This window comes from Arvicanthis niloticus, chromosome 3 (genome assembly GCF_011762505.2).
Source record: "Arvicanthis niloticus isolate mArvNil1 chromosome 3, mArvNil1.pat.X, whole genome shotgun sequence".
In the NCBI taxonomy this organism is placed as follows: domain Eukaryota; kingdom Metazoa; phylum Chordata; class Mammalia; order Rodentia; family Muridae; genus Arvicanthis; species Arvicanthis niloticus.
The window spans coordinates 35,140,107-35,212,195 of record NC_047660.1 but is presented as its reverse complement, the minus strand read 5'-3'; the positions used below and the strand labels follow the sequence as shown (position 1 = coordinate 35,212,195).

Sequence of the window (72,089 nt, the reverse complement as noted above, 5' to 3'; positions counted from 1 at the left end):
GTAAGGCAAAGGACACTGTCAACAAGAAAAAACGGCAACCAACAGATTGGGAAAAGATCATTACCAATCCTACATCTGATAGGGGGCTAATATCTAATATTTACAAAGAACTCAAGAAATTAGACGCCAAACAACAAAATAACCCCATTAAAAAATGGGGTACAGAGCTAAACAAAGAATTCTCAACTGAGGAAACTCAAATGGCCGAGAAGCACCTTAAGAAATGCTCAACATCCTTAGTCATCAGGGAAATGAAAATCAAAACAACACTGAAATACCACCTCACACCAGTCAGAATGGCTAAGATAAAAAACTCAGGTGATAGTAGATGCTGGCGAGGATGTGAAGAAAGAGGAACACTCCTGCATTGTTGGTGGGGTTGCAAGCTGGTACAACCACTTTGGAAGTCAGTCTGGTGGTTCCTCAGAAAATTGGACATAGCACTACCTGAGGACCCAGCTATACCACTTCTGGGTATATACCCAGAAAATGCCTCAACAAATAACAAAGACATATGCTCCACTATGTTCATAGCAGCCCTATTTATAATAGCCAGAAGCTGGAAAGAACCCAGATGCCCTTCAACAGAGGAATGGATACAAAAAATGTGGTACATTTACACAATGGAATATTACTCAGCTATTAAAAATAATGAATTCGAGAAATTCTTAGGTAAATGGATGGATCTAGAAAATATCATCCTGAGTGAGGTAACCCAATCACAAAAGAACACACATGGTATTTACTCACTGATAAGCGGAGATTAGCCCAAAAGTTTGAAACAACAAAGATTCAACTACCAGAAGACACGAAGCTCATGAAGAAGAAAGAACAAGTGAGGATGCCTAGGTCTTTCTTAGATGGAGTAACTAAATAACCAAGGGAGCAAATATAGAGACACAGTGTGGGTCAGAATCATAAGGGGGGGTTGTAGGGAGACCATTGTGTCTGGGTATTCATTCCATAGGCAGTCACCAAAAATAGACGCTGATAGGGATGTCAGGATGGGAAAGCTGACAGCAGCCTGATAAGGCTGTCTCCTTAGAGGTCTCTCAGAGTCGGACATACCCAGAGACAGATACCCACAGCTATCCATTAATCTGATCAAAGTTCCCAATGGAGGAGTTAGAGAGTAAATTGAGGGAACCGTGAACCATACGGGCTGGTGGCCCTGTGAGGAGAGCAAGAATACCAACCAGCCAGAGCTCCCCAGGGTCTAAACCACCAGCCCAGGTGCACATAGGGAGAGACACATGACTCCAGCTGTATATGTAGGGGAGGATGGCCCTGTTGGGCATAGGTGGGAGACAAGATCATTGGTACCCTGAAGGCTGAGCACTGAGGGGGGGGGGAATCTGAGGGTGTGGAGGGAGGCTGGGGGTAGGTGGGTAACACCTTCATAGAGGCAGGAGGAGGGGGGATGGGATAAGGGGTTCCTGGGTGGTGGGGGAAATATGGTAAGGGGATAAAATTTGAAATGTAAATATTATATCCAATAAAAGAGGGGAAAAATAGAAAAGCGGTTAGAACCAACATTCTTAATAAAATGTCAGCCCTCTTTAAAAAAAAAAACTATCTTGATACTAAAATTTGTTTTGAGAATTGTATATTGCAGAATGATCAGCCTTGGTGTATCTACTCAACAAGCAAGCTGGGCAGACCTGCTCAAACCTCTGAGGTCTGTGAATTCCATCTGGAGGCAGCGAAGACACAGCATCAGAGGATTGTCAACTTGCTCTCCCCCCCCCCCCACTCCTCTTCTAATATCTCAACGCCCATAATCAGCTTGAAGAAGCTAATGATGAGTCAGCGCCCCTATTCCCTGGGCATGGGGACTAAGGTGGTAAATGTTGGGCTGTCTCCCTAGGGAAAAGTAGTGGTTTTGTCGGAATAGAGAGGATTAGCTAGGGTTTATTGCATAGCCATAACCTATTAGTAGAAATCTGTATAATTAATATCAAGATGAAGATATAAATTCTTAAATGGCACCAATTTACTTTGTTTACAAATTTTAAGGTTTTCATTGGCATGAGCTTCTTAGTGATATAAGAGTGAGATGAATATTGTTACTCTCATAGGCATTGTACCAGTATAACACACTTAAGAATACAAGGCTTAGACCCAGTCCTTCTTTAACTTTTTTAACTGATTTGAGATGGTCAGCCTGTGAGTTAAGGGACTATAGCAAATTCATGACTTGGAGTTTATTATAAGGGTGTTCTCTATGTTTTATTTAGAAATAGCTGAGTGGAGTTAACAGGCAACAGTCCAGATTACCTTACATGGATAGCTGGTTTTCAAAACATCAGAAATCCTTAGAATTGACATGACAAACATTTCAGTATTAATGTTCATTTTCATTAGAGACCTGTCTGCTCCGGACAGCTTCCTATGTTAAATTCTAAGAAGAAATTGAGCATCCTTGGAGTTACTCCAGTTGTGGTGAGACAGCCACTAGGCAAGAATTGCCACTTTCCTTCTACAGACAAATTACTGTCCAGAAAAGGACACACTTGCAGAATAGTCGACTGATTATATCTGCCTAGACAGAGTAATCAGCCCTTAATAATTCTGCAGCACTAAGGTCTGTCAGATGATCCTGGGCCAGAAGGCAGAAGAACAGATGCTCCAACGTTTTGAAGTAGAGCGAGTGTCCAGGTGTTCAGAGGTCTCTATAAATTGGCTAAGTTTTAGAAGCTATGCTTTGTGCTTCCCACAATTATAGTCAACTCAGTCATTCTGGATTTCTGATGGGGTTGAAAACTTATAGCTATTTACTTTGAGAGAAAAGATCTGAGTGTATGGTCATCAGCTGACATTCATCCTAAAGCCAAGGAAAAAGCCAGGTTCAGAACTAAGTGTTTTAGTTAGGATAGATGACAGAGGTGCTGGTTAGTCAACAAAAGGATGGACTGGGTATTAGGACTATCTTGTACCTCACTGGTACAAATAGGCATAATTATGCTCTAATTGTATTTTGAGAGAAAAGTTTCCTTTTAACAGAAAGGGTGATGTGTAGGAGGAGCTAAGGTGGGAGGAGTACTGAGAGGAAGAAAAGGAGTAAGAAGAGGAGAAGAAGAAGGACAGGAGAAGCTAGGTGATGAAAGAGAGATAGAGGGGGGAGACAGGGAAGCAGATGTTCATGTATCTCCACCAGTCAAAGATAGTTGATATATCTAGGTTGGGTAGTGGGTTACACCTCTGATTGAACAATACCAAACTTATAAAGCCTATGATTAACATTTCTTAAAAAAATGTATAAATGCAAAATGAAAAGGGGGCATGGGATAGGGGTTTTCTAAGGGGGGGGAATGGGGAAACAGGATGGTATCTGAAGTGTAAATGAAAGATCTAAAAAAAAAAAAGTAATTGGATCACGAGAACATTGAGCTCATCTGTGGGATAATGTATTTATTGACTCCTAGTTTGATGGCATTATTGGTAGTAGTGGGGACTAAAAAGAGGGGGTCACATTGGAAGATTTAGACTACTGGAAAGGGGCAATAAGTGCATTGGGACTTATCTCTAACTCTAAATCTATTGCTTTAGTCACAATGGATTGACAAGTCTTCTACACTTTTGTGCTGTTATAATGCTTTGCTTCATTTCAGGCTCAAATAAATATAGCCAAAAAACTAATTGTTACTTTGAAGAAAACTCAATCTTACTACACTTTTAAGTTGGTTTTCTCAGGTATTTGGTCACAACAATAAAAAGTAAAAAATCAATAAAATGAATCCAAAGAGGTTTTAATGAATTATGAATATATTCTAAGAGAAATAGAAATCAGCTTATAGATGTTAGGTAGGAATGTGATATACATTACACAGAGTCATTTTTAACTATGTTATCCTAATATTTTAGAAAGTATATGTGTGGAACTCAATTCTACAGTTGCTTTGGTAACAACCCTGGTAAATTTGATTGAAATGTTTCCCAGGAAATTGTGAGCAAATTAAAGATTTAATTTTAGAGTAAATTATGCACAGTACTCCCTAGTTAGACTAGTTCCTTTTCCTAATATAATGATATAGGAAGAAACTTTAAAAATTGTTCTGGAAGACTCAAATTTAGATCAGTTAAGCTTCACTTACTATGAAGTGTTCAGATAGAAATATTGGTTGTCAGTTGGGCATATATCACAAGATTTTATGAGAGATAAAGCTGCTGGTGATATGAATTTGTGAGTAACCACAACACAAATGCCATTTGATGGTATAGGTGTGAAAAACAGACTGCTAGCCAGAGCAGACAAAGTTCCAAAGGGTTGCAAACTTGAACTTTTGACTATAACATGGTTTGGGCACTGAGCAAAAGCAACAAAGGGTCAGGAGAAAACTCAGTTATGAGAAGCTAAGGAATTCATGAGATAAGTGAAATAAGTATTGCTGGGACTTCTCAAAGTTAGAGTGACCATGTCTTCTGAATACTATTGAGATGACAAAAATGTATACTGACGCTTCTGGTGATTTTGTAAATAGTAGCTATAATATAATCCGAATTTGTAGGTAACCAGAACCAGAAGGGTAAATGCACATCTTTACTTAGAGAATTGAAAATATTGAAAAGGTCTCCAGAAGAGGAAAGATATCTCTAAAAGTAGTCGTGTGCCTTGTGTGCCATTTAAGCATTTCTTAAAGAACATGGCACCAGAAATGAATTTACGTGGCCAAACTATCTATAGGAAGCCAGAGCTGCTGATGCTTCAGAATGAAACTGCATCTGGAAGTGTGGCTTCTCTGAAATGATGGGAAATTCTGAACTTTCAAACACACAAGAGCCTCAAACACATGGGCAAAGGGTAAAATTTCATGAACAGAACCCCAATGGCTTGTGCTCTAAGATCAACCATAGACAAAGGGGACCTCATAAAATTGTAAAGCTTCTGTAAGGCAAAGGGAACTGCCAATAGAACAAAACAGCAACCAACATATTATAAAAAGATAATTACCAACCCTATACCTGATAGAGGGCTAATATCCAATATATACAAAACATTCACAAAGTTAGACTCCAGAGAATTAAACAACCTTATTAAAAAATGGGTACAGAGCTACACAAAGAATTCTCAACTGAGTAATATCAAATGTCTGAGAAGCACCTAAAGAAAGCTTCAACATCCTTAGTCATCAGGGAAATACAAATCAAAAAAGCCCTGAGATTCTGCCTCATACCAGTCAGAATGGCTGAGATCAAAATCTCAGATGACAGCAGTTGCTGGCAAGGATGTGGAGAAAGGAACACTCCTTCATTGTTGGTAGGATTGCAAGCTGGTACAACCACTCTGGAAATCAGTCTGGCAGTTCCTCAGAAAACTGGACATAGTACTACCTGAGGACCCAGCTATACCACTCCTGGGCATATACCTAAAAGGTTTTCCAACATATAACAAGAGGGCATGCTCCACTATGTTCATAGCAGCCTTATTTATAATAGCCAGAAGCTGGAAAGAACCCAGATGTCCTTCAACAGAGGATTGGATACAGAAAATGTGGTGCATTTACACAATGGATTACTACTTAGCTATTAAAAACAATGAATTCATAAAATTCTTAGGCAAATGAATGGAACTGGAAAATATCATCCTGAGTGAGGTGACCCAATCACAAAAGAATACACATGGTATTCACTCGCTGATAAGTGGATATTAGCCCAAATGCTTGGAATACCCAAGATACAATTCACAGATCACATGAAGATCAAGAAGAAGGAAGACCACAGTGTGGATGTTTTGGTCATTCTTAGGAGGAACAAAATACTCACAGGAGGAAATATGGAGACAAAGTGTGGCAGAGACTGAAGGAATGACCATCCAGAGACTACCCCAACTGGGGACCCATCCCATATATAGTCACCAAATGTAGACATGATTGTGGATGCCAAGAAATGCAAGCTGACAGGAGCCTGATATAGCTGTCTCTTGTGAGACTCTGTCAGAGCCTGCCAGAGGCGGATGTTCACAGCGAATGGTTGGACTGAACACTGGGTCCCCAATGGAGGAGTTAGAGAAAGGACTGAAGGAGCTGAAGGGGTTTGCACCCCGTAGGAAGAACAACAATATCAACCAACCTGACCCTCTAGAGCTCACAGTGACTAAACCGCCAACCAAAGAGTACACATGGAGTGATCCTTATTTCCAGCCGTATATGTAGCAGAGAATGGCCTCGTCAGAAATCAATGTGAGGAGAGGCCCTTGGTCCTGTAAAGGCTCGACGTCACAGTGTAAGGGAATGCCAGGGCAGGGAGTTGGGAGTGGGTGGGTGGGTGGGGGAACAGCCTCATAGAAGCAGGGGTGAGGGAGTTTGGGATAGGAGGGTTGTGGATTGGAAAACAGGAAAGGGGATAACATTTGCAATGTAAATATCGAAAATATCCAATTAAAGAAAGAAAAAAAAAGAACAATAAAGAAATTGGACTTTGCTATAATTTTGACCCATTCACTCATCTTTTTATGAAGACAAAGAGGATGCTGCCATTGCTGGAGCAGGTGGCAGGAAGATGAGAATTTTGGGGATCCCTAAGTAATGCATAGTCTGAGAAAGGACAGGCAAGGGGAGATTTAGTATTAGGTGGCTAGGGATGACATGGTTGAGAAATATCAAACTAATAGAGAATAACAGGCTCAACATTCATCTATGCTGAGTGTGGTTAGCACTGAAATTGCCTTTGAAGTTTAAAGAAAAGAAAACGCAGTAGTTTATCCATGGTTTGAGTTTGGCATGAAAGACAGAAAAATAACAGTAAGCAATTCTATATAATAAACCACAAAACCTAAGGTGAAGAAGAGAGAAACAAAGGGACAAATCATGTAGATTGTTAAAGAACGGGATTCTTTAACAATATAGGGTATAGGGTCATAAACGTGGAAGAACAGGGGCAAGTGAACTAGAAAGAAAAGAGGTAGGTCAAAACAAAGGAAGCGATTTCTCATGTGACTATGTATTATGTTGGTCTTCGATCTTCTCTACTTCCCCTGTTAATACAACTGTGATTTATTTCTTAACCTCCATTGTACTTTATTATTTCCTCTTTGCGTTGACTGCCTTAGTCATCTTTATTCAGTTACACTGTATGTATTCTTTTACATCAATTTAAGATAACTTTTGCAGAACAAAGCAAGGCAGTAATTACTTCACATATTTCAATATACTTCCTTTATAGCTTAGCTTCCAGATCTACTGCTATCTCAATTTCCTTTCCCTGGGCATATTTATTTATATTCAGGATATCTAATAAAACTAGAAATAATAAGCTAGTGATAAATTAAAAGTGTCCAAGGCCGCATCATAGAAGAAATGATTTTCATATCTTTTGTTTTTAACATGTAGATCTATTGACTCACAAACTGAACTAATGACTACTTCACATATTTGCCGAATGACATCCTCATTACATACAAGGTACTTCATATTTTACATGTTTAATTTATTTTTCACAAATATGCATAAATATTAGTCCATTTTATAGATTCGAAATGATACTCAGGAAAAATAATTTTTTTCAAAGTGGCATTGCAGAGAAGTAACAGAGACGACATAAAACATTAAGTTTCCTGAATCAACCAGCCTGCTTGTTTATATGTTGTACCTGCCTTTCACCAGCAAGTTAAATTCTTTTTGCTTGTTTGTACAGTATACAATCTCCTATTAAGCTTATAATGACATAAAACTCTACAGCAACTATCAAATGTAGTTTGACTATTAGCCAATCTTTATATACAGTTCCACAATAAGATCATAATACATACATATTTAATCTACTAAAGTTCTGTTTCATCAATAGATTGGAAGAGCCCTCCTTATCAAATCTTTATCCTAATGATTAATTAAAACATTGATTATCATAAGACTGAAGATGGATACATGCAAATTCTTTTTCTTTCTTATAACATAAATGTTTAATTGGCAGTGCTTATTTTAGTCAGTGTGATATAGCATCTCTTCTGTGTATTCATCATCTCCACAAAGTTAATTTGAAAATCTGTCGAAATAAAAATGAAATTAGAGTTTTCTCCATGATAACTCAGTTGAACTGTCTATATAGGTAACATAGGTTAATCAAAAATGAAATTAATTCAGTATGACTAATTTTAGCAGGATCTCTTTTTAGTCCTATTGATTACCACTGTTCCTTCTGAGGCTATATGCATGGTTAGCTTCTTTAAATCCACAGTCTTATGTCAAAAATTATAGAAATCATCCTTTTCTGTTTTGTTGTTCCCTAATTCTAAGGGTAATATCTATATACTATAACAAATGTTTTTCTGTTTGTGTGTGTGTGTGTGTATGCATTATTATGACTGAAATAACCTTCAATACCAGGTGAATTAATGTTTAGTTTTGTATTATCTGCACAGAATAGACTAGCACATAGACAATGATACCCAGTAGTAAGTAAGGACCTGACACTCTCAAAATAATGTCAAAGTTTATGCAGATCACTCTTTTGTAGTCATCATTAGAAAAATCTTCCCATTGTTAGTCAATAGATTACCTAAAATCTTGAAAATGAGGACTACAACCTATACTTTAAAGGATGGATCCCTGAAATAAACCTACACTCATGTATACATTAAAATATTTTTACAAAATTAAAACAGAATGCAAAGGAATAAAATGTCACTCTAACATAAGTAAATTTATGAGTATTGTTTATGAGATAAGATCATTAACAGGGAAGATGAAGTTGAGTTGTCTTGGTATCTAAAGAAACAAAGAAAAAGTGGTTCACAATGGACATAATCTATAATGGAGAAATAATCATTTGAAATACTGGTTTCCAGCCTCTGCTTCATAACCCCTTTGGGGTAAAGAGATGTTTTCATAGAATTCACCTAAGACCATCAGAAAACACAAATATTTTCATCATTATTGGTAACAGTGGGATAATTACAGTTATAAATTAGCAAAAAATTATGCTTGAGTATCATCATAACATGAGGAACTCTATTAAAATGTCATGGCAAAAGATAGGTTGAGAAACACAGTGAATCATTTTAATGATTGACAATGGGTATTATACACTGTTATGGAATGTACCATAATGCTTGTGACATTTAAACATTGTGAAATATGTAAAATAAGCTTAATGACATGTAGTATCAAACACAGCTTTATTCTTGTAAGCTACATTATGTATGTAATGTAACTTAAACTAATTTCAGCAGCTTTCAAGTAAAAATAGTATTCACTACAATCCAAATAATTTTAAACTTATTTTTTCTACCTAATTGAAATTTGTGTTTTCTGTAAACAATACTATCTCATGCCTTGTTATCTATTGTTTTGAAACTTCAATGTTATACTCTATATTTTTTTAATAAATCTGTTTACACTTTATTTATAAGTTAAGCCATGCAGGGATTATCTTTTTCTGTCTGGCTTATTTCATTTACCAAAGTGATGGAAGGTCATTCATATTATAAATAAAATAATTTCTTCATTTTGTAAAGCATACTAAATATTCCATTCTCTTTATATAGCATATATTGCATTTCTTGTAAATACATTTGATAAGGACTTAGTATCTGAAATCTACAAGAATTAGGGAACACATTGCAATGAGAGTAAATATAATATACTTTTACCTTTTTAGGGATATTTTAACCTTTATCTGGATTTCTCTGACCAAGTACAGCTTGAGTGGGAATAGCCTTTATAGGCTGAGCCATCATGGCAATGTCCTGTTATCTTGCTTCACAACAACAACAAAAACAACAGCAGCAGCAGCAAACTATATTTTTACATTCCATTTAATATAAATATTTTACATGTCATTTCTATTTCAATTCTACTTTCATGTAATTTATTTTAAATTCCCAGGTATCAAGAACTATATCTATTAATTATATATCAGTATATCCAATCAAATCTATTCATACTGATGAGGATTACAAATCTTTAAATCTTCACTAAAAATTAACTTTATATACATTCTGTCAGATTTAACATTAGTTATTAAAAATGATTATATGATAACTTTAGAATCAAGTTTCAGAGAAACTTTTGAAAACTTGAGCTTTCAAGTTTTCATAGTATAATACCAACCTATTCTTGCATTGGAAAGAACCACAGGTAATAGTCATCTTTGTAAACTTTTCTTTAATTTTTCACCTCACTTATTATTCTGTGAGATAAAATCTCATCATCTAACAAAACCTCATCATCCAACATTCCTTAGCCATGCTTCTGGTAACTTTCCTGATCATCTTGATGGCTGGGTGGACACAGAAGCAAGACCCACTTCTGTGTTTGTAACCAGTTATAGAGTCTGAGTTGTACATTTTCTGTTAGGAAAATTACATAGCAATTACATTTGTTTTCCGTATTTTGTGACTATTAAATTCCCTCATTTCCTCTTATTGTAACATTTCTCAGAGCTTACAAGAATAACTTAGCTTATAGGTACTCATTAAATGCTATATTAACAAATTAAAGACATGTCATCCTTTTTGATTCTCACGAGTGATATTATTGGAAGTTCTCTTGTCCTTTTAGTTTTTGTTTCTCCTTTATACTTTTTTTTTTAATATCCAACACTTAGATGTTTGGGTATACTCATTGGGTAAAATGATCACTTTTAGAATATAGGAGCTCGTGCTATTCTAATGGTAGATGTAAGCTGCCAAAATCACCTTTCTTAGCTTTAGCTTTTATTAACCTCAAGGGTTCACTTACTACCAGGAAATGGAGATGAGTGCCCTCTAAGACTCTGTGTTTTGCAAGATACTGTGAAATGACTTATGCTATTGGATGTAACAGCTCTGTATTTTTATTCTCTTCTCTTCAGGAACCTCTAAAACAAGAGGTCAATTTAGTCCCATTTTATCTTTTAAAAGAATTTAGTGTTCTTGACAGGTGTCAGATTATAAATCCTTGGAGACAACCAGTTTTCTGTTTGCCCTGAGAGCATTTACAACACAGACAATTGACCATTCATGGTTTTCCTTCCTTTTCCCTTGTTCCTTACCTTGTCCAAAGAACAAAGCCCTGACATATAGACAGCAATTCCAGAGGCAAAAGAAATGATCTCCTGGATTTTTAATCAATGAACTATTATCATAATTTCCCTATCAGTTCATCAAAAACATATTCAATTATCTTTCTGGTACAATGTTTGTGTGATGCATACTTTCTTATTTCCTATAAAGTTGATAGAAATATTTTGTAAAAGATACTTGGCAAGTATATAGTCAAAAACATGATCATTTGTATGTCTGCAATGCCATAATTTGTTCCGTTAAAATCATATTAGCCATTAGACAGAGGAGAGAGATTCATCAGTGGTTATGAAGAAGTTCAACTGTGCTTTAGCAAATAAGCTTATAAGCAAACTAAGGTAGAAATGATTTTTATAATCATACTAAATTTGCTTTAATAATCTCAAAATGCACTTTGAAATTTTTAATTTAATTCCATACTTTAAAAGTTCTGATTTCTAACAATGGATATATTAAAGTTGCCATGATTTAATAACAAAGTGTTCTATGTAAGCATTTTTTTCCTTCTGAAACATTTACATGCGCTGGCATCTTTAGCACATCCTGGGACAGAAACCTATAATAGTTGCCTTGTCAAAGACTGAAAATAAATAATAGAAATATAATCTCATATCATCTTTTACAAAAGACTAACCAAGGCTGGATAGACACAATCTCCACACACAAGAAACTGCTTGGTCACTGATGATGATGATGATGATGATGATGATGATGATGATGATGATGGTGGTGGTGGTGGTGGTGGTGGTGGTGGTGGTGGTGCTGGTGGTGGTGGTGCTGGTGGTGGTGGTGGTGGTGGTGGTGGTGGTGGTGGTGGTGGTGGTGACGGTGGTGGTGGTGGTGGGGTGGTGGTAATGACAACATGACACCATTTGATGTGTGAGTTCACATTTGTATCAGAAGAGGTAGTCAGTCTTCTATTTGAGCCACAGAATCTGTTATCACGCAGAGGAAGGTTATATACCTCAGCATAGGTTCATGACAATCACCCATGCTATTCCAAAATATTCCTTTAGATGGTGACTATCAAATCTAGCTCTCCTCATAATGGCTCCTTTGCTCTACTATCAGTGATGGCACTGCACATTATTTTATTGATAATTCATCACAGTGAACACCCATCTTGTCTTTAGGCAGACATACATTTTGTGCATTACCATCTATATCCATAGACCTTCTAAATTTGAAACACTGAACAGAGACTCTATTATGCCTATTCTAGCAGATGAGTTTTGATGCAACTACCAGGTATCTATACTTTCAGTTTTGTAGTCATCCTGAAAAAGCAGATCTAGGAGACCCCTAAACCATATAGGATTGCCAACACTAAATACCATGCATCTCAAAATGTGGATCATTCTCTGTCCTTTGTCCTCAGATCTGTAGAAACTGATTCCCAGAATATTTTCACCATTACAACCAAAACTGGCACTGATATATTTGACTTAAATCTTTTTCATCTTCTCATATTTCTATTAGGAATATGAAGAGGTAATACTATATAGGTGATTTTTAAAGCACTAGCTATGCATAGAGAAGGAATGACATTTTTGGAGTCTGTAAAGCCATCTATTTTGTACTTGATTCACATTCATTATCAATGTTGAAAATAATTAGGATAGACAGTGATGGCTTAACACCATGGTCCAGGAAAATATGATGCTATATTTTCTTTCATCATAACTCAAATATATTCTACTTATTACCTCTATCATGCATGTATTGGTCTTCATAAAAAACCCTTTGCTTTTGCAGAAAAGATAGTTAATAGTATTGGATTTGTGATTCTTCTGTTTAATAAATAAAGTATTGTTATACAACATAAATGTTCCCAATGTGTTCTGAGTTTAGATTTGTTTTGATTCTTAGACCATGGCTGAGGATGTATTTTGGAAGGCTGATCTCTACTTGATACTACAAAATTCGACTTGTGAGCTGCTCTTCTGTAGAGAATTGTCAGTTATCATCTAGTGGCATTATCCTAATAATCAGACTCTCCATATTATCAAAAGTTTCTATCAGAAAATTAAAAATTTAAAAACAACTTCCTCAGCCCATTTTAATTATTAATGAATGAATCAAAATATTCTCTCTAGAATCCTTAAATGTCATCCTTTGCATCAATCTGCAATAACCTCAGTTCATGTGAACATAGAAACAATTAAATATTTATTGAAAATTGTCGTATTCTGCAGACATGGAATTAGTTGTGAGGAAATCCAGAAATGAGTAATCCATTGTCACCCGACTCACAGCCTCATAGGACATGTCCAATTGCTTTACACAGTAAGTGAAGTGTTCTCATTATTCTTTTCTCCTTACAGAAGATGCTAAGTGAAGTTATACTAGAGAATAGATGAACAAATGGGAAAAAATATGAAGCACTTTTCTTGGGTTGATTCTTCAGATGACAACCAATAATTGTGTAAGTAATTGAGACTTTCTAAGACAATTGGCTTTCTCTGATTTAAATACCACACAGCCAGCCTTTTCTCTTCATGCTCACTACTTTTTTGTTGAGTTATCCTTCAGTACTGGGTAGAAATGCAGCTAATGCACAAAGTTCAGGGTCAACTGAAAATCACCGGAAGCTTTATGGGTAATTAGGTTGGGTTATATCAGGCAAGAGAGTACTCATTAGTTACAATGCAAACTCTATGTGGTTACTAGACATTCAGATCTCAGCATGGTGTCTAGTTCAGCCCATAATTACCTATTCACCAGATGATCAGCTTTACAGCTGTGTGAAGAGGAATCCTCAGGAAACCTTGGCATGACACCTGAGAAACGTGGTGCCTAGCGGAGCAAATGGACTAAGCACAGCTTCATTATATTTTTTTTTTTTAAAAAAAGATTTCTTTTGAATTTTCCTATCCAGTGGGAGAGCCATTTAAGACCTGTGCATATGCATTCTTCTACATGTCACTTGTAAGAGGTTGGAGGAGGTCACTGCATTGAAATACTAACTTTAGCAGTTTTCCATTGCAGACTAATTTTTATTCAGATATTGAAAGCTTTACAACTCAAAAAGATAAGAAAAAAAATCCAAATTTCTCAGGAATATCACATTTTAGACTGCATTAACCTAACTTCTTTGGTAATGATGTAAAAATAGTCACCTGTCCCAGTTAATACACACATATTTATGAAGTAGAAAAAGAACTCTAGCTCAGTAAATTCCTCTTCCTTCATAGTGTTATCTGGAATCAACTTTATACAACTCTGCTTAGGACATTAAGAGCCAAAGGGGGGAAAAAAGAATAGCTAAGGTTTATATTTGTTGAATGTATTAGTATACCATTAATGTCTTTAAAGCCTTAATATAAGGCAATAGTAAATAGTTACAGAACTTTCTCTCTGTCTCTAAAAACCACTTCCTAATATATAACTTTCATATAATTCTATGTGATTATTGGAATATCACGAGTTCATTAGTTTATCAGCTATATCAAGTAACTTTGTAAAACAAGAAGTCTTGCATGGTTTTGCTATTTTTTTTTTAAACAACTTAACTCTAAAAAGCTATGTATGTTCTCAAGTTGTTGCTTTATTTTTAAATAAAAATTTTTTCAGATAAATAATTATCTTCTTATAAGAGATGCTAAAAAAAATTGAAAAGCACTTTAGAAACCACCTATAATACTGGATATATAGAATGGTGAGTTCTTTCAACAGCTACCAAGTTCAGTAATCTAGGGTTGATCCCCTCAACTGGCAAGGCAAAAGAAGAAACTAATTCCTACAAGTCGCTTTGATAAAAAGCTATAAATTATGTTCTATATGAAACAAAATGTCTTGGTATTGGCAGAAAAATAACTAACTCTTAGCTGTAACTTTGACTCAAAATAATTAAGTAAACACAAGAAAATAACATTAACAAGAATAAAACTCAAATATATCTTACTTTATAATAAATTGAATAAGATCCAAAACCAAAGTAATGTTTCATTTTTTTAATGAGGAAGACACCAATGCTTCTTGAAAGAAAAATCTGTCCCCCTAGCAAATATACACTTTTGTAATATATCCACAGGATCAGAACAAAATAATAATATCCATTCCAAATAATTCAAATAGTGATTTCAATATTGAATCACTATTTATTTTTTCTGTTCAATAATTTAATATATGACCAAAGCCTAAGAGCTGAACTTTAGTATAAATATATCACAGTATCACCCCCCCCCCGTTCTACATTTAAATGGGTTTGAGATGCAGTCTTGATTGTCAGCCACATTAGATTAAGAAATTCCTTGAGGATTAGTGAAGCACACCTTTATGAGTGACAAGTCTGATCTAATAAATAAGACAGTCCTTTGATGGGATTTGATATGATTGCATTCCTGGTAGGAGACCAAAGGGTGTAGGGCTGAACTGTTAAAAAATAGATGACTACAGGTCTGATGCTAGCTCTATCTTGGCCTGTTTATATTTGCTTCTTTTCTCTGATTCGTCTCCACAAAAAAAAAAAAAAAAAAAAAAAAAAAAAAAAAAGTGGAACCGACTTCATTATGCGCTTTTACCTCAATTATGTTTTGACAGGGTACATGGAGCCAGGCAACTATTGACTGAACCCTCTTTAAGTGTGAGCCAAATATATGACTCCTCTTGGGAGGTGTTTCTGTCTGGTACTTTGTCATATCTAGAAATACAGTCAAGCTTAAGTGCACCCCTGAAAGACTGAAACAGCGGTACAGGTACTATGGTGGACTCCTGTCTGCCTACACATACTCTTAGAAATCTAAGTCCATCTTTCATCTTTCCTGCCAATTCTGTTACAACTATGTTTAAGCCTTCCATGTCTTATCTAAATGTTCCTCTTTTACCACTATATTCTTGATTAATGATGAAAACCAACTTCAGAGACATATTAAGAATGATTCCTGTATAGATTTTTCACTTTAAAATAAATGTGTAATCACAGCAGGGCTATTTGTCAATGATACATCCAAACAAAAGCAAAACATAGGATGCCTGACTATGATGCTTTTACGAGCCTTTGGAAAAAGAGTTGCAACAATGTGTGGTCAAATAAATGAATAAACAAAGATTTCTGATTTTAAAAATCAGAATTAAGTAAGTATTTATTCAGAACAACAGTGAAATATAAAAGTTTAATATAATATGATCAGTAGGTTATACTACAAATGATAACATTTAACACCATATTTAAGTAAAATTAACTTTCTTATTTTTAGTTTAGTAAAGGTGTACAGAAATGCAAGATTAAGTCTTGGGTTAGGATTAGGGTTAGGGTTATAAGGGCACATTGTTTTGATTTGGGGTAGACAGACCACTAACTTCAACAAAATACTCAAAATCAGATTAAAGGCAAATTCCCCCTATGTACTCAAGAATATAATTTCTGAAAGTTTATTATATATGCAAAATTACTATAACTTCAAAAAACTTATGTTCCAATAGGCGTAGTTGTAAATTAGGTAAACAAAGTATTTTTTACATATTTGATATGTAGTTAATGCCTTCACAAAACTCTTCTATCTCTTTACGATAAAGAAAGGATCTTCAAATATTCAAACACTGGAATCACATTTTTCCCATTAAAAAGTGAAAGCACAGAGCTGTATGCTCTCTCATAGGACAGAACAGACATATTAGACAGTGTTCAATGCTTCTTGCTGATGTCATTAGTAAAGCTCTCAGAAAACAAACTCGTAGAATTCCATCAACCACTTTCTGATACAGATTGCTAGAACATCCTATTCATTAGATAATGTGTTAAATGCATTGTATAATTACACTGTGTGAGACTGATGATTTTGTGAACTAAAATGAATGCAAACAAAAACAACCTAAGAGTGAGTCCAAATAAGAACTTTCAGCCAAATATTTTTCAATTAAAATATGCTTTTCCAAAACCCAGAGTCCATGTTAATGCTCTTTTTACCATGACTTTCCAAAAAGCCTAATAGTTAATGTTAGACGAAATAGATTCATCCTGTCCATTTATTTCTTAACTAATTTAGAACTAAGTCATATGTTCTCACATAGGATAAAATGCTGTCAGAATTCATGTTTTAAATGCCACTAATAAATAATCTAGAGGAAATAACAGATAAAAAATCACATTCATAAACTGAATTGGACCCGTAACATTAGATGTATAGGTAATTGTATGTGCAAGCACATTTTAAATCAATTTGTTAAGTTTCACAGAAAATAAATGGTATGCTTCAAAGAAAATGCAAGAAAATAATCACTCTAAATTTTAGAAATGTATAATAATATGCTAAACCTAAAATATTATCCTCTAGTAGGTTTAGCATCATGCTATAACAATACAAAATTGTAAAATCACTTTATCCTTTCATTTAATTTTTGTCCTATAAATGTACCCCTCCCATAAGCACACTACCTCTAATATAGCCAAGACTTCCCTCTTGTGGCTATATGATGTCAGTATATGTTTTATCTTTTAAGTGAACAATTTCTTAAATTGTCTCAGAAATAGAACTTTAAGAAGTAAAATTACACAGCTTACGATATGAAATCAAACACAGGTAGTGTCTAAATTGAGGGCTTAATTTCTCTGATAAATTTTAAATTTGAGATCCATTCAGATATTTTATATTTTTTTCTCCAGTTAAATCCTCCATATTCTTTCTTACTGGATTTAAGATCACTGGTGCCTTATATAGTAATGTCTTGCATTTGTCTGGCTTGCATTTTGACCCACAGTCCTCATGAGAAGCGGTTAAAAAGTGTCTCACATTAAATATTTTCTGTACTCTGTAGGCTATTCTTTCAGACCCACATTAATTGAAAGGGAATTGACAACAATGTGTTGAGTTCCTTATTTCAAGAAGATCAATGCTGCTTTTCCTGAAATTTAGGGTTTATGCACAGGATAAAAAGAAGAACATGTAAACTTTAACCTTAAGTCATGATTTGCTTTGAGTTAAAACAAACATCTCACTTATGGACAGCAAAACAGTAAACAATAGAAAAGTGCTAGGAAATAAAGAACACTTTGCAGCTTCTGTGTGATACCTTTTACTATCATATATGACAGGACTCAGGAGAGCGTTTGACTTTGTCACTAACTCCTTTATTTTACATATAAGGAAGTTGTTCTTTTAACAATTTCCTTATATGAACCTCAATTGAAAATGTTATATTTCTTGTATTACATACTTTTTTCTGTTCATCATTGTTTGCTAACAACTAGAAAGATTAACAGTTTTAATCATTTGATCAAAATTATAGGCAAAAGATTATGGTTCAACTGGAATAATAAAGTCTATTGATTATTTGTCCAGAAAGGAAAGGTATTAAATATATATCCTCTTACCAATAGGGTTTTTTCCCTGTTTTAGGTGAGATAACTTGGATGCTGTGAAACAGTATCATAAGTAAAATAAAAAAGAAAGAAAGAAAGAAAGAAAGAAAAAGAGAGAAAGAGAGAAAGAAAGAAAAGTCCAACACAATTACCTGTTATGATAAGAACATGTTGTATGACTTTTCCTGGCATAGTATGAACCAGAATCTATTCAAGTTAGATTGGACAGTGATGACCGATAAAGTAAACAATCCTATCAAAATCTAACATACTAAATAAGTGAGTTTATCTGAGTTATTTATAGAAGTATATGTGACAGGTTACCTACAGGAGCATGGAAGACCAAAAAGCAGCTCTATCCCTAAAAAGCTCACACCAGCATGAATGACAATTTTTAAAATCTTCATCCCTGGAGTTCCTTACATAACTTGCAAATAAAATGGAAGAGGGAGTCTCTGCTCCCCAAGAAAGTATTATTGCTTTTATGACTTCAGGGAGTAGCCTTGAGAATCCTGTAAGCTTCAGAGACTTCTGAGATTCATTAACTGTTTTTTTTTTTTTTATTGAGTATTAAGATGCATTTTTTCCAGAATAGAATGTTTAAATTAGGAAGAAATTTTTACCACATAGAGCGAACAAAATATTTCAAAAGTTGGAATATTGTATATGACCATGTCTATAAAACTAAAGCACAGAGCCAGATACAATTCCTGCAAAAAAAAAAAAAAAAAAAAAAATGTGTGCATTGTTAACCAGACTGGCAATATTCACTATTTTATTATAGGCTAGAAACTAGATTGTCTCATGTTTGATAAGAAAGACTGAAGAAAAATCACTTAAATGAATAGAAGAAAAATATTTCAAGCATAAACCATTACCCATTATACATAGTGTCCCGGTTTGCTTTCTATTGCTGAGATAGAACACTAAATGTTACTGGGAGAGGAAAGACCTATTTGGCCTATGTATTCTGATCACAGTCCCTCACATGAGGTAAGCCATTACATACTTCGAGCAGGACATGAATCTAGAGACAGGAATTAAAGTAGAAGCCAGGAAAAAATACTGCATACTGGCTTGGTCCCCATGACTTTCACAGACTATGTTATTAAGCTACCCAATACAGCCTCTCCAGGGGGCAGGAGATAGGGGAAGAACTGAAGGAGCTGAAGAGATTTCCAACCCCATAAGAAAAACAACAATATCAACCAACCAGATACCTCAGAGTTCCCAGGAGATAAACTACCAACAAAAGAAAACACATGAAGAGACCCATGGGTCCAGTTGTGTATGATGGCCTTATCTGGCATCAATGGGAGGAGAAGCCCTTGGTCCTGTGAAGGCTTGATGCCCCAGCATAGGGTAATGCTAGGGCAGTGAGTCCAGAGTGGGTGAGTGGGGGGGGGGGGGTTCCTCATAAAAACAGAGGGGAAGCTGGTTGGGATAAGGGGTTTTTAGAGAGGAACCCTAGAAGGGGGAAAACATTTGAAATGTAAATAAATAAAATAACCCATAAAAAATTTAAAAGAAGAAGAAGAAAAAAATGCCCTGTGAACTTTCCTCCATGAGATATAGAGACATTTCCTCAGTTGAGGTTCCTATGCCCAGATCTTTTGGAGCTTTATCAAATTTATCCAAAACTAACCAGGCAACAGTAGACCACAGAGCATAGTCACCATCATTTTGAGAAATCTAATTTTTAAAAATTGTACAGAAACTTGGACATATTTAAAAGTGGCTCAATATAGAAATGATATTGTTCTTCTGAGAATTAAAATGTCCTGTAGAAACTAGAATGTTTCCGGGAAATGCTTTATTCTTCCCTAAGAATTGTGCAAGATCCTTATTGATTGTTCTGAAGTGTACTTTCTTTGTAGCGATCTATTTTCACTGATCCATAATTAAAGCCTCTCCAGGCATGAATAAATATGAAAGAGAGATTGAAAGTTGCCATTATTTAAAATGTTATTTACTTCTGCATTTTAATAAATAGGAAGTGATCTGTAAAACATTTGCTTAGTAAGGCTGACAGAGATTGGAAGTCGACAGTGAATGTCAAGATTTCCCTTACTTTGTTAGAGCAAATGTACCTTAGAGATTTTGGTCTTCAGAGCTAAGCATGCTTTCTGAGTTTCAAATTATTTAAGTTACCTTTAATTCCATTAGAAATAAAGCATGAGACAGTAAAAATGGATATATCTGAGAAACGCCATCATTCTTAATTCAATGTCTTAGAGAATCTTTCAGAGAAATAGCAAGGGCTGTCAAATACTGCCTCTCCAATGGACCATATTAGATTTATACTGTGATGCATGCTGATGTTGAAAGCAGGGCTATATTACTAAAGCATACAATAGACTTAAATACAGAAGACAATTCTGGCCACATTTTTGCCATAAGTAATAAATCCACGAGGTGTCTATTCCTTTCAGTTTTCATAAAGTGCCAAATGCATCTTACTAAAGTGTTTAGCTAAAACAAAACACAGATCAATCATATAGTTTAATAATACAAAAGTGTTCACAGAATAGATTGAATCTACAGTGGGAAAAATAGATATTGACTAGGAAATGTTTGAATGCTTCCTACTGCAATGCTGATAAATTAGTGAATATAAGTTCAAGTTAATAACTCTATTGTAAATACATATTAGTTGTGTATTGTATTTTGTTTTTGTCAGGCAAAGTAATCATGTTTGAAAGTTTCAGTACACATGTTTTCAGGTAAATTTGACCAATAGAATTTTCTACAAGTAAGGGTTTTGGTAATTAAACCTCTAGATACATAAATATTAAATTTATTCTGCACACATTGGCGCAGTCAACTATGAGAAAATAAAACAATAGAAATCATTTTGAAAATTACATTAAAAGTGGGAAGATGTAGCATATGAACCAAAAAATAAAAAGCCAATGAAAATAAATCACAGAAGTTTTATGGCATAAAACAAATTTTAGAAAATAAAATTATACAAAATAAATAGACTATACAAAACTTATTGAATGTTAATTTGTTATTTATAATAGACTCTAATGTAAATTTTATTAACTTTATTTTGTATAAATTCATTTTTCTTTGCTATAAACAGAGGTAATAGACTACAGAATTAAAATTCTAGAATGATAAATTTTATTACATGTTTCTATGAAACTATTTATAGGCAAGTATGTGACTACATTTAAGAAACCTATTATAAACACTGAATCCTAAAGTACCTGCACATGAAATAGCATCATCCAATAAAAAGCTTATCATTAAAAAATTGAAATGTTCAAAAGATAAATGTGGAAGGATTGTAATATGGAACAGATTTATTCTGGGTTTTACCAAATAGCTGAATAATTATTATAGGAATAAGTCAAAGGAGAGCAAACATGAGCTCAAATGTCCCATGTTTTATTTCCTAAAAAGGTTAGCTACCCTGTACTGGAAATTTTTAGATCCTAATCACCTAGAAAAGAAACCTCAATATTTCTGAATCCAGACTCCCATTTCCACCATAGGAATTGATACTTCCAACCATGAGAACTGACCTCAGTAGACAGTTGAATATTCAATGAGAGAAGACATAAAAAAAACTTAACAGAGTATGCTTTTTCTGTATAATATAATATTAATAATTTTTAAAGTATTATAATTTTATCCACAAATAAGTGCTCATCTAATTTTAGGAATTTAAAAATCAAGAATTTTGCATTAAGAAAGGAAATAACATCTAAATATAAGGAAAATATCTTTAAAGGCCCCACTTTCGTTGAGTCACTGATCTGAAATGAAATTCCAGTCATGTGACTGTGGCCTGGTGCATGCTAAGTCAGACACTATGGAAAGAGACCAAACACATGCATTCTCAACAGAATGGCCAAGCAGGTTTCATCTAAGCATGGTTGATCCTTCAAATCCTACATCTGAGTTGGGTTTCTCTCTGTCATTCAAAATTTAGTTGTCAATTTTCTACCAATGGCTAATATATTATTTACTTCATATGTTGTGCCATTAAAATATAGCCTTGTGTCTATTAATTGCTCCATATTTTCTGTATAGAAAACTCTAAAAATGAGTCTGAGTGTTAGCATGGGAGCACTCATCTAAAAACGTATTTGCCTAGTAAGCAGGCCATTTTTAATTATAATACTTTCCATTGTAATCATTCGAAAAAATTATAGAGACCACAGAAATCTAAACGCCACATGTTATCCTTTGCTGCCCTCACTGCTGGCTTTATGTTATTTCTTGAGATTCAGCTATTTAAACTTGAGGTTTGAAGGTAATAATTTTAACAAGATATCCTTTCTTTCCCCATGTTGGACACGATTTGTTCTTTAACCTGTTTAAGTAGTCTCTGTTTGAAGAGTACTGCCCACAGCTTCCAGGGTCCTCTGTGTCCTTTAAACACACATCAAATACTATGCACCCCCTCTTTCTCTGTAAGCTGTATATGTATATGAACATGGACATAAAGCTATACATGCTCATGTGTGTTATCATATGTGAAGGACAGAGTTCACTGATATTTCACTTCATCAGTCATTTTCTATCATATTTTTAAATTAGTTTTTATTTCTGAATCATATATTTTCTGAATCATATATCATATATTTAAATTAGTTTTTATTTCTACATCATTTCCTATTTCCTTTTCTTCCTCTAAACACTCACATACAGCCTCTCTTACTCTCTTTCCAGTTCAAGTTTCTTTTTAAATTAGTTGTTACATAAGAGTGTGTGTGTGTGTGTGTGTGTGTGTGTGTGTGTTTCCACTACAGAAAAGCACAACCTTCAAAGTATAGAATTGTAGAGCCTAGTTATATTTGATACATCTGCAATATAACTCAAAGACCTAAGTCTCAGGGATCATTGTTAAAGTGGGAGAAGAAAAATCCTAAGAACAAAAGGTTCAGAGAATTTCCTGTGAGACTGTGTCTACTACTAATGTCAGAAGCTACAGACGAAAAGTCTTACCAATATGACTGCCAAAACATGAGATTAAAAAAAGGATGGTACGAACAGACATACTAACATAGTCAAGGGAAAGTTCTACCTGTTTCTTTGAGACAATGTACTGCACTGATTAGCTCACTGAGTTGTATAGATGGGCTTGCAATGAGCCCTAAGTAACCTCCTATATCCCTAGCACTTGGACTTCCTGTACATGAGTCTTTTCCAGGCATTTTGCGCATATGCTGAGGATTTGAAATTGGATTCTTCTGCATACACACCTGCACTATTCCTATTTGACTGAGACCCCTTGCCGGCCCTCTCCGGTTCTGTTAAGAAACAGAAAAGTACAATTCTTATGTCTTCTCATCCCATTTTTATTTTTAATAGAGTTGGTTTTACTGCTTTTTTTTTTAACATTACTGAACATTACTGTATCGTTAGTACCCCTAAAGGTGGCATTGTCCTCACTAGGTGCTCCTTAAACATGTGTTCAATAGTCAAATCAAACAGTGCTTACATATCCTAGCCTAATAGTAAGGAAGTGGAGAAAAAGCTCCAGCAAATATTAATAATTTTAGTCTAATTCTAGTTTTACACATCCTCACAATGCAATTTCAGCTCAAATAACGTGGTTCCAAAAAAAAATGACAGTTTTACATTTCCATCAAGTTTCTTTGTTATGTGATTGCTAAATTGCAACTCAGTAGCCAGTGCCCTGAGTTTCAGTCTTGCCCTTTAATAAAGCTTTATAAAATGTGTGGATTGTGAAAAATAAGAGAGCATTATCAAAATCAGAGAGCTAACATATAGAGGCGGCCTATTGGCATGTCCCTTGGAGACCGCACTCATGCCAAAAAGAGTCCCGTGTAATATTAATAACATTAATCATGGTTGTTCCTTTTCTTAGGTCAGTGAGAATTCCTGAAAATATATGCTGTCTACAGAATGCTGAATTAGAAGATGTATGGCAATCAATAAAAACAGATATACAAAATCCTTCAGACTTTTATTTTACCAACTGTTTAGAAACCTATGTCCCCAAAAGAAATTGACCACTTTTGACCAAATACACACACACACACACACACACACACACACACACACACACACACACACACACACACAAGTGTGGATGCTTCAGTCCTTCTTAGAAGGGAGAAGAAAATATTCACAGGAAGTAAAGGGTGGAAGGGACTTGGGAGGAAGAAAGGAAGGGGATGGTGAGAAGGAGGGCAGGATCAGGTAATTTATAATTTCTAAAGAGAATATCCGAATCTGTGAAAGTGAGTGAGTCTGTGATACCCTAGAGAAGTTTGATTATTGTAGCTAATCCAAAGATAAAAATAGATAGGAAGATGTTTATGAATAGATCAGTTTGCTGCAAACTATTTACTTTCTTGCTTGCTTTTACCCCTCTGCCTGTGCTTTTTCCATTTTTAGTTCACATTTCTTATATAGTTTAGTAAATATTCATGTAATGTAGCATTTACTAAAGTGAGTTGCATGAAACAACTTTATGATATGTGCTGAAATGAAATTAAACAATTATCCTACAAGCCTGGAATATATTACATAATCTAGTAGTCTCCTTTAAAATGGCATATACATTAAAATATAATACATATTTAAATATAGACCTGTATGTTAAACTATTTAAAAATTATATACTTGTTATTGATAGAATAATGTCCATTTATTTATATTGGAAAAATTCCAACTTTTACAGAAGAAGTTAGAAAATACTGTAAACACAAGAGTAGTAAAATATTATTAATCAGTTGACTAAAAATTGATAAAATTTTTAGTCCACAGTCTTTATGTTATGTACTACTTACTTACTTCTCCTTGGCTTAAAAAAGTCTTCTCTAAATTTCCTAATAGATCACAATGGTGTTGAAAAGATGGCTTGAAGGTTAAGAAATTGTATAGTTTTTAAAAAATCTATTTAACTTCAGGTTAAACAGAATTATATGCCAAAGAGTCATAATTCTTAACACAAATAATATATCTTTAATATTAATAATGAGCACTTAGCTGCCTTATGTCACTCAGCAATGAAAATTAGTCTAAAAATACATTATATCTTAAAACATGAGAAAATATATGCTAAGTTAAAAATTTGAAGAAATTAGTAGAACAATGAAGACTTAAGACTATTGGGACCCTGAGTCCATTTTTATATTAACTGTGCACTTATTTTCAATATAGTTATACATTTTTTATATTTTCTTAGTATTAAGGACAAACAAATGGGTAGAAAAGGATATAAATATTTTAATTTTAATTTTTTTAATCTTGCGACTATAATAAAAGTAGATCATTCTAGTTTTCCCTTCTAAGCCGTCCACACATGACCACCACCACTATCACCAACTACACCTGCTCTTTTTCATTGTCATTGCTCCTTTTCCGTTAATCATTGCTACATCATTTTAAAAAGTATAACGTTGTATTTAGAAATACTATTTGAAAGAAAATAAGAGTGAGCAAGCAAATATTTGAATATTTGTGTCTGTGTATGTGTGTGTTAATTTATCCTGTTATCTGGCTCTCATTTGAAATGGGATTTTCACTTTCACTCCAATCATGTATATCTACCTCATTTATATTTTTAAATAATTTCTAATTTGTGAATTTGATATTTATTGAAATTCATGTCAATACATTACTGCATAATGTTTCAGCTGAAGGTCAAACTATTGTCTTTTCTTCTGTTTCTGTTAATAAATTATCACTTTTTAAAGACACATTGAAAAATAATCATGTACTGCTAAAAACATGAAATAAACAATTAAAGTACATGGTTTTAAAAAGTGATTGATTTGATAAAAAAAAAAAGTAACAGAAGATGTGGTGTCCCTGGGAAAAATAACATTAAGAATTCACAGACATGAAAAAATTGTTTGTGTGCGTGTGTGTGTGTGTGTGTGTGTGTGTGTGTGTGTGCATCTACCTGTCTGACTGTATCTTCATCCAGCAAAATAGCAAACAGGCTTTATTATGAAGGTGTCATTTGTAAAGTATAAAAGGATACTATATAGAATAAAATTGGTAACCCAAAGCAAGTATACTACATTGTACCAACATACTTTGGAAATCCATGGAACTATTTCAAGGAAGGTCTAAAATTGTCAAAATGTAGAGTTTATAATGACTTTTTTATTATTTTATTTCTTTACATTCCAGCCATTGCCACAGTCCTAGTCTCCCCTTCCTTTCACCTCTAAGAGTGTGGTCCTCCCTGCTCCCAGGTATCACCCTTCCATGATGCCTCAAGTCTCTCCAGGATTAGGATCATCTTCTCCCACTGAGGCCAGACCAGGCAGTCCTCTGCTGTACACTTGCCAGGAACCTCAGAAGAGCCCGTTTGTGGTTAGGCATAGTTAATGCCACAGTCTCTGGGAGCTCCCAGTGATCCTGATTAGTTGGTACTGCTGGTCTTCCTATGTGATTTCTCTTCCCTTAAGCTTCTTCAATCCTTCCCCTAATTCATCCATAGGGGTCCCCAAATTCAGCCTAATGGTTGGGTGTAAGTATCTGCATCTGTCTCAGTTAGCAGCTGGTAGAGCCTCTCAGAGGATGGCTATGCTTGACTCTTGTCTGTAAGCATAGCATAGCATCAGTAATAGTGTCAGGCTTTGGTGTCCTCCAGTGAGATAGATTCCAATATGGGCTAGTCACTAGACCGCCTTTCCTTCAGTATCTTCTCCATTTTTGTACCTGCATTTCATTTAGACAGGAACAATTCTGGGTCAGATATTTTAACTGTGGGTTGATAAACACATCCCTCCACTTGGGGCCTTATCTATCTACTGGAGGTGGACTCTAACTCGCTGTTGGGCATTTTATCTAAGATCATCCCCATTGAGTCCTGGGAATGTCTCATATCCCAGGTCTCTGGGACTTTTTAGAGGGTCCCCTACTTCTCACCCCCAGAAGCTGCATATTTCCATTCACTCTCCTGCCACTGTCACTGACCGGTCTCTCCCAGGTGCTGCACCTGTCTCTCCACGCTGAGCTGGTCCAGGCCTGGGCTGGGCCGATAAGACTAGCTGGCAAGGAGGCAGCTCGGTGTCCCAGGCAGGTTCCGGGAGAGCAGAGCTCTCCCCAAGAGTTACAGCTCTTGTGACAGAAACTCTCGGACACCAGGATGATTCTTGAGCATGCTTTGCTTCCCCTAAATAGAGCCCTTATATACAGTTTTGGGGTGGGTTAGGGTCTGGCAGAAGATAATGCCTATTGGCTTGACCTGAGAGCTTGGAGATACTTTATCTGCATGTGGGAGAGCCTGAGGGACTGTTCCTCGTGACTGATGGTCATAAATCTCTCTTTGGGAGAGGTTGTTGGAGGACTGAAGCTAAGTGAAAAGAACCAGGGCTTCAGAACAGAGGGAACTCCTGCCCTCCAATAATGGTTGGGGTTCCAAGCTCGTTCTCTACCAAGAACCCAGCTGCTTCTCATAGCCCACCACCCTACATAACTGTGTCTTCATGTAGATCTATTTCCAATTTTTAGAGAAACTGCCAGATCGATTTCCAGAGTGGCTGTACTAGTTTGCAATCCCACCAACAGTGGAGAGGTGTTTCTCTTTCTCCACATCCTTGACAGCATGAGCTGTCACTTGAATTTTTGATCTTAGCTATTCTGAGTGATGTAAGGTAGAATCCCTAGGTTGTTTTGATTTGCATTTCCCTGATAGCTAAAGATGTTGAACATTCCTCTAGGTGTTTCTCAGGCTTTCAAAATTCCTTTACTGAGAATTCTTTTTTTGGCTCTGTATCCCATTTTTTAATTGGGTTATTTGATTTTTTGGAGGGTAACTTCTTGAGTTCTTTATATATTATAGATATTAGCCCTTTATCAGATGTAGGGTTAGTGAAGATTTTTTTTTTCTCAATCTGTAGGTTGCCAATGTATCTGTAGGTTGATTGTATGTTTTGCTTTACAGATGATTTTTAATTTCATGAGGTCCTATTTATCAATTTTTGATCTTAGAGCTTGAGCCATTGGTATTCCAGTGCCAATGAGTTCAAAGGCTCTTTACCACATTCTCTTCTGTTAGATTCAGTGTACCTGATTTTATGTTGAGGTCCTTGATCTACTTAAACTTAAGCTTTGTGCAAGGTGATAAATGTGGATCTACTTTCATTCTTCTTCATGCAGATTGCTAGTTAGACTAGCACCACTTATTGAAGATACTTTCTTTTTTTCTATTGTATGTTTTTAGCTTCTTTGTCAAAGATAAAGCATTCATAGGTGTATGGGTAAATTCTGGGTCTTCGATTCTATTCCATTGATGGACCTGCCTGCCCCTGTATCAATACCAAGGAATTTTTATCACTATTACTTGGTAGTATAGCTTGAGGTCAGGGATGGTGATTCCCTCAGAAGATAGTTTATTGTTGAAATTATTTTGGTTATCCTGGGTTTTTCTGTTTTTCCATGTGAAGTTGAGAATTGTTCTTTCCATGTCTTTGAAGAATTGTGTTGGAATTTTGATGGGTGGGGGTTGTATAGAATCAATAGAGTAGATTTCATAAAACAAAACAAATAGTGAAACCAAATTAGAATTTTTTACAATACTGAGGTAGAGAGATGATAACAGACTGAATGACAGTAATGAAGATTAGCAATCAGATGAATCAGATAGTCTTTAGGAAGTGAACTGAAGGTGGGGACTGCATTTGATGTATGCAGGAAGGTGTAGTGAGCTGAAGATTTTTGTTCCTTTCCATTCAGACCATGATGTTTTTTCCTCAATGTGACAGTCTAAGGATACACAATTTTTCATTGAAATGAAGTGTAAATGAGTTCATAATGGTAGGATCCCCAAAGGAAACCAGTGGTCTTTCTAAATAAAAAGAAAACAGATTTTAGGGTCGCTCTTGACCATGTGTGAGCACAATAAGCACACACTCTCTAATGGCTAGGAAGTTTTCCTTAGCCTTTGGCGCTCCCCAAGCTCAATCTGCTTAGCCTTAACCCAGGGCTTTAAGTCAGAACCATTAGAAGGCAGATCTATTGTCTAGGTTACCCAATGTAGGGTGCTTCGATTTTGCAGTTAGATCTAAGTATGGCAGAAAATGAGCTTGACTCTACCTTAAATGGTTTGAACAAACTGTTTATAGTTGGAACCGCAAACTAAAATAATAACATCAGGGTGAACATGGCTTAGAGAAAGGTAATGGTTTCATTTTGGAGATGCTAAATTTGAGGCAAGAATTCTTTATAAACACTTTCATCTGTATAGGAAACCAAGGATGAATGACAAAAAGAAGGGAAGGAAGAAAAACTCCTATAAGACACCAGTATGTGTAGTTCACTCAGATACACCTCAAATATCCCCCAAATAAACGTTCTTTCTCTATGCATCACATAAAGGAAGATGAAAGGTAAATTGCCGGGAGCTAGTTGCAAAGTCAATAAATATTTTTGCATACTCAGCCTCTTTTTTGTGAACCTTGCCTTTCCTCGAGAGAACTTTCATTTCCTGAGGGATGAGCCACTGTAGAGATGGGTTTATTGATTGTAAGTGAAAAACAAGCTAAAGGATTTCATCTTGGTTCCTTGGTAGCAACAGTGAAATGAGGAAAAGCCACTGAAAAGAAAAACTTGTGATAAGGAGTCAAAATTCTTTATGTAAAGAATATAAGCTCCAACACATTAAACCTTTAAAAAAAAATTGGGACTAATTAGCTAGATCACATGACTAAAAGAATCATGATTGCCTGTCTTCAGGCATTGCTTGATCCAGAGTCTTAAGTAGTATCAAGGTTCAAATACTATCTTGTTTCTATAAGCTTTCTTTTCTCACATATTTTATTTTCTTATGTTTGTCTATATAGCCTTGGAACTTTTAGAAACTTTAAATTCATAAGCTTAAAAATTCTATTAGGGAACTATAGAGATGGCTCACTACGTAAGAATACTCCCTACTCTTGCAGAAGAGCTAGAATCAGTTCCAAACATTCACATGAGCATGAACAACTGTTAAAAACTCCACTTACAAGAGACATCACCCCCTCTTCTGATTGTAAATGCAGGAACCTCATTGGATGTGGTGTATATTCATAGATGAAAGTAGAACACTCAAGCATATGTAGAAACAAATGAGTGAATCTTTTAAAATAAAAGACATTAAGAAAAACATTAATAATTTATAAATCCAATATCCTAGAATTGAACCTCATTGAACCAGCTTAGAATCTGTGCTCTCCTTTAGCCATTATTCTACAGAGGATAGAGTGGCCATGTTGAGACGTCTAGTAGAGCAAATGAGGACAGAAAAAAAAATCAGGATTGTGAGTTCACATTTCACTAATGGGCAGGCTCCAGGTCAGATCTAATTCAAAGGGAAGGATAGATCCTGTAATGGTAGGATCAACATATCCATAAAGAGTCTTACCATGCAAACACCTAGAAATACATAGGGCACTGACCAAGTAAATAGTGTGTTGGTTTATGAGCACAATGTGCTTGCATTTTGTGATGAAAATACATTGCCAAATAGTTCCTTTCACTTTTGTTAATTTCAGAGTTCTCCATCACCTTGCTTTGATAGAAGGTTTTTCCCTCATTCCCACCAGAATAGTGAGACATAAAGCAGGAGTGGTTCCTCAAAATATCTCTAGTTCCCTATAATGACTGTAACTCTAGAAAGAATCCCTGAGTAATTTAAACCTTGTTCTCTCTCAATATTCCAATAACCCCACCCTGAAGCTGTGCATTTGAAGCAAATGAAACCTTATACTATTTAACAGCCATGAAACCTGAAGTGACTACTTTCCTCTGAAGTCAATCCTGAACAGATCAGCACACACACACACACACACACACACACACACACACACACACACAGCACAAATGGCAGCACATTAGAAATACAGAGCACCAGGTCAGATGGAAGAACATGGCTAAGACAGCATGAAATGTAAAAGTGTTTACTGTTCTTTCTCTCTTTCACAATGCCAACACATCACATTTTCACTCTCTACATTCCTTGCTTCCTTCTCGCATTATATTAATACAACATTAGTGTATTGGATGTTAGGGAGTCATTCTGAATCCCCACCCCCCCACTTGCCAGCTCCCAGAAGCCCAAAGGTTTGAGAAGATGAAACTGTAAAATACTGATTTTCCTTGTCTTTTAGTTAAAATGCATGATATGTCATTAAATTGTATATTAAATATACCCCAAAAGTATACATTCATTTTAAGTATCTAACTTTAAACTATAATTTTATTATGTAGTTTTATTTTAAAAAGACTAAATTTCTTTAAGAAAGGAGGCATTTTCATATAACCTATTAGTGTGTCAGACTGTATAGCATATATTGGGATAGAGTAAAATTATGTTTTTAAATAATGTAGATAAAATCAGCGTGAAAAATTTCTTTTAAATATGTTTTTAAATAATAAAAACTAAAGCCAGCATGATCTGTAAGATTGTGTATTTTATCTCCTGAATAGCTATTTGCCTAGTGCAGTGTCTGATACATAGTAGAAACTCAATAATTGTTTATAAATTGGTTCAAATGAAAGAGAATTCCAAGAGCATAAAACAGGGAGACAAGAGACTGTAAGGTAAACAGAAGAGAGTCATATGTGCAAAAGTTCTTCATAATAAAACAAACCAAATAAATAAATAACTAAGAGGAAGAAAAACATCTCACCATGCTGAGCTTCAGCTACACGAGTCTCAATTAATAATCAAGGTTCTATAATACCAGAGTGAAAATTTTTGAGAGAAAGTGCCGATTGCTTCCTGAGAGCCTCTGTGATGCTAATAGATCTTTAGACTCCATTGTCATCCTGATGATTCACTGGTAAAAGGCAAGCACATTTTTTTTTTTTTTGGCCTTCATTATCAGCCCATTTCTGGCCTGATTTGCTTTAGATGATTTAGACTCTGCTGCACCTGAGCTGTGGCTTTTCATATCAGAAAAGGGAATGAAAGATGAACAGAAGACAAAAAGAAGCAAAAAGAAAAAGAATAGGGAAATGTTGACGTTTTAAGAATTCCTAGCATCCTACCACTATGTTCAAAGTGGATGTTTTACGCGTTTGCAAAGCTTCTCTCAACCTTATGACCCCAAACATACTTCTATTATTTTGTCTTTAAAGGTCATTGCTTTTATAGTATCTAAAGCAAAAATCCATTCTGTTTTGCCTTTTGTTTCTTTCAGGCTGTCTGCAGCCAACAACAGAGTGTCAGGAAATCCAGCTCCACTCCAATCCTGCTCTGTCATTACTCACTGTAGGCACTCGCTGTACCAGCTGCTTTCAGTTGTCAGCTGAAGCTGAACGCACATCATTTGCCCATTACTGTACAACTTTCGTAATTTTGGAATAATTTTAACTGACTCTAGTGCAAGCTCCCATTGCACTGCAGAGAAGTGATCTCTGCCACTGTCCCAGGCTTAAGTGACATCCTGAATCACCTGTAGGGAACATAAGAATTTGAAGCCATGTAAACATCTCCTTCTCCCTATCAAAAGGATGCAAGGCACTATCAGTGACAAGACCAGTTGCACATAGAATATTTTTCATAGGTTTCCATTATTTTGGTATCTATGGGTGAGCTTTACACTAAAAATCATGTTATCATTGCTTTCAAGTGTAGCAAAAATAGTATAAATAGCTTCATTGTATCTAAATTTCATTCCTAAGAGCTTAAATTGGCAACTTCATTTTATCTGTGTTGATGTCATAGTTTTATGGTTTCCCAGTTGAAAAAAAAAAAAACTATTTTGGCCTAATGAAAAAAGTGATGTCTCTAAACTCATGTTAGACCATTCAGACTGGCTTGTGTATGAATATGTATGAGCCATGTATGGCTAGCCACTCAGTTTCTATGTTAATGCATTAAATTTTTAGGTTTAATACCTTGAGTCAGTTGTTCCAGAAATGACTACACTCATTTTCTGCTTTACGTTTCTTAATACCATGGTCCTCTTCTTTCATTAATTTTCTAGATGAATCCATACCACACATTTTGTGCAGTGAAAACTTTATGACCATGTTGGAATAATGAAATTAACCTTTCATTACTTATTTTTACTTTATTAAATCTTTGTTTTTCATGTAGAAAAATATCTACACAAAATGTAGTCGTAAAATTTTACGTATGGTGGTATGCCTAATAGCAGCACTGGGGACGCAGAGACAGGCACATCTCTTGAGGTCACTGGCAGGCAGTCTAGCTGAGTTGGTAGACTCTGGGTTCAGTGAGAAACACTGTCTCATAAGCTAACAAGGAGACAAAAAGAGAGTAAAGATGCCTAACATCAGCTGCTGGTTTAGAAACATATGTGTATACACATGTACAAAAACATACATGCCCACTCACACTTGGACCCATACCAATGAACGCATACACAGACAGTTGCACTCATACCAACACATGTACACCACATCCACAGAAATAAAGAAAGGAATTTTGTTTTTTAATGATCAAAATCAGAATAGGCTGAGCTTATAGGCACATTCTATGTTCCTAGCATTCACAAGACTTGGGCAGAAAGATGCTATTCTAAGTCCCATGTAAGCTACACAGCAAAATGTAGTTAAAAAATAAAATTAAAATAACCAAACATCTAAGAATATGCTATATTTAAAAACTCCATCAGAAATCTATAGTTCCTTTAATGTACCAAATTTTGTCAATTAAAGCTTCTTTTCCTGGACCTTCTGCACATTAGCATTTTTGATTGCTGGTTGGTAAACATGCACATTTTAATGCATTCTTCCAAAATGATTTCTACTAGTCTTTATAGACTGTTTTGGCTCATCTTTATTCATATAGTGAAGTCATCACACCTGCAAAACACACTATTTGTAAGGTAAGAAAAGCTACTATTGCCATAATTTTGATGTGTAATAATTGGAGAAGAAAATTTGATCTCTACTTCACTATATTTTCTCCTCATATTTGGAATAAAATGCAGTGTGCTCTCAAAAGATCTTAGCAAGCAAAGAAAGGCTTTGTAAATGCTGAGGGATGCTTGAACACATGAGGAGGTGTCATGTTTCTATTCTTCCTTTGTTTTTTCCCAGACAAAAAAGCATAACATTTGTGGTAAGTTTATGTGAGGGATGCAAGTAATTTTAATATGGAAAATAAATGCTTTACTTATTGTGAATCATATTTGTTAGGCTTCTGACTTTCTTTGAATTACAAGCCAGGTGTAGTATCATGTCTGTGATCTCAGAATTGAGGATGCTGATGCAAGAGGATTGCCACAAGTTCAAGACTAGCAAGTTTAAAACCAGACTAGGTTACAGAGGGAGAACACCCTATTTCAATCCTACCTATCTCTAGAATGAAAAGATATGTCTGAACCTCATAGAATGGGTGACTTGAAGCCAGCTCAATAGTTATGCTCAATTCTGTGAGCATCTGTTTAGAACAAGTCCCAGTCTCATATGATTAGGCAAAACAATAACCCTTGCTAACATCCTATTGTGTCTGAGACCATTGTGTGTTAACAAAACCATACTAAGTGAAGGTGCAAGCCTTGGACTGTGCAAACAAGCAGAGAGGAGCATGAGAAGCACATGTTTGTTTCTTTCTTCTTGTTGTAACCAAGAGGGAAAAGGTGGACATATGCTAATTGAATAGGGGAAGCCTGAAAATTAAAACAAATGTCAAGATTTTCATTTTTAACCATATTGACACTGATCCTCATCTTGTTTTTTTCTTTAACTAAAATTACTATTTAAATTCATTGATAGGATAGTACTTATCTTTAACACTAAGTTTGTAAGTTGTATTAAACATCTCAAAAGAGAAAGGTACTAACGGTACTTCATACTGGTAAAGATATGAAGTAAGGGAAATACTCATCAATTGCTTTTGCAAACTTGTAATGCTATTAGTAATTGGTATAGCAGTTCTTCAGGAAAGTACATGATTTTGAGGATCTTACGCAAAATCCAGTTATTCCATTCTTGGCATATAACTAAAGGACTCTATATACTACTACAGAGAAACTTGCTCAACAATGTTCAATGCTGTTCTATTCATAATAACTGGAAATTGGAAATACATTAGGTGTCCATCAATGGGTAAATAGAGACAATGTGGTACATTTGCACAACGGAATATAACTCACCTGTTAAAATTAATGAAATCTTGAAATTTGAAGGTAAATAATGGAGCTTGAAAAAAGCCTGAGTGAGGTTTGTGAGACCCAAAAGCACTAATATGGAATGTATTGTGTTAATTTACATGTGAATATTAGCTGTTAAGTCTTCAATTACCAGCTATAATCTGTACGAATGCAGAGAATTGCTATAAAGTTAGGTACTGGGGGTTGGAGGAGAGGAAGGAAAAATGGAGTCCCAACTGGCCATCTCTCATCACCAATTGGGGCCTTCAGTTTGGGGTATTGGTTACATCTAATTGAGTTGCTGTCCCCATGAGTACTCCCAAACAACCTTGGCTATTTCCAAGACTATTGATAGATCTTTACAAATTAATGGTAAAGCCCAATTACTGAAGACAACACCTACCCAACTCAGTGAACATAAAGTCGAGGTTGTGCCTACCTAGAGCCTCCACACCTACATACTCTACCACCACTACAGTTCATGATACTGGAAGGTACAGTGAATGCTACCAAAAGAGAAAAAGAAACACTAACCCAGCTCCAAACCCTTTGATCTTCACTGGTGACCAGCCTACACAATAGTATAGTAATGTCACAAAGTTCATGAACATAATATCTGATTTGATTTAATACCCATGGCATGAAATGGAGCCCATTCACAATACTACTTGGGTGGCTTAGAGCCTCAGACAAGATAGGTTTGGATTTAAGGGAAAAACAATAAATACAGTAATAAAGGGACTCTTAATAACATACTAATAGATCAGATTTTTCTTCTGCCATCATCAGAGAAGCTTCTTCCAACAGTAGATGGGAAGAAAGACAGAAATCCACTGCCAGGTAATGTGCACAAAGCGAGAGACATTAGAAGACTCAGTCACAGTGGGATGTCTCCATTGAAGCCTACCCTCAAGGATCAGGAATCCTGCAGAAGAGGAAGCAGAAGGATAGAGCCAGAGGAGATGGATGATAGCAAGGAGAAAAAAAAAGGACCTTCTAAACACAGGATAAATATGTATATGAACTTACATAGATTTTGGCAGCATGCACCGGGTCTGCACAGGTCTGAGATAGATGGGGATCCTAGCACTGAGAAGGAAAGTAGACACTCAGGAGCTCCCATGATTAACTCAGAGGCTAACTGCAATTGATAACTATATACAAATTTAAAAAAAAAAATTAATGTTGTCTAAGAAGAGTCTCACTGGGTATGCAAACCACTGCTAAGGGTAGGCCCTATAACCACCAGTAGATGGCCAACAAAAAATGAAATCGATGGCATTTTGGTTTTTTTTTTTTCTTTCTTTTTTTTCCATTTTTATTGGATATTTTATTTACACTTCAGATGCCATCCCCTTTCCCCATTCCCCCCCTGCTTAGAAAACCCCTATCCCATACCCCCTTCTCCTTTTTGCACTTATACATTTTTTTAAAAATGTTATTCAAAGGCTTTATAAGTTTGGTATTGCTCAATAAGAGGTGTAACCCACTACCCAATCTAGATATATCAACTATCTTTGACTGGTAGAGATACATGAACATCTGCCTCCCTGTCTCCCCCCTCTTTCATTCATCACCTAGCTTCTCCTCTCCTTCTTCTCCTCCTCTTCTTACTCCTTCTCTTCCTCTCAGTACTCCTCCCACCTTAGTTCCTCCTACATATCACCCTTCCTGTTAAAATAAAACCTTTCTCTCAAAATACAATTAGAGCATAATTATGCCAATTTGTACCAGTGAGGTACAAGATAGTCCTAATACCCAGTCTATCATTTTGTTGACTAACCAGACCCTCTGTCATCTATTCTAACTAAAACATTTAGTTCTGAACCTGGCTTTAGGATGAATGTCAGCTGACGACCATCCACTCAAGTCTTTTCTCTCAAGGTAAATAGCCAGGATTGGCTATGAGGCTATAAGTTTTCAACCCCGTCAGAAATCCAGAATGACTGAGTTAACTATAATTGTGGGAAGCACAAAGCATAGCTTCTAAAACTTAGCCAATTTATAGAGACCTCTGAACGCCTGGACACTCGCTCTACTACAAAACGTTGGAGCATCTGTTCTTCAGCCTTCTGGCCCAGGATCATCTGACAGACCTTAGTGCTGCAGAATTATTAAGGGCTGATTACTCTGTCTAGGCAGATATAATCAGTTTACTATTCTGCAAGTGTGTCCTTTTCTGGACAGTAATCTGTCTATAAAAGGAAAGAGGCAATTCTTGTCTAGTGGCTGTCTCACCACAACTGGAGTAACTCCAAAGATGCTCAATTTCTTCTTAGAATCCAAGACAGGAAACTGTCAGGAGCAGACATGTCTCTAATCAAAATGAACATTAATACAGAAATGTTTGTCACGTCAATTCTGTGGATTTCTAATGTTTTGAAAACCAACTATCCATGTAAGGTAATCTGGACTGCTGTCTGTTAACTCCACTCAGCTATTTCTAAATAAAACATAGAAAACACCCTAACAATAAACTCAAAGCCATGATTTTGCTATAGTCCCTTAACTCACAGGCTGACCATTTATGGCATTTTAAAGGTTGTTTGTGTCATATTGCTTTACACCAGGCCTTTTCTTACCGTTTATCTTTTTTTTTTTTTCTCATTTTTTAACTGTGTATATATATAAAATGAAAAAATTATTTTCAATTAAAAATCAAGGAGTGTGTTACATATATTGACTTAAGAGACCTAGATAGATTAGCTGGGCTAACATTGGCAAATATGTTTATATGTTTCATTTAGCCAAATGACTCTCAGGTATCAAGAGTGTCCCTGGAGGAATTTGTTTCCTCCTTAGATTGAGCAATGGACCATGGACCCATCCTTAAACATTCCTGAACATTCATTCCTTCATCTATAAAATCAGGAATGAAAAAATTTGTACTTGCCTAAGAAGTACCACAATGAAAATCCTAAGGAAGTATTTTATTGGTTCAACCCACTAATAAAGGACAAAATTCTATTAACTTGCTTCAATTCTTCCATAGGCACTAAAATTTTTAAGCTGTTGAACTGTGGGCCAATTACTTTATCTCTCTTCCTTAACAATAAAACAAAAATAAATGTAACCCACATTGAAAGGTTGTTTGAAGATATACTCAAAGTGAATGACTTAGAGTCTGAAGACAGTTGAGTGCTATCTAAGCACTAACAGTTGTATTTTAAAAGTATTGAGAAATCTGAATTCATTTTCATACACAAAGGAGTCATTTATACTATAGCACATGTTCTATTTGGTGGAAAGGGAGATGAAAAAATACTGTATCACATGATATTGGCAATAATATATAAAAACTAGAGTAATCATCAAACATTTATCTAGTGTTTTATTAATCAAGGCTATTAATTTATTGTTATGACCCATAAAAAAGTAGTCATTATGTTTCATTAAGAATAAAAACTGGGGTTAGAGAGATGGCTCAGCAGTTAAGGGCACTGGATGCTTCTTCAGAGGTCCAGCAACCACATGGTGGCTCACAACTATCTATAATGGGATCTGATGTCTTCTTCTGGCCTGTAGGTACAAACAGATAGAGAACTCATATGCAATCAATCAATCAATCAATCAATAAATAAATAAATAAATATTTTTTAAAACAATAAAAATTATGGCTAGGTGTCACATGTCTTTAATCGCACAACTTGGGAGTCAGAGGCTGGCTGATCTTTATGAGCTCAAGGCCACCCTTGTTTACAGAATGAGTTTCCCAACAGCCAGGGCTACAGAGAAAAACCTGTCTCAAAAATAAAATAAGAGAGAGAGAGAGAGAGAGAGAGAGAGAGAGAGAGAGAGAGAGAGAGAGAGAGAAAGAAATAGGAATAAAACTGTATAAATGCAAACAATTTTCCAAGTATTTACAAATGCTATTTTAAACAAGCATAAATACATGTTTGTATACAAAGGACCTCCTGATCCACAGTGAGTACATTCCAAGACCCTAGTGGGAACCAGAAAATGTAGATAGTTCTTATTCATGTATACTGTGTCTCTTTATATACAGATACTTTAAGTGAGAAAAATAAAGACTAAAATAAGTGATTGTAATATCATTACTAAATGTTATTGTACTATATTTATATCCTTGTAATTTTATGAGTTTATAATTAAAAGAAGCATCTTTCAGCTCCTCTGGTATGCTTGAGTTGACAAGCTCATTACTTTCATATTTGAGCTCATTACTTTCATATTTAAGTAACTAAGTATTGCTTGATCACAGCACTGAAACTATACAGGAGATAATAGGTTAAGTGATTTGGTTCTAAGTGACAACTGGGTGGGTAGTATATACAGAATGGATAAATGATTCGGGTCCTAGGGATGACAAGAGATAAATGGTAAAATGACTTCATACTCTTCAAAATGGAATATGAGTTAAACTTTGTGAGTATTTTGAAATATTTCCTTTAACATGCTTTGGACAAAAATTTAATGCAAGTAACTAAAAATGAGAATAACTGTGAGCTACATTATACTCATATAACTGTAGATTAAATATTTAGATAAAAAATATCTCTATATCTTTTCCTGTAAAAAAATCAAGAAAGATGGCCAGTTACAATAATGACAAATAAATACTTAAGTAGTTAGAGAAAATAGGGAGATAAAAATTCTGGATTGATGCCCATTTCTGTCTTAATGATTTCTCAGCAGTTTGTACAGAAGACCAAGGGGAAAATGAAAATGTGTATTCACAAATTAGCTTTTGATGTTTGAAACAGTAATATACTTGCAAAGAAAAAAAACTATAAAAGAAGAAATAGGGCAAGTGAGTGTTTAAAGGAGGCCTGCAATCATCTCTACTGTAAAACATGAAAATTGAAAAGCAACAGGCTACTTAGGTCTACTGAAGAAAAAAATTGAATATGGATATTTCATACATATTTATAATGGATGTGTGCATTCATTCACAACACAAATTCATTTCACACATAAGAAGTAGGAAATATGAAATAGTTGTGTATCATTTAATCCATAGACATATGTATGTATCACAAGGAGGACCTGGTTATCTCTGCACTAATAAGAACATTACAGGGGACGGGGATGACATTTTTTTCAATCCAGTGTATTCATATCTGGCAGTGGACCACCTTAAAAAAAGAGGTAAGGTAGTCCTTCTTGATGTCATCACAAAACTCAACTCTCAACACATTAAGACATGACTGAGGTCCCTTACTCAAAGTAGGCAACTGATCTTATTGAATCTGTGATATTACAGGGCTTAAAATATCATTTATATAATCTTCATTCTATGCATTTTTGAATATCATATTTTAGTGTGTTAACCAGTATAACTGTTTGACCATAATAATCAAGTCATAAAATAGCAGAATTTTATGTTTTAAAGACATGGCTATAAAATATAAATGTACTCATTAGGCAGTTCACTCAAAATAATTTACCCTCAAGTGGTAAATTGTGGAGTAAATTATAAAAATGAATAATTGGTTTTGATAATAGGAAATAGCTACCTAAGAAGGGTAGACAAAGCATCTCAAGGCTGACAAGCTATGAAAACACTCTTCCTGTTATCCTGGAGGCCATGTTTCATTTGGTAATGTTTTTCAATTTTTAATTCATATAAAATGTTTATGTGATCCTTATGTTCATTATTTGGCAAAAGAAAGTAGAAACACAAGAAGAGCTGAGATTTTACTCAAACTGCCAGGGACTATGTTATAAAGACCTTTAACACATCATTTCTCATATCAAGACCCTTGGATGATTGCTGATAAAACAGAAAAGGCTTGGATATGAACGATTTAGTTGTTGGAACATGATCCAAGAACAGAGTCATATGAGGAGAATTCTGAGTGTGAGAAAACTCCTAGCAAACAAGACATGAGTCTTTTGACCTCATGTTTTCAAAGAATGAAATTGTTCTTGAAATGTGCTTTCATGACCCTCCCAAGTGTAGCTGATAGGAGTGAATTTACTTGAGATTATTCATTACAACTGGCTATTGTTATTCATTTACAAAACATGTATTTTTGTTGTGAGCAGCTTTCCCATTACATGTGGCTTGCCCTTGTGATTGTATACTTTACTGATGTGACTCCTCTTAACCCTCAGAATATAAACTGCCTGACACTCTGAATAAAGTTGGCTTTTTCATGAGACTTTAGTCCACCTGATTCATTGGCTCCATTCTTGCAGGTCCCACTACCTTTACAGGGGTAAATAGTTAGCAATGTACTTGTCACACAACACCAGAAACTCAGTCCTGATTTCAATCACCAAAACCCATTAAAAATATCTGTGTGTGGCTGCCTAAGAATGTTTTCTATTGTGTTGTTGGCATGGGTGATATATCACAATTGCTATGATAAGCCACACAAATCCTGATTCTTCAAAGAAAGATCATAGGAATATTTGTCACTTCTAATTAGTAATCTCAGCACTGGGGAATAGGTTACAGAGAAAGGCTAGAACTACTTTGTCAACCAACATAAAGTCTAATTGATATCTCCAGAGCAGCAGGAATGTCCGAAAAAAAAGGCCATGTGAGAGACAACATTTAACGTTGTCCTCTGGCTGCCAGTCATGCACATATATGTGCATACATGCTCACTTCATGTATACACACATGTGCACACATTTGCAAGTCTGCAGGCTCAAACACACATACACATAGTGGGGAACAGGAGAGGGAGAATAAAGAAATCACAAGACTGATATTTTCTCCACTCACACACATGTTAATACTTCCATCAAAGCAGAGAACCAACCTTAAATAGACTACATATGACTATACTACACAATGGGTCCATTTAGGTGATGGAGTGCACTATCAAGTTTTTCACTAAAACACATTAATGGTAGTGTAAATCAATATCCAAACAAAAGGAGAACTGAGTCAAAAGAAAATAATCCATCATGCCCTATTTCCCCCACTCTCTTTCTCTGTCTCTCTCTTTCCTTCCCTCCCTCCCTTCCTCCCTCCTCTCCAAACTTTACCTACCTCATCATTATTTCTATTATTGCTACAGTGCTAGATTTTTCCAATTTCATTTTTATATTGATAACCACAAAAAATTATGTGAAAACTAGAAAATCGACAGTTGGATGTTAGAAACCTCAGATCTCTTTGTTTCTTGACTTAAAAAAAACTACTGAGTTTTACAATGTTAATCAACTTCTCTTAGGAGCCTGTGCCCAATGGCTTTCTCACATACACATTAAAATATTTATTTTGAGTGTAAACATAAAATATCATCACAAAATATGGATACCACTCGCAATTCTCAAGTCTTCAGAGCAATCAGAAAAAAAAAAAAATAAAGCACAGTGCATGAGAGCTGTCAGTTGTATTTATTTTTAACATATACAAATCACATTTCCTGACATGAAGTCTATTGCCCTTCATCTTTTAAGCTTATCTGATGTATATTTTATACACAGAGAGATTTCTTAATATATCTATGATTGCTTTGTGAATAAAAATAAATTGATAGTTGAGTTCTAACACTCTACTGAGAATAGATTTGTACGAATACGCGCATGCGCAAACACACGCATACATTGAAGCAATTAATGCCATATCTAGCCCTATCAATATAACGTTCCCTATCCAACAATATTTTTGAAAGCCAAAATTATTTTTTAAATTAATAATCTGAAAAATCGCCCTCATCCTGCCTCAAATTGGCCTTTTGTCTCATTTGGTAATATTATTCATTACTCACAGACCTCATGAAATTCACATATGCAGAGGCAGCATTATTAGTTTTTGAAATATCAATGTGACCGCATTTCTCCAGTAAATGGGCAAAAATAGATGGGTTTAGAAAATAATGGTTGATAAGAAGTTTTGCTGAGCTGATATGAAACTCTCATTAAGACTCTAATGCATGTTGTAGTATGCATTGGTTTATTACTTTCCAAACATGTGTTTGGTTGTAGGTTTTTGTTTTTTGTTTTTTGTTTTTTTTTTTTTTTGACACAGGCTTAGAGTCAAATACCCTATAATTGACTGCTTATAAATGCTTTCTACTGAGTCATTGACCTTGTTGTTATGTCACAGCTTGAGGGAGGGAACCACACAACCCCTAGGCCACCACTGAAAGTTCATAGGAATATTTGCCATTTTTGTTTATGCTCAAAATGGTATCTGACGAATACAAAGTCTTCAAAGATTGTTAGATTCATTTACTATTCAGAGTCAAATGGGTAGATATGGGTTTCTTTGTTTTGCTTTTCTATCCAGTACCCGGAAGGGGAGTTATTTTTGCATTCACAGATATTTCACAAAGCTGAATGTACTGTGTATCTTATTTTCCAGATATAGTAAATGCTGTGGTCTGCTTTTTTAATTTCTCTTTAAAAAAAAAAACCCAGCTTTCATCTTAGGAATATTCATAGCATGTAGTAAAGCATCCTGAAATACACACCCTTCATGAATTCAGAACCACCAAAAGGGGGCTATTTCAAAGGTGATCATGTATACTCATTGAAGAGGGCTTCTTTTTATAGAGTTATTTTCTAGCCTCATTCTCCCTATTTTCCCTTTGATCAGCACACAGGTTTTCACAAGAACAGCTGCAGAGTCAGACTCTTAAACCTAGAAAAATGTATCAGCAGTTCTCTTACCCAACCACCTCCAACAGAGCATAGTGGAAAGAAGCCTGCTCATGAAATGAGTTTTTCTCTGCCCTGGGAACTTGGTTTAGTTGATGTCTCTAAAAGGTTCATGAGCTAGATACTTGGTAGCTATGAGACAGTGTTGAGAGATGACAGGACCTTCTAGAAAAGGGCATACCCCAGGTGGGTTTTTTCCCCTTCACACCCAGCAATTCCCTTTCAATTCTCTGCCAGAAATCTCCATCAGAAGGGTAAGCAAGTAGAGTCACCTGGTCACATATATTCAGCCTTCTAAATGCTAAACTACTTTTCTGTAAAAGTGTTCAGCATCAGCTAATCATTCACTAGGAAAACAGACAGATACAACTAGTAATTTAATAATATGGGGAGCAAGCAAACCAGTTACCATGATGATTGAATTTGTATCATAGCTTCCTGGGACTGTAGGTTATACTGTATCATCATCATCATCACCATCATCATCATCATCATCATCATCATCATCCTGAAGGCACCTTTGATAGTCTTTAAAATTATTTAGGCTGCTACAATAATCATATCATCAGTTTCAATAGTCTCTTCCCTGTAATACACCAGACAGGTCGAGACTGAGGTAGGGCAGACACAAAATAAGGACTGAAAGCCAAAGTTTGTCAAAGAAGTGTTTCAGTCAAAGACTTTTCCAAGTACTGAAAATGAAATCTTATTTCATAGAAAGCTAAAATAACTAATCACTCAAAATCAAAGACCTATAGGTATAGTGAAACAGACAGATTTGGGTTAGACATCAGTTCTGATACGAAAAGGTAAATGTTGGCAGTGAAAATACAGGAAGCTTTACCATCCATACTGGTTCTCACATCCTATACTGAATCAATCTCAGTAGCATAAAACGTCTTACAATAGGCATTTATCTGTGACTAACATGCCTGTGGTGTATCACTCTAAAGAATCCACCAGGAGACAGACAGCCAAATGGGAAAAGGAAGTATTGTGTTTACTCACAAGGCTACTCAACATCACACTGTTTTTATATGGCCTCATCAGTAACAGCATAAACCCACAAAAAGTTACTGTTAATAGTTTGATGCCACTCTGTTTACATGTGTGCCAAGAGGTACCTGGAAACATTAGAAAGAAGGGACTGACCTTACTACTGGAATATGCATTGCCTCGAATTAGTATTTAAAGCATTAAAATGCACGGTTAGCTTTGGAGACTTAATGGAGAGTATGGAAACACAGAACCCTCCTTTGGAGAGATGTTTATCTGACGACCCACTGACCTCAGAGCAAATGGAAAACTCTGGGACAGATGTACAGCCCACATAGCCTCACCACGGGCCTAGGAACAGTCACAAGGCTGTCAGCATTAACTCAGATGCCCCCACTTTCACCCACTCTGCCTTTCATCACCTAAAGCTCTCAGCCAGAAAGTGGCCCACAGAGACGGCCAGCGTTGATGTCAACAGATTATCAGGCCGCTTAGTAACATTCTCTTGCTAGGAACCTTTTTAAATCCCTACATTGGCAATCCTAATGCTCTGTTGATTTTTGTTACTTGCTGATAAGGCTTTTAATGGCCAAATCCCAGTATATTTTTAGATCTTTTGTCACCATGGGTCTCCTGTCACTCAGTGAGGTTGAGATCAGCAGGCTGTTAGTTTGCCTAGGGTATAATCTCAAGTCCTATGGAACAAGGGTTTGCAGCAAGCTGGCCTCCTGATTGTGGAATTTACTTTTGATTTTTATTCATTGAGCACTGTCATCTCTGCCTGGAAAACCAGAGTGAAAAATATATCTATCTGAAGCTGTGTTAGAAATCTAAGAAGATATTTTAAAGGCACCCGGCATTTTATATTGTATGTGTGCACGTGTGGTGTGTTTGCTTAACATATCAAATCTATATTTCAAATATTTTAAGTGGCTAGTTAATTATCTATTTTCCCCCAAGGAGAGGTAATTAGCATCTTTTCTCAAACATGTTCTGAGCATTTCCTAAAGAAAGACAGCAGCAAATATTCTCATGGGGGAACTGAACGGACAAGAGGGAGGGGAAATTCTCAGCACATCAAGAAATATGGGACCATTATCCTCTAAAATATACAGTATATACGGAAATGATCCCTTGATCACCACTGAAATGCTGTTTAACTGGGAGTTTCTGGTTAATGTAGATAAATCCCTGTTTCTAATCTCTAATGTGTTGCTGTGCCCTTCTTCTCTTCCTGCTTATGCAGTGACTATATTTAACATGACTAGAAAGGACTGTGAAAGAGACATTGGAAGAGATTCACCACAGTAGATTATTGAGGAAAGAATGCGTATAAACATGAAGGTGGAGTGAAGAAGGTATGCAGCAGGCACTCTATCAGGTGAAGCAAACTTTCTGTGAACTTGATTCAAGAAACGAGGATCTGGAAATGCTCAATTCCATGACAATATAAAAGAAGACATCCTGTCAAGATGTAATGGCATTCTTGCCTTGAACTACAGGCAACTAAGGAATGCTGAAAGTGGAGGAACCACTCTTTCCCAGGGAAAAGCACACTAAGTGGTTATCCAGTACGAAATGGTAAGTTCTGAGAACATACATAATGTAATAATATTATACAGACTGAGCATTTATGTGTTTAGGAATATTATATAGGAACTTACACACACACACACACAAATAACAATAAAATAATGAAAAATAGATCATGATTTGAAAGAGAGAAAAAAGAGGTTTTTGAGAGAGTTCCGAGGGAGGAAAGGGAAAGGGAAAATTATGCCATTACTTTGTAAACACTGTAATTAAAAAAAAAAAGTAACTTTTAAAGGTAGTTTAAGGGTTGAAGAAGACATATCAGTCATTAAAGAACGTGCCTAACAGACTTGAGGCACTGGGTTCAGATCCGCAGCACGCTAGCCAAAAGCCACAGCATTCAGCTATAAGAGATGGATAGATAGGTAGAAACAAGAGAATTTCTTGGTCTTTCTGACCAGAGAATTTTGCTGAATTCAATAAACTCCATGTTCAGTACAGACACTGTCTCACAAAATAAGATAGAGAGCAACCAAAAAAATAAAAATAAACAAATTCAACCTTTAGTTTCTACACACACACACACACATTTACATATGTACACACAAACACCCAAACCCCAGATTTTAAATTTATCAAATTGATTAAAGGGTGATATCCATTTTATTTCAGGTCTGTTTTAGAAGATATTTTAAAGATAGGCTGTGCTCCTAATGATAGACAAGACATGATAGACAGAAAAATGTCATTTACTGAAATGTCATGACCGAAATCCACAGACAGAACAATGCGCTAATAGGAGGCATGAGATTTTAGGGTCTCCAGTGTCATCACTGAATGAAAAAGGATGGAGAGCAAGATCAGGAAATGCAACTATTAACTGTGAGATTCAGAAATGATTAGGCACTAATGTATTTATGGAAAAAGAAGCCAGATATAGACTAAAAATCACCATCTCTTTCACATTCACTTGCTCTCTTGGTTGAAAGATTATACACTCTCTTTGAGTCACTCTGTTTTTTCCTACATATTTTGCTTCTTTTATGACTGACAACTACTTCACCATCAAGAATTAATACTAATTCTCTCATCAACAGTCAAAGACAGCCTGGGAATATGGCTCTGTTGGTAAGGCACTTGCTACTCAAGCATGAAGACCTACGTTCAATCCCTTAGGACAACATAGAAAAAGCTAGGAAAAGTTGTGTGCAACTTTAATCCAAGCTTTGAAGGAGCAGACATGAGTGGATGCTTTCGCCTTGCTGAGCAGCCAGTCTTCCAAATCAAAGAGCTCTCGTCACAGAGAGAGACTCTGCTTTAACTAAATAAAACGAAGAGCAATTCAGAAAAACACCCATTATACATACAATAGTATCAACCAACCAGACCGTCCAAATCTCCCATGGACTAAACTACCAACCAAAGAGTATACAGGAGGGGACCCATGGCTCCAGCTGCATTTGTAGCAGAGAATTGCCTTATCTGGTATCACTGGGAGAGGAGCCCCTTGGTCCTGTGGAGGCTTGATGTCTCAGGATAAGGTAACACTAGGGCACTAAGGCAGGAGTGGGTGGGTGGGTGGGTGGGGGAGCACCCTCATCGAGGCAGGGGGAGGGAGGAGGAGATAGGGGGCATGTGGAGGGGGAAACTGAGAAGGGGGATAACATTTGAAATGTAAATAAATAAAATAACCAATAAAAAATGAAAAAACTCTGCCGGCCTTCGAGCGACAGCGACGCGAGATGGCAGCCACCACAGGCTCGGGAGTAAAAGTCCCTCGAAATTTCCGACTGTTGGAAGAGCTGGAAGAAGGCCAGAATGGAGTCGGTGACGGCACTGTTAGCTGGGGTCTGGAGGACGACGAGGACATGACACTTACAAGATGGACAGGCATAATAATTGGGCCTCCACGAACAATTTATGAAAACCGAATTTTCAGCCTTAAAATAGAATGTGGGCCTAAGTACCCAGAAGCACCCCCCCCCCCGTCTGTAAGATTTGTAACCAGAGTCAATATGAGTGGTGTGAACAGTTCCAATGGAGTGGTGGACCCCAGAGCCACGGCGGTGCTGGCAAAGTGGCAGAACTCTCACAGCATCAAAGTCGTCCTGCAGGAGCTGCGGGGCCTGATGATGTTAAAAGAAAACATGAAACTGCCACAGCCACCAGAAGGACAGTGTTACAACAATTAGTCACCAAGGCCCAACCTCCCCTCCCCATCCAACCCAAGTCTTCATTTTCCACAGTAGTGAATTTTCTAGATACATCCGTAGACCTCAAAGTACTGGAGAGGAAGCCCCACTCAGCCTTCATCCCGGGACACTGTTCTGATACTAACTTCTTGTCCATTTGAGATACCTGAGTTGTGCTGTGTAGCATCATCTGTCGAGTGTAACTGCTGTCTGCCTGGTTGAACTTCTGGGATCAAGAAGGTGTGTTGAAATCGGTTTCCTCTGGGAGCGTGGGCACAGCTCACGCAACTGTGAACAGACATGTCACATAATCACCTGCTGCTGGCACTTGGCCTGGGTCTGCCTTTGCCCGCCCCTCCCTCCGCCACAGCTGTGTAGTGGCCCTTAAAATAGACGGGAAGGCTTCAGGTAGCAGCCGAGGGACTGACTACTGCTGGGCTTGGGGCGCATTGGCTGCACCCCTGCTTTCTTAAGTCTAAAGTGATGCCCCATCCAAGCCATGGTCCCCACTCTTCCACTCCCACCCTCGGCCAAAGCTTAGATTGTAACCTTCCCCTTCCTCTGAAATTGGCCGCAGGTGAGGAATTCAGGGCTTCCCGTCTCCTCACCTTTATCACAGGGTGCTGCTTTCCCCTCCTCAACTCCCTTGTTGCCCGTCACCATCCAACACTTGCTGTGGCCAGAAGCTATCAGATGAGGTTGGTAGAGCCTGGCCTCCCTCACTTAGCTCTGGGCCACACTCGTTCACCTGCCACCAGTCTGGGAAGGGAGCTCCAGGTCCTCAGCCCTGCTGCCACCATCAGCCCTCGAGCGTGGAGCTCGGGTCTAGAGGTGAACAGAGCAGTCACAGGGCGACTCAGACCAGCCAGCGCTCAGGGTCCTTGGTGGATATGCCTAGAGAAAGGCCATGCAGAAGTCCTAAGTGCACACACACGGTTCTGAGTTGGTTCCTTTCCCATAATCTCTTTGCTTTTACACATTGAAGAAGTTTGAACAGGGCTCTCGAGTCACCCTAGCACTCATCGGGTCTAATGAGGAGCCCGACAGCTGGAACACGAGGCCCTGACTCTGCAGACGCAGGTGTCAGTGTTGCTCCTCAGACCCTCAGCGGGGACCGGAGGAGCTCTGTCACCACGTTTGCAGATCGTTTGCAGATCGGTGGGCCTGGCCTCCTGGCTCATTGCCACGTTCCCCACTCAATGTTCAGGACCACTAAATGTTGAAATGTGGATGCATACTGAAATAAAGGCAATTCGTTGTGTTGCAAAAAAGAAAAAAAATGAAAAAAATCCACCCATTGTTGACCTCTTGTCTTCAAAAATACGGTATACACTTTGTTGTGCATGTGAACACACTGAACACAAACACACACACACACACACACACACACACATGCTAAAGACAAAGAGAATGAAAAGTAGAAAATATTGTACTGACCTTAAGAGAAAGGTGTATGTAGTCAGTCACATAGCCGGTGTTCAGTGAATGAGCAAATTGTCTAATTGGAGAAAACAATTTGTTACTGTAGAGGAGACAATCAGATCCATTATATAGGTCATCAGGATCCTCTTTTCTACTTCAGATCAGTTTTGAAAGAAATTATTATGTGAGTCTGTAATGCCACACAAATGAACATGGCCTGTAGGCCTCCTCTTCCTCAGAGATCATTGCCCAGCAGCCTATGAGAATTAGGAAGAGTATAGAATTTGGACAACCATGAGTGTGACAGAAACACTTCAGAAATCAGCTTCAGTGAAGCAGCTCAACTTTATTTGGGGTAAAGAGGGCTACATAGGTCTTGGGGAAGGAGTTGGGATTTCCAGAGTGGGTGAACACTATCGGCTAGGGCAGAGATGCTGAAAATGCTTAAATTTACATGAAGAGAAATTTCTGGCATTTTCAGGGCAGGTTCTTATCAGGCCAAAAAAAAAGTTGAATTGATAATCTGGTCATAGGTGACTTTCCTCTCAAGTTTTCTGGGGCTATGGGCGGGAAGGACTGATTGGTCATAACACAGTACCTAATTATCATACAGCAGAAATGTCTGAGCAGGACTTATGTGCTGAATCATACAGCTCCTGCAGGAAGCTTTGTGTGGGGTCATCCTCTATACAAGGTCAGACATTTGTGCTTAGACATACTTTCCAGATAAGATCAGGCAAAGAAAATGAAGCTTAGCTGCTAAAAGGAGTCTTCTGTTTTGTGACTGGCTCAGAGAATTCTCTGTACACAGTAGACTGCAAACTTAATGTCATAAATTTGTGTTTGAAGCTTACAACAGAATTTCCTACTAAGTTTCCAGCAAACTCTTTGATATCTACTATTTTATTCAGTATTGATGATTTCTTTCAAACTAAATTTTATCTCTTTTACTTCCTTCAAATTTTCCCAAACTAAATAATTATTACACAGAAAATTCCTTTCGACAGTCACATACTATTTTATTTATCTTCTTTTCTTTATATATTTATTTATACACACACACACATACACACATATGCACACATATGAATACACTGTTGCTGTCTTCAGACACACAAGAAGAGAGCATCAGATCCCATTATAGATGGTTGTGAGCCACCATGTGGTTGCTGGGAATCGAACTCAGGACCTCAGGAAGAGCAGTCAGTGCTCTTAACCACTGAGCCATCTCTCTAGCCCCATTTATCTTCTTTTATTCATCATTAATATATTATTTGTTGATATTTAACTAATAAACCAATAGGGGCAAAAATAATATTAAGGTAAAGAAATGTTTGATAGACAGGAGAAGAAAGATATTGCCTTAAACATGACTTGTTTTCACATAACATTTTATATTGGTCATGGTCAATTACACACTATCTACATAATGACCAAAATGACTACATAATACTTTTTATACCTATACAGTCTATGAAACATATACAAATAAAATTATATACATACTACTGAAATATATAAAATCTTATTATCACACAATGTAAACCTGCAGGAATTACTATCAGTACTAAAGTACATACTAATAATGTTCATATATGTAACACACAAACTGTGTTTCGATATTTAGATGATGTAACTTTGAGACATCAGGAAGAAAAGCTTATCAGTAAAGTTATCTTGGACGGGGTAGAATTTGAAAGACTTTTTTTTTTTAGAAAATGTCACAAGATTGACTAACATGGGCAAGCGCTTCCAGCTGAAGAGACGGCATGTGCAAAGAAGTCACTATCACAGAAGTTTAGAGGCAGAAGCAGATTGATCTAGCCTTGCTCCAGGTCCACTGAATATTTCTGAATAAGATTTTTCAGTATGCTAAATGCAAACAGATTGAATATTTTGAGTCCCATCCCATTGAATAACTTTGAAATAAGAATTTGCTTTTTTAATGAGGCATTTGCATTTAATCTCAAATTTGGAATGCAACGTCTTCCACTCGGTTATTTTCATTGGAATAAGTGTTTTCAGGGCGTTATGCTTTTCCTGTAGTAAAGACATGGGTTCCTTAAAAATATATTTCAAGTGTAAAAGATGAGTGAATTATTTATTTATAGAGAAACCTGGAAAATACAGTACCAACAATAGCAAAACTAAGGGTTGTATAATAAAGTGTTCAGAAATGTTATCACTGAGCCACTTACGGCAGTTCCAGTGGGCTATTTTTAAAAGAAAAGACAGAAACTAAAATTTTAGAAAAGTGATTCATAAGACTGAAGCTATTGATAGAAGAAAGCTGAAGTCCTGAGGAACAGATGAGTCACAGGGAAACTTAGGAGGAGCACGTCAAAGGATGTTTTAAAAATTCATCATTTGGTGAACTGTAATCTATTCCAGCTAGAACAAGCAAAGCGAATAGGAGGAAGATATTTGCATAAAATTAAACTTAAGCTAACAAGAATCCTCAGTAAATTTAAGAAAACTGCAGACCTTTTCTCTTTTAAATAAAAGCATTTCTTCAGATAAAATTTACATATAAGGGAATTTGACTTCTTAAATTACTTAATTCAGTGTTTTTTGTATATTCATGGAATTACACAACCATGCCTTCTACCTAATTGTACTGTATTTTAGCATCCCCAAAAGAAAGGCTATGTCCATTAACAGTCACTCCCAATTTTCTATCAATTTCCAATGTCCCAGGAATGTCAGGCTTTGTAGAGTTTCATGTTCTGAAAATATTATATAATTACAATCAGAAAGCATATTTTTTCAAATAGCTTAAGTTCTGCTTAACATGTCTTCATGATTAATCCATATGGTAGCCTGGGTTAGGACTAATTCCTTGTTTTTTAATCCACATAACACCCATTGAATAACTGTACACATTTTGTTTACTTACTCATTAGAGATACTTTTTTGAGTACCTCTGGCCCTTTGACTGCTAGAAGGATATTGTTAACACTTGTATATTTGACTTTGTCTGGAAATTTCCCCATTTCTTTTGGGTATGCATCTTAGTGTGGAATTACTCTGCCTCTTCTGATAAGAAAATAACCCACTACTATGCTCATGTATTTTAATTAAGACTAAAACTCAAATGAAAAATAAGGCCAGACAATCTATAAAAGGTACTCTCAGTATTCTGCCTCTATAGTGCTGTTCAACTAAAATTGATGTTTTGAATTGCAGTGTTCCGGTACTGTATGAACTTAAAATTGTCAGAAAGATATTGGATTATTTTTTTATCACAATATACTTACTAAAGCAGAAAATTAGCAACATTTTAAAAAAAGTTTTCATCAACAAAGTTTAACGCATAAAGTAACTTAAATAGACCCAATTAAATATATACGCCATAAGTTTGAGGTCCATCTGAATTCAAAAGTGACACTCTGTTTCAAAACTAGCCACAACAAAGTATAAATACATGTATATCATGCAGAAACAGAATATACGTGTAATCAGAGCTTAGTATACTTTTCTTTAAAATGGTGACCAAACTGATGATGTTTTAATGGAAAATAAATTATTGAATGCTGAAAGTATTTGACTGATGTTTACAGACATTAGTTTTGATGTAACTGTCTTACGCTATGACCTAAACTATTGTTTGTCTGATTGCATCAATACCTTACTCTGAGTGGATACAATTCAGCTAAGCAAAAAATGTATGAGGAAAAATGTTTTTGTCAAAATATCGCATTTCTAGTGATTTACTGTGTCAGAAGTGAAACAACCGCCTATTTAGTTTGTGTGCTCCCTAAATAAGAATGGAATGCTCAGAGCTGTTCAGCAGGTTTGCACTATAGTATCAGAATGCTTTACTGATGAAAACTGTAAGTTACTCTGGAACACTTTTAGGAGGGATTGCACATTTAATTTCTCAACTATTTGCTTCTTCTTCTGTTTTATTATCCTGAATTTTTGCAGACTTCCTGGTGGAACTCCTATTTGTAGAAGGTGGGAGGAGGGTGAAGACTGCAAGGGTTATCACAAGAGCCTCAAATACATGAGCCACAACTTCCACAATGACTGTTAGACTACAAAGTTAATGGTGTCTCTCTGGTATACACTCACTTGGACCTGTTGTGTACTTTTCATTGGTGGTTCTCACCTTTGTTTTTTCCGTTAAAATAACCAAAATATCTAGAAACATGAGATTGTCTGGAAGATTCTGATTTCACTTATATGAAATGTGATCTAGGCATCAAGATACTCAAAAGCACCTGCATGACACTAATCATTGTATGGAAGAAAACTGAATTTGACAAGAGCCAGTGATACTGTCAGTCCACACTACTATAATTTTCTATTGACTTGCTCATCTTCGTTCATGGCATTTGCTAACACATTGCCATCTAATTCTAATACCCAAATTCAAGACATGCCAGTCCAGAAAAAAACAATAAAAGGAAAAAATCAGACGTTTTTCCTTGTGGCTAGCAAGCAAGAATCTCCCCAGTACCTACATCTAACAGCTGCTTTTCTGCCTTCAGGAAGGAATTGAAAAGTGGTCTCTCCTCTACAAAAAGGCCATCCTTGTCACACGTTTACTCCCTCTGCACATGCCTATCTGTCCCTCCCACTGATCAGCTGTGGCACCTTCTCTCAGAGTCTTGGGAATTGAACACTCCAGATTATAACCTTGGTGTGTTGAACCACTGCTTGCTAAATGCATCTCTCTTCAGCATGGTGAATGACTTGTGTATGCTTAATGTCTATAAGGAAGGAGACCCATGGAAGTTAGAAACTGACTTGGGATGTGTTCCATAACCACTTCTTCACTTTACTTTATGAGATAGGGTCTGTCATTGAACATGGAGTTTTCCGGACAGCAAGCCACTAGGATCTACCCTAGGGAGATGTTCCCATGCTTGAGCAATGAGCACTTCGATCACCAAGCCATATCTCTAACCCCATTGCCAACATTCTAACATTCAACTCATTTTTTCCCTAGAAATTCCATGTGACTCCCATCCTCCTCTTATTTAACTGAACAGACTTTTAAAATCATATGAGTTAGTCTCTGTCCAGTAACAAATACATTCATTCCAACAGTCTTTTGGGCATTGAACTCAGGACCTTTGGAAGAGCAGCTCAGTCTTTTAAAACAATAACCTCTTATCTTATGTTCTATTTTTCTGGTCTTTCTCTATTTTTATCCAAGCTCATACTCCTCCAACAAATTTTTATCAGTTGATTGATTGATTGATTGATTGATTTGATTGATTGATTGATTGAAGGGGTTTGAAGTCCCAACATAAGCAGAGCACCCTAACTCTACTCTCTTCTTAGACTCTCACAGTATGCTGACAATATCAATTCCCACATATACAGATGTTTCCAAAACTTATACAGCTATACATGGCTTTTCCAGTGCTGTTTTTATTTTCCCCTTTAAGTTTCTAAGGTTTCAAGACCAGAAAAGAAATACATCTTGCTCTCTTTGCAAACTAATACAGTTTCACCATTTCAGAATTGTAAGGTTCAGAGTGGATTCATGGTTTCATGTCAGAAATGGAGGTCTCTAGGATGCTCCTTCTTCCTACTTCTCCATCATTCTTTCTTCCCCCTATCCATCTCTCTCCCTTATCCTTTCTCTGTCCCCCTCCATACCCCACCATCCCTCTCTTGTTTTTTTTTTTTTCTAAGTTCTAACATAGCACAAGTGGCCTCACCATATGTTGGCATTTTGGACAGTCCAGTTTCCAGATCTTTGTCAAAAATTTTTCCTTATAAATTTCCCAGACTCTGGTATCCTGTTGTCACAGCAGAAAACTGGATAGCAGAAAAATGCCTGCGGAAGATATGGGGTTTCTATTTCAGAAAAAGGATTACTGACAGAAAGTCCAGCCAGATGGCCAGAGCTTTTGAGCCAGTTTCTCAGCTTCAAGTGTAACAAGAAGGACTTGATGATAGCTATATGGATGGGTTACAAATAAAAGTAGGAATCAAGAAATTTGTCATTTGGCATCAAAGAGCAACTAAAATTAGCTCTCAGGGGTTATTAGGTAATAGTACTCAAATGATGTAGTCTTATGTACTTGCATATGTGATAAGCAAAATTCTTTTTTACTGTACATGCAATCAACAGGAATAGGCAGAAATACTTGAGGATCCATGACAGATAATTTCTTCCACAAATAAATAAATAAATTTTCTCCATTTACAGTATATTGGACATTATGTCCATATGCCTTGTTCAATTTCATGTTGTCAGGATTTTCAGAGCTACATTTTTTTCTATATCAGAAATATAGCATTCACCATAGTAGAGTGAATTCCAAAGATATTCTGAATTGTCTGAAGAGGGAGGAACTTGAAACTTAATCAGCTGAGGACAAGTCCCTGGGAGGTTATGGTAAGTGAAGGCAAGTCATACAGACAGTTCCTCTAATCTGCATCATCTGTGTTCCTGCTGGGTGCCTCTGTGTTACAGAGATGACCCATTTGCTCCAGAGTCCCCCTACCATTTTTTTACTTACTTTTTTACATTATACTTATTTGTGAATGCACTCCCAAGTAATGCCCCTAAACAAATCAACACCCTGCCTTTTTTTTTTTTTTTTTGATTTCTGAAGAAAATTAAGCTGCTTTGCATTTCCTCTGCATATCTCAAAGGTTAGTTGTGCTTCAACATATATGAAGCTGTGGAAATGAATCATGAGGGTTTCCAGCCTATTGTGTGTCTTTTACCACCTGCTCAGGTATACACCCCTGAACGGTGTTGTAAAGCTCAGAAGAAATACTACTAGATCCTGAAAACTACCTGTCCGTGCAGCCTCTAGGAAATCTCTCTAATTATTCTTTTGAAACTGTCCGAACAGAATCAAAACTCCCATTTATACACAAGGATCACTGTCTTACCAGACTTAATATCCTGTCCATTTGCTAGTCTTCTGGAAGTTTATACTAATAGTATGGTTGCTTTTATTTTCATTTATAGACTTGTGCTTTTTTTCACTGCAATCTAAAGTTTCAACAGGTGATGTATTTTTGACACAAAGATATCACCTTAATTTAGTATTTGCTGCCATTTGTATCTTCAAAAATAGAACTCCTACTTTCATATTTATACCTCAACTGTTTCTACTAGTGATAGGTATTTTTCCTTTCTTCAACAATAAAATTGATATTGCTAACAGCATGGCTGAGCATAACATATCTTTACTGGTATTAAGATATAATTAAGAGACCCAATTCAGTGTTTCATGGCTTCCTAATACTGGCTGTTTAAAAATAAATTTAGTTATGAAGCTCTGCCCCTGAGGGGAAATACCAGTGACAAGCAAATCAATTTTTGGCAGTTAAGTTTCAAATAACAGTGGGGCTTCTGTTTGGTTCTGGACAATTTCTTACCTGCCACTCAAGAATCTTTCCTCTGTTGCATCTTTTGTCAAACTTATCTAGGAGTAGACTGTTGATTGACAATATCAAATGTGAGTCATTGATATAATGCCAGATACATGTATAAACAGCAAGGAGTTTGATTAGCAACTTCATAATAAAGTTCTAATATTGGAATATTTTAACATACACTTAACTAGAATTATGTATGCACTCCTCTTACTTGATGCCAAACCTTATCTTGGCATTTAAAAAAAAAGAATGTATTAATGATGGGGACCCAAGCTTTAGGGAAAAGGTTAATAAAGATAAAAATCGTGACTTGAATTTATTAAAGGACTATTTAGTTAGTAATTAAAGATTTCACAGCTGTTAAAGATGATATAGTAATGAGATTTTGTAATTAAAAGGTCCTGATAACTCTACTCAAAAAGATCAAGTTCAATCATAGAACTCGGTGCATTCAGAATAAAGAGGTGAGGAAAATTCTTTACAATGAATCATGTCCTCCATACTCAGAGAAACAGAATGACCCAGAGTAGAGAGTTTACATGTTTACTTGAATTGTGTTTGTGAACATGGCACATATCATTAACCCATGTCAGAATTACTTAATGCACTATTTATAATACTCTATTGAAAAAGAAATGTCTTAAATGTTTCCTTTTTCTTTTCACGTAACCCATGAGAGAAACTTCCTTGACCTGTGCCTATAAAGAAAGTAGAGCCCATTTCCATGCTCTTCACACGTAAGCCAGTTGAAACATACATACTTCTTCTGAACTCCAAAAAAATACACAAATGACCTCACTCAAAAATAGATATAGCACAGTATATAAGATTTATTTGTGTTAGAAAGGACCTTATATGGTATCTTAATTTAATATTATTCAAATTTGTGTTCCAATACTGTAAAAGACATTTCTTCCTTTGCCATTTTAAAATACTTTTAAACCACAGATATCAAAATATTGAAAAAATGACCTTTATGCAAGCCTTGTAAAATATTTAAAATAATAATTATATAGAGACTGTATTATAATTTTGAAAAAAAACAAAAGCCTTATTCTTATTGAAATAAATTAATGATGAAGTGTATTTATTATTATCCAAAACTTGCCATGAAGTATTCACATATGTGCATGTAATATGTTTTTTGTATTTCCTTTAGGATAATTAATTTTTATTTTTATTTTATAATTGAAGCTTCTAGCCTTTCATCAATTATATATTAGTTATGGGTTTCTCCATAATATAATAGCAATGTTTTAAGAAAATTAACTTTTTAGTGTCAAGTTTAAAAGAGCCCACTTTTAATCCTAGCACTTAGGAAGCAGAAGCAGGAAAATTTCTTTGAGTTAAAGGCCAACCTGGTCTACAAAGTAAGTTTACAGATAGTCAAGGATATGCACAGAGATCCTATTTCAGAAAAGAAACAATTAAAACAAAAAAAAAGAGAAAAACTCAAAAAAATTATATTTATTTACTATTTTGATGAGGTTCATTGGCCAGAATTACACATTCTGTGACATGCATGCATGTGGTCATCCTTGAACAACAAACCAAGCAGTTTCTCTCTTTCGACTATGTGGGTCCCAGAGATTTAATTCAGTCTATCAATCAGTCTTGCTAGACTATATATTTAGCTATCTCACTAGCCCAGTTACAATTATTTTAGTGATAATATTCTGTGTCACATCATGTCATACTCTACACTACTGGCTATAGTTAAATGTTATAGTCTGTCCTGAAGGATTGCATGGGTCTGAGTGAGACCAGTCCTTTGATTTCTACTTCATATACTCTCCCAGGAATCTATAGAGCTTGAACCAGGGAAAGAAATCAAAGCCAATCCCATTAAATTCAGGGTCTCAGTCTGAATTTTTCAAGACTTGAGTGTCATGCCTGCTGACCTTTCTACTTTGGTATATTTTCCCCCAAAACTTTCTAGAATATCTATTCCACCAATCCCAATTCTACATCAAATAAGATTAATCTAAGCCTTACTGAGCCATGTTGAGAATTTTTTTTAAATTACTATATTTTATTTTCAAAAGAAAAAAAATAGCACTACATAGCTGTAATTCCAATGAATATATCAGATATAATATACACCAACCAGCACCATGTAGCATTTTTACTGGTCCCTAAAGATGTAAGGAGGATAAAAAAAGATCATTTACAAAATCTTTCAACTTGTTGATGTCTTTCCTTTTTGTTGTGTATCAATATCCTCTAAATGGAACAGTTGCATCCTAGGAGGATGAAGGACGTTCATATGACTCAAGAACGAATGAAGCTTGGAGATGCAACTTCTTCAGGAAACTACAAGGCTCTTGAGAGTCCTCGTTTAAGTCAGAAAAGCAGGGTGCAGTTGCTGGGAGCAATATCCTTCAGTGGCTCTGCCTACCTGCTAGTTGGGAAAGGAGCTCAGAAGCACAGCTCTTCTGAGTTATCACTTAACGCTGCTCTGGGTTTTCTGATGAGAAGGCTGCCTGTGAGTCAGCCATGCTCCCATTAGCAGTCCATCACCTGCACTTCTATAGGTAACCACAGTAAGCGTATCTGTTCACCAACCTAGAGCAGAGGTATCAGGGTAAACAAATTAATTCATGTCACCTCAGGGACAGTCGGCTGTGGTCAGTATATTCCTACACCACAAAACAATGTGAGGTTTTCCACACTGACCCTCACTGAGGATTCAGTTGCTGTGGTTTGTTAAGTATAAGCAGCATTTCTTAACAGCCTCTCTGGAGGAAGGAAACGAACTGCAGACCCTACTTCGAAGAGCTGAGTAAAAAAAAAAAAAATATATATATATATATATATATATATATGCATTATCAAACAAAAATGTTTATCAGATGATCAACAGGACATAAAAGTAAGCCACATATCAAATATGTTCTCATCTGAGTAATAGGCTTATGTTTTGAACTATCAACAACCAAAACATCATGTCAAAACATCAGTAAATAACATCTCTTAGACACAGTTCAAGCTTAATTTGCATCGTTGTTATATTGGGATGACATTCTGAATCCATTTTATGCATATTTCTTAACATTTCAAAGAAGGATGAAAGATTGATTGTGATTGGCCTGGTAGGTTATTAATGATAGCTCAGCAATCCTGTTTTCATGTGCCCTGTGTCTACACCTTCTGCTCACCGACAGCTTGCTTTCTGGAATTTTTGGCTAGGAATTATGCTTCAATAACAGAGTTGCTTCATCCCAAAATGTTCCTGTTTTTTCCTCTGTAGTCAAGAGATAACTTTTCTTTTGGGGCTTTATTTTTTTTGAAGTGTGACTCCTTTTTTAAGTGTAAGTTTTCTTTTACTGTTCCTGTGGTTTTCTTTGTAATTATTTTCTATTTAATTTTTGGAATAATATGAAAGTGAAGAATGTCATGAGATAACATTTATAACCTGAAGATACTAAACCATGTGCTCCATGAAACTCCAAACCGTTGTAAGAATCTCTTACAACTTTGTTTGGCAAAAGAGCAATAAGAGCAAAAAAAAAAAATCAATTTTGAAGGAAGAAGAGATTATTATACCATTTAAAACAATATTATAAGCACACACACAAACACACAGACACTCACACACACACAATTTTGCCAAATAAATGTAAAGTATTTACTTTGAAATTAGTGATTGTTATTACAAATAACTTTTGCCAGGTGTTTTATTTTTTTTTGATGTCCTTATTTTTTTTATTAGATATTTCATTTACACTTCAGATACCATCCCGTTTCCCCATTCCCCCCCCTTAGAAAACCCCTATCCCATGCCCCCTTTTCATTTTTGCATTTATACATTTTTTTAAGAAATGTTAATCATAGGCTTTATAAGTTTGGTATTGTTCAATCAGAGGTGTAACCCACTACCCAACCTAGATATATCAACTATCTTTGACTGGTGGAGATACATGAACATCTGCTTCCCTGTCTCCCCCCTCTATCTCTCTTTCATCACCTAGCTTCTCCTCTCCTTCTTCTTCTCCTCTTCTTACTCCTTTTCTTCCTCTCAGTACTCCTCCCACCTTAGCTCCTCCTACACATCACCCTTTCTGTTAAAAGGAAACTTTTCTCTCAAAATACAATTAGAGCATAATTATGCCTATTTGTACCAGTGAGGTACAAGATAGTCCTAATACCCAGTCCATCCTTTTGTTGACTAACCAGCACCTCTGTCATCTATCCTAACTAAAACACTTAGTTCTGAACCTGGCTTTTTCCTTGGCTTTAGGATGAATGTCAGCTGATGACCATACACTCAGATCTTTTCTCTCGAAGTAAATAGCCAGGATTGGCTATGAGGCTATAAGTTTCCAACCTCATCAGAAATCCAGAATGACTGAGTTGACTATAATTGTGGGAAGCACAAAGCATAGCTTCTAAAACTTAGCCAATTTATAGAGACCTCTGAACACCTGGACACTCGCTCTACTTCAAAACGTTGGAGCATCTGTTCTTCTGCCTTCTGGCCCAGGATCATCTGACAGACCTTAGTGCTGCAGAATTATTAAGGGCTGATTACTCTGTCTAGGCAGATATAATCAGTCGACTATTCTGCAAGTGTGTCCTTTTCTGGACAGTAATTTGTCTGTAGAAGGAAAGTGGCAATTCTTGCCTAGTGGCTGTCTCACCACAACTGGAGTAACTCCAAGGATGCTCAATTTCTTCTTAGAATTTAACATAGGAAGCTGTCCGGAGCAGACAGGTCTCTAATGAAAATGAACATTAATACTGAAATGTTTGTCATGTCAATTCTAAGGATTTCTGATGTTTTGAAAACCAGCTATCCATGTAAGGTAATCTGGACTGTTGCCTGTTAACTCCACTCAGCTATGTCTAAATAAAACATAGAGAACACCCTTATAATAAACTCCAAGTCATGAATTTGCTATAGTCCCTTAACTCACAGGCTGACCATCTCAAATCAGTTAAAAAAGTTAAAGAAGGACTGGGTCTAAGCTTTGTATTCCTAAGTGTGTTATACTGGTACAATGCCTATGAGAGTAACAATATTCATCTCACTCTTATATCACTAAGAAGCTCATGCCAATGAAAACCTTAAAATTTGTAAACAAAGTAAATTGGTGCCATTTAAGAATTTATATCTTCATCTTGATATTAATTATACAGATTTCTACTAATAGGTTATGGCTATGCAATAAACCCTAGCTAATCCTCTCTATTCCGACAAAACCACTACTTTTCCCTAGGGAGACAGCCCAACATTTACCACCTTAGTCCCCATGCCCAGGGAATAGGGGCGCTGACTCATCATTAGCTTCTTCAAGCTGATTATGGGCGTTGAGATATTAGAAGAGGAGTGGGGGGGGGGAGAGCAAGTTGACAATCCTCTGATGCTGTGTCTTCGCTGCCTCCAGGTGGAATTCACGGACCTCAGAGGTTTGAGCAGGTCTGCCCAGCTTGCTTGTTGAGTAGATACACCAAGGCTGATCATTCTGCAATATACAATTCTCAAAACAAATTTTAGTATCAAGATAGTTTTTTTTTTTTTTAAAGAGGGCTGACATTTTATTAAGAATGTTGGTTCTAACCGCTTTTCTATTTTTCCCCTCTTTTATTGGATATAATATTTACATTTCAAATTTTATCCCCTTACCATATTTCCCCCACCACCCAGGAACCCCTTATCCCATCCCCCCTCCTCCTGCCTCTATGAAGGTGTTTACCCACCTACCCCCAGCCTCCCTCCCCACCCTCAGATTCCCCCCCCCCTCAGTGCTCAGCCTTCAGGGTACCAATGATCTTGTCTCCCACCTATGCCCAACAGGGCCATCCTCCCCTACATATACAGCTGGAGTCATGTGTCTCTCCCTATGTGCACCTGGACTGGTGGTTTAGACCCTGGGGAGCTCTGGCTGGTTGGTATTCTTGCTCTCCTCACAGGGCCACCAGCCCGTATGGTTCACGGTTCCCTCAATTTACTCTCTAACTCCTCCATTGGGAACTTTGATCAGATTAATGGATAGCTGTGGGTATCTGTCTCTGGGTATGTCCGACTCTGAGAGACCTCTAAGGAGACAGCCTTATCAGGCTGCTGTCAGCTTTCCCATCCTGACATCCCTATCAGCGTCTATTTTTGGTGACTGCCTATGGAATGAATACCCAGACACAATGGTCTCCCTACAACCCCTCCTTCAGATTCTGACCCACACTTTGTCTCCATATTTGCTCCCTTGGTTATTTAGTTACTCCTTCTAAGAAAGACCTAGGCATCCTCACTTGTTCTTTCTTCTTCATGAGCTTCATGTCGTCTGGTAGTTGAATCTTTGTTGTTTCAAACTTTTGGGCTAATCTCCGCTTATCAGTGAGTAAATACCATGTGTGTTCTTTTGTGATTGGGTTACCTCACTCAGGATGATATTTTCTAGATCCATCCATTTACCTAAGAATTTCTCGAATTCATTATTTTTAATAGCTGAGTAATATTCCATTGTGTAAATGTACCACATTTTTTGTATCCATTCCTCTGTTGAAGGGCATCTGGGTTCTTTCCAGCTTCTGGCTATTATAAATAGGGCTGCTATGAACATAGTGGAGCATATGTCTTTGTTATTTGTTGAGGCATTTTCTGGGTATATACCCAGAAGTGGTATAGCTGGGTCCTCAGGTAGTGCTATGTCCAATTTTCTGAGGAACCGCCAGACTGACTTCCAAAGTGGTTGTACCAGCTTGCAACCCCACCAACAATGCAGGAGTGTTCCTCTTTCTTCACATCCTCGCCAGCATCTACTATCACCTGAGTTTTTGATCTTAGCCATTCTGACTGGTGTGAGGTGGTATCTCAGTGTTGTTTTGATTTGCATTTCCCTGATGACTAAGGATGTTGAGCATTTCTTAAGGTGCTTCTCGGCCATTCGAGTTTCCTCAGTTGAGAATTCTTTGTTTAGCTCTGTACCCCATTTTTTAATGGGGTTATTTTGTTGTTTGGCGTCTAATTTCTTGAGTTCTTTGTAAATATTAGATATTAGCCCCCTATCAGATGTAGGATTGGTAATGATCTTTTCCCAATCTGTTGGTTGCCGTTTTGTCTTGTTGACAGTGTCCTTTGCCTTACAGAAGCTTTGCAATTTGATGAGGTCCCATTTGTCGATTCTTGATCTTAGAGCATAAGCCATTGGTGTTCTGTTCAGGAAATTTTCCCCTGTGCCTAGGTATTCGAGGGTCTTCCCCAACTTCTCTTCTAATATTTTCAGTGTACCTGGCTTTATGTGAAGGTCCTTTATCCACTTGGAGTTGAGCTTTGTGCAAGGAGATAAGAATGGATTAATTTGCATTCTTCTACATGTTGACCTCCAGTTGAGCCAGCACCACTTGTTGAAAATGCTGTCCTTTTTCCACTGGATGAATTTAGCTCCTTTGTCAAATATCAAGTGACCATAGGTATGCGGGTTCATTTCTGGGTCTTCAATTCTGTTCCATTGATCGTCCTTTCTGTCTCTGTACCAATACCAAGCAGTTTTTATCACTACTGCTCTGTAGTACAGTTTGAGGTCCGGAATGGTGATTCCCCCAGAGGTTCTTTTATTGTTGAGAATAGTTCTCGCTATCCTAGGTTTTTTGTTATTCCAAATGAATTTGTAAATTGCTCTTTCTATCTCTATGAAGAATTGATTTGGAATTTTGATGGGTATTGCATTGAAGCTGTAGATTGCTTTTTTGCCAGGTGTTTTAAATATAGTTTTTTTTAATACTTATTTTACTCCCATGTAACACACAGAGCTAATAAACAAACATTGTTAGTGTACTTAATGAAATTGCAACCAGGTAACAGGACATTCTATTTTAAATAGTTAATATATGAAAGGGATTAAAAACTCATAGAACACTTAAAAAGCACAATAGTCAAGAACTATATATGAGCACTGAGATGAACAGATGCCTGCAATAAGTTAGAGAGAGAGGTAGTATGAAAAACTGCACTAGTTTCAGACCGCAGTACAGGACCTGAGGATAATGTTGAAGGTGTTCCAGGTGTGTGAGCCCCTCGCTGACAAGCGGTTAGAACGAATTTTCCATGTTTTCAATTTTTCAAAAGAAATGCAAAATTTAAAAAAAAATTGTTGTTTTTTTTTTAAAGGCGACCCTGCTTGGTTAGATTCACACCAAGGTATTTTATGTTATTTGTGACTATTGTGAAGGGTGTCATTTCCCTAATTTCTTTCTCAGCCTGTTTATCCTTCAAGTAGAGGAAAGCTACTGATTTGTTTGAGTTGATTTTATATCCAGCCACTTTGCTGAAGTTGTTTATCAGATTTAGTTTTCTGGTGGAAATTTTAGGGTCACTTAAGTATTCTATCATATCATCTGCAAATGATGTGAAATTTTGACCTCCTCCTTTCCTATTTGTATCCCTTTGACTTCCTTTTGTTGTCTAATTGCTCTGGCTAGGACTTCCAGTACTCTATTGAATAGGTAGGGTGAGAGTGGGCAGCCTAGTCCCTGATCTTTGTGGGATTGCTTCAAGTTTCTCTCCATTTAGTTTGACAGTGGTTACTGGTTTGTGTTTATTGCTTTTACTATGTTCAGGTATGGACCTTGAATTCCTGATTTTTCCAAGACTTCTTTTACCATGAAGGGATGTTGAATTTTGTCAAATGCTTTCTCAGCATCTAGTGAGATGATCATGTGGTTTTTTTCTTTGAGTTTGGTGTGAATCTAACCAAGCAAGTGAAAGATCTGTATGACAAGAAATTCAAGTCTCTGAAGAAAGAAATCAAAAAAGATCTCAGAAGATGGAAGATCTCCCATGCTTGTGGATTCGCAGGATGAATATAGTAAAAATGGCCATCTTGCCAAAAGCAATCTACAGATTCAAAGCAATCCCCATCAAAATTCCAAATCAATTCTTCATAGAGATAGAAAGAGCAATTTGCAAATTTATTTGGAATAACAAAAAAAAAAAAAAAAAAAAAAAAAAAAAAAAAAAAAAAAAAAAACCAGGCTATCAAGAACTATTCTCAACAATAAAAGAACTTCTGGGAGAATCACCATCTCTGACCTCAAACTGTACTACAGAGCAGTAGTGATAAAAACTGCATGGTATTTGTACAAAGACAGACAGAAGATCAATGGAATAAAATTGAAGATCCAGAAATGAGCTTTCACACCTATGGTCACTTTGACAAAGGAGCTAAAACCATTCAATGGAAAAAGGACAGCATTTTCAACAAATGGTGATGGTTCAATTGGAGGTCAGCATGTTGAAGAATGCAAATTGATCCAGTCCTATTTCCTTGTACAAAGTTCAAGTCCAAGTGGATAAAGGAGCTTCACATAAAACCAGATAAACTGAAACTAATAGAAGAGAAGGTGGGGAAGACACTCGAATACCTAGGCACAGGGGAAATGTTCCTGAACAGAACACCAATGGCTTATGCTCTAAGATCAAGAATTGACAAATGAGACCTCAGAAAATTTCAAAGCTTCTGTATGGCAAAGGACACTGTCAATCAGACAAAACGGCAACCAACAAATTGGAAAAAGATCTTTACTAATCTTACATCTGATAGAGGGCTAATATCCAATATATACAAAGAACTCATGAAATTAGACTCTAGACAACCAAATAACCCTATTAAAAATGAGATACAAAGCGAAACAAAAAATTCTCAACTGAGGAAACTCGAATGGCCCAGAAGCACCTAAGGAAATGTTCAACATCCTTAGTCATCAGGGAAATGCAAATCAAAACAACCCTGATATTCTATCTCACACCAGTCACAATGGCTAAGATAAAAAACTCAGGTGATAGTAGATGCTGATGAGGATGTGGAGAAAGAGGAACACTCCTTCATTATTGGTGTGATTCTAGCTGGTACAACCACTCTTGAAATCACTCAAAAAATTGGACATAGCATTACCTGAAGACCCATCTATACCACTCCTGGGCATATACCCAGAAGATGCTCCAACATATAACAAGAACATATGCTCCACTACGTTCATCGAATCCTTATTTATAATAGCTAGAAGCTGGAAAGAACCCAGATGCCCTTCAACAGAAGAATGGATACAAAAATTGTAGTACATTTACACAATGGAATATTACTCAGCTATTAAAAACAATGAATTTGAGGAATTCTTAGGTAAATGGATGGAACTAGAAAATATCATCCTGAATGAGGTAACCCAATCACAAAAAAAACCAAAAAACAAATAAACAAACAAACAAAAAAAACCACCACATGGTATTCACTCACTGTTAATTGGATATTGGCCCAGAAGCTTGAAATAACCATCATTCAACTCACAGACCACAGGAAGCTCATGAAGAAGGTAGACCAACTGTGAGTGCTTCAGTCCTGAGAAGAAATAACAAAATACTCAAGGGAGCAAATATGGAGGCAAGGTGTGGGACAGAAACTGAAGGAAGGGCCAGCTGGAGACCATTACACCTGGGTATCCATCCCATGTGCAGTCACCAAAGGTAGACACTGATATGGATGTCAGGAAGTGCATGCTGACAGGAGCCTGATGTAACTGTCTCTTTAGAGGTCTGCCAGTATCTGACATATTTAGAGGCAGATGCTCACAGCTAACCATTGACCTGATCAAGGGGTTTTCAATGGAGGAGTGAGAGAGAAGACTGAAGGAGCTGAAAGGGTTTGTGGCCCCATGAGGAGAGCAACAATACCAACCAACCAACCAGAGCTTTCCAGGGTCTAAACCACCAGCCTGGGAGCACATAGATATGGAACCATAGCTCCAGCTGTATAGTTAGGGGAGGATAGCCTTGTAGGGCATAAGTGGGAGAAGAGATCCTTGGTCCCATGAAGGCTAGATATGGAGTGTTGGGGAATTCGAGGGTGGATTGGTGGGAGTGGGGAGGTAAGTGGGGGCACATCCTCATAGAAGCAGGATGAGGGGGGATGGGATAGGTGGTTCCTGGGCGGGGGTGTATGGGATAAGGCGATAACATCTGAAATGTAAATAAAATATCCAATAAAAAAAAATATAAAGGCGACCCTGTAGGAAGACCAGAAGTCTCAGTTAATCTTGTCCCCTGAGATCTCTCAGACACAGAACCACCAACCAGGCAGCATACACTAGCTGATTTGAGGCCCTCACCACATATATAGCAGAGGACTGCAGGGTCTGGGTTCAGTCAGGGAAGATGCACCTAAACCTCAAGAGACTGGAGGCCCGAGGGAGTTGGGAGGTCTGGTAGGGTGGGAGGTGGGGCCATCCTCCTGGAGACCAGGAGAGGGTAGGGTATAGGAGGTATGCGATGTGGAACAGTCAGAGGGTAGACCGAAAAGGGGATAAAATCTGGGGTGGAAAAAAAAAGTAGTAAATAAAATTTAAAAAGAAATTTCTTTGTAATCTCAACAATCCACAGACTTTATCAGATGTCTTCTTTAAAAAAATATATTAACAAGTTGAAACAAGTTCAAAAGTCGTAGCTTTTGCTTTTAACATATAGTGCCCAATCTCAAACTGAGTAAACTTCCAATACTTCCCAGCAACAGTGGGCAGTTTTGCTGGGAAGATCCTTGAGTTAAAAAAAGATAGTTTTCTCAAAATGAGATCCAGAAACACCCAGAACTGTAAACTCACACTTCAGATCACTGATATCTCTAAGAATTTACATGAAAATAAAGAGAAAATAAAGAGAAAAGAAGTATGTGTGCACACTTACTCTCATGTATAAACTTAGAAAACAGAAGCCATGAGTTCATGCCATAGGAGATCAGAACACAAAAGTGCCCAAAGAGAGAAGAAAGCAAAACACTGAGGCACATCAGACATAGGTAACTAGGAGTGTATTGTAGATTTCCAGATATACTGTAGTCTTAAGAATCTACCAGCTTATCTTAAGTTGATAATATACCTTGTAGGAATCCATACCTGACTTGTCTCAATGGTTTGTTTTCTTCTCTTTCAGTATGCTTTGTGGTTCTGAGCTGAACTCACTAAATAAATAAATAAATAAATAAATAAATAAATAAATAAATGGATACTTTTGTTTGGCAGTGGCTTCTTATTCTGAAATTCTACAAAGGCCCTTCATGGGATAAATATGCTCTTCTGAGAATCTGAATAAAATATCACCAAATGGATTTGTAAGTGATAATATTCAGATATTTTGAGCACTTGATTAATCAATGATAAGTGTGACCAATGCTTTATTTAAAACAATGCCACGGTTTTAGTTTACAATGAATCCATCTATGTGCTGAGTGGTATCAACTGGTTTCTTCCAGTGGTCATTCTTGGGAGTTATTTCTAATCATTCTGCCCAAGCAAAAAGACTACTACTTCCTGATACAGCACAATTACCATGAAGACTGGGATTTCTTTCTTCTTCTTCTTCTTCTTCTTCTTCTTCTTCTTCTTCTTCTTCTTCTTCTTCTTCTTCTTCTTCTTCTTTTTTGTTTCTTTTTTTTTAAATTGGATATTTTATTTATTTACATTTCAGATGCCATACCCTTTCCCTATTTCCCTTCCCTAGAAACCCCCATCCCATCCCTACTCCTCCTTTTTGCTTTTATATCATTTCAATTACATGCAAGTATCAAGGTCAGTTCTAGGTTGAGGAACTAGCAATACAATAGATACAAATAGTCAAAGAACAAGCAAGGCAATAAATAAACAAAATTCCATGAACATTCCTGTGATTACTGTTTCTAAGGGCTTATCAGGATGACCAAAATATCTGAGGCAAATTTCCTGTCCTAGCCCAAAGTCATTTTCATGTCTGAAGCCTACTTCCTTATTCTAGACTAAAATTTAAATCCCTGCCTGAAATTACTTCTTTGTTCTAACTTAATATTTAGATTTCTGCCTGAAATTATTTCTTTGTTCTAGCCTAAGATTTGGATTCCTGTCTATCATTATAATTAGGGAAATGTTTAAAGACACTTGCAGTGTATTTGGCATAATTCTAACACCTCTCTGGATGGTTTAACTCTGCGTAGTGAGCTTATGAATTTAAAGAATACTGCTCTGCTGAGTGTTGATGTGGCAGATACTACTGATAAAATTACCCATGACCTGAGGTCAATATTTTTATTTTGGTCAAGCTTCAAGAATGGCATATATAGCTTGATCATGATAGCCTTTTTTGTCCTGAGAATAATTTTATTCCTGGTCATCATGTTAAAGTTTGTCTTTAACAACATCAACATGTTGGCAGCCAAAGTACATGGCTTGAACCTGAAACTGGACTCCCAGACAATGTTATTAAATTAACAGGCTGGCAAGCCAAGGATGGGTAAGATTCTGCACAGAATCTTACCAACCTAAGACAGAAGTGCATTGCTTTTGATAATGCATATTCCATGACAGGTAAGGAAGGCATTCTTGTCAGAAGAGCCTAAGATAGGCTCCGTCTTATTTATAAAATAAAAAAAAAAAAAAGGGAGAGGCCTTTGTGGCTGCTTGGCAATAATATGACATTGGCCAAGGACAAGGAAGTGAGCTTCAGTCAGGAATCTGACATTAGGCAAGAAAGAGATTTCTTAAGTAGTTAAATCTGTAAAGAGATTTGCAAATATCCCATTAGCACTGGCTTTAGACTTACTTTTAGTAGCATGAGAGTTACTCTTCATGGATCCTGTTGTTGCTATTGTCATTGGGGCTGTGTTATTTTTGTTGTTCTCAGAATAAACAAGCCCTCATCCACAAAAAGGCAGGAGGCAAAAGAAAGAGCAGGAATGGGTGATGGACTTGCCTCTTTTTTGTGAAGTTTGCGCTCATTTCTCATACTCCTTTCATCTCATTTATTGAAATGACTCTGTAGCTCAGTGAGGGGCAAACAAAAGGAATGAAAATTCATTTAGGCACTCTCTTTTATTTATGTTAACATTCCATCATACGCTGTTTAACAATTTAGTAAATGTTTATTATGCACAGTGCTGCATTCTCGAGAGAATAAATAAGTCTCTGTCAGCACTTCTTTTATGAAATCCTATTTTAGTGTTTTGGAGTTTAAAAATTCATAATAAACACTTCCTTCAGGAAGATGCCAAGAAAGGAAATGCTTTGACACAGTTGATAAGTGAGCTTGTAACTTAAAAAAAAAAAAAAAAAGGAATACAAACACGTGCATATAAGGATGTACTGTGTGAACATGTGGGGAGGAGGGAGAAAGCAAAAGACAGTGGGACTCAAACAGAAGTGGGAGAGAAGAAAGAATAATTAATTCTCATAATTCATGATATTGTAAGTGAAATAAGAGACATTTTTGATGTCTTCAACAGTAACATTCCCAGCTATGTCGCCAATCATACTCCTAAAATAAAAATAGAAGAGTACAAAGAATAGATTAGATAATGTCCAATATCCTGCCAGCTCCACAGCTTTATTATTCTATTATATGAAGGGGGAAAGAATAGAAAATAAATGTCAAATAAATGTCAAAAATGAAGAATGGCAGTCTTTAATACTCTAATGCTAATACATCCCACATCATTTGACTTCCATAAAAACTCATGCTCACATGTGAAAACACACACACACACACACACACACAGAGAGAGAGAGAGAGAGAGAGAGAGAGAGAGAGAGAGAGAGAGAGACCACAGAACTACTCACATATTTCAAGTGCAAGTATATATTAGAACGTGGCAGAATTATCAGAAAACTAAGGCAGATCTCAGTCCTATCTTCTTTCAGTTGCTGAATTC

General features: G+C 36.4%; 1 protein-coding gene across 2 annotated transcripts; it reads left to right on the top strand.

The window, feature by feature from the left end:
• Window positions 1–48,200: 48,200 nt before the first annotated feature.
• On the top strand, window positions 48,201–48,654 carry LOC117705764 (ubiquitin-conjugating enzyme E2 variant 1-like). 2 transcript variants are annotated; one of them, XM_034498447.2, is made up of 2 exons: window positions 48,201–48,374; window positions 48,507–48,654. In XM_034498447.2, the coding sequence occupies exons 1-2, from the start codon at window positions 48,205–48,207 to the stop codon at window positions 48,652–48,654; spliced, it is 318 nt and encodes a 105-aa protein (XP_034354338.1). In that variant the 5' UTR covers window positions 48,201–48,204. The 2 variants fall into 2 exon arrangements, with proteins under 2 accessions (XP_034354338.1, XP_034354337.1); XM_034498446.2 differs by having other exon boundaries at window positions 48,201–48,654.
• The last annotated feature ends 23,435 nt before the right edge of the window (window positions 48,655–72,089 follow it).

Coding starts and splice junctions, on each gene's coding strand:
- LOC117705764 (XM_034498446.2), top strand. CDS start 48,205: ATGGCAGCCACCACAGGCTCGGGAGTAAAAGTCCCTCGAAATTTCCGA.